The 60,948-nt window shown below is 36.7% G+C and overlaps 1 pseudogene; it reads right to left on the reverse strand.

The window, feature by feature from the left end:
* Positions 1-13,115: 13,115 nt before the first annotated feature.
* LOC118800646 lies at positions 13,116-60,613 on the reverse strand (annotated as a pseudogene).
* Positions 60,614-60,948: the final 335 nt, after the last annotated feature.

The following is a 60,948-nucleotide window of genomic DNA, read 5'->3' on the forward strand; positions in this document are numbered from 1 at the left end:
ATATTAAATAAATGTTGACTGACTTTCTTTACAGATTAAACTAATTAGATTAAACTATGAATTATTCTATAAAAAAGTTACAGTAATAAAATTGTACATAAAATTGCATAGTATTTTTCAGATATTGCATCATATAACACAAAAATAGATTTGACTCAAATAAAATAATACCAACACCTACAAAGAAATGAACTTACTTCAGTGTCTGCGTTCTGCAGTGTAAATCTTTTACTAGACCAGAGAGTTTCTTTATTTCTGAATCTCCTTGTATTTTCCCACTCAGATCCAGCTCTCTTTGCAGTAAGGGATTTATTCCTAAAACGTTACTCAGAGTATCACAGATTTCCATTGCAGAACCACATTTCAACAGCCTGCAAGGAAACAAAATACATAGGCATGATGGCTTTAATTGATGGTAATGTTTTTTTAAGAAAACATATTGAATCTAGTATATCAAAACTGCTCTGCTGGCTGTTATACTATAAAAATAGTTCACCTCAGTTTTTTCAGTTTACATTTTGGACCTTGCAGTAGATCAGTAAGCTCCTTCACTCCTGTATCTCCAGGATCATTCCCTCTGAGATCCAGTTCTATCAGGCGTGATGAGCAGTTTGATTTCAGAGCTGAAGCCAGAGTAGCATATCCTTCCCCTTCAATGTTACAGTTGCTAAATCTGGAAGTAGAATGAAGAAATCAGACTGCCTCTTATGTTTTTTTTTATAAATGCTTTAAGTTTTTTTATTCTTTCCTGTTTCTATTAAAGTCAATTTATTCATAAGTGATCAAAAACTATTACAACTATTACAAAGAGCAGATCACCATCTACAATAATACTATGAAAATGTGCAGAAAGTCATAACTCTCTAGTGTAATTAATAAATATAAAGACAATATTTAAGTACTTTTTTCAATGTAGATCAAACTATTTAACTCTAACTTTCCTGCTAGTGTGTCTCAGAGAGATTTAGCTTCTAAAATTTGCGGTTTTAGAAAGTACTAGGTATCTTCAAAATTCCGAGTTCGACTTTGTCATACAAGTCTCCAAAAAGAAAAAAGCATTTCAAGTCTGGATTACAAAGCTTCTGAAAGGGTCATGATTGCACTGGAGCCCTCATTGAAAAGGCAAAATGCAGTCCTTCCAGGAAAAAAATGAAAGTCTGCTGCATGCAGTGTTCCTAAGATGGATTTAAAAGTTCTGCTGTTAGTTGCTAAAGCTCTAAATGACATTAAAGTTCCTGAATATCTGTATGTTTATAATCTTAGATCTGTAGATACTGACCTTTTGCAAACACTTTTCATAAAATACAGAAAACACAGGGAGGCTTTTTCTGTTATTCTGCTTCTAAACTGTGGAACTCAGTTCACCTGTTACAGTCAAGCATAGCTCTCACTTTTAATACACACATGAAAACATCACTTCAACTTAGAGTTTAATTAAATTCTGTGTCATTCATGTATATTTTTTAAATCTGATCTCTGATTGCTTCATTCAATTTTATTTGTTTTTTTCTATTTTATTCTTTTATATTGTTGTTACCAAACAGTAACTCTACCAGAATAAAATCAAACTCAAATGTAACTTCTATTACTGTTTAACTTTATTATCTGTCTGTATAGCACCTTGAGCTGCCACCTATATGAAAAGTACTCTGTAAATAAAGTCATTAAAGTTATTATAAAAAGAAAATTGAGATTTAACAGTCTTAACAACTCATTCATTACATACCTCTTCAATAATAATTCTATACTTACAGAGCTCATGAAAAATAAATTACTGTAAATATGAATGTACTCTCCCTCTAAACTGCTGTCAGTCCCAGAACACCTTTAGCTGATTTATATTTATAGAGTTGCTGCTCCTAAACACATGTAATTAATCCCTTCATGAAGTATTACTTACATCAGTTTCTCCAGTTTGCAGTGAGGTTGCTTCAATAGGTTGCAAAGCTTCTGCACTCCTGATTTATCTAGTTTATTTCCATTCAGATCCAGTTGTCTCAGATGTGAGGGGTTTACAATGAGAGCAGAAAACAGATCAGCACAGTCTCTCTCTGTCAAACTGCCTGTTTTATAAAGCCTGTAGAAAAAGAGAGCAAGAGAGAGAGATGGAGATACAAAGTAAGAGAGAAAGTAATTATTCTCTGTCAGAGATACTCAGCAGAGCCACTTTCAGACTAAATACAGGCTGGAAGACCATAGCCTGGCGATAGAGCAAGGCAGGCACAGAAAAACCTCAGGGGAAAGTCAAGAGAGGATAAGACAGAAAAACAATTTCTCTTTATTGTCAAAAAAAAAAGAAAAACATAGAGATAAATACTTCAGTAAATTCAGAAATGAAATCCCTGAATTCAGTGGACTCCCTGAACTACAGAAACTGAAAAAATATTATTAGGAGAGGGCCAAAATGCTACTCTGGCTAGCCGATCTGTAGATGAGTGCAGAGAGAGAGGGTCAGTACAGTGAAGGGACACCATCAGTGAAATATATCAAAATGTACATAATTAAATATTTATAAAATGCTTTATGCTTTTACACACACCCATGTATATTTATGGAACTTTATGTATGAAATATCTTTGTAAATTCTGTGTGTATGAACTGTGTGTGTGTGTGTGTGTGTGTGTGAGAAAGAGAGAGAGAGAGAGAGAGAGAGAGAGAAAGAAAGAGAGAGAGAGTCAATGGTCACCATATGTAAAAATGAAAATACATTATTTTTTCACTACAGTTTAATTTTCTGAACATTCTGACATTCATTTCATAGGTCGGAAAATCAGATTTGAGCAATATTTTCATAATAAAATCATAATACTTTTAAAACTAAGAACAATTTGCCAACCCAAGAAAGACCACATGTTGTTATTGAGTCTGCTAATAACTTTTATGTAGATTAAAAAGATCATCAAAAACTACCATGAATTGTGCAATAGAGACTTAAGGTAGTCTAAAGGTTTATGTATATTATTAACTCCTTACATAAGTTTCTCCAGTCTGTAGTGTGGCTCCTCCAGTAGAGCACACAGCTTCTTCACCTCAATATCTGTTGGTTGTTTCTTGCTCAGATCTAAAGCCTTCTGTAATAAGGGGTCTTTGTGTAGAACTGCATTAAGACAGTTGTAGGCTTCCTCTGCATCATCACCGTTCAGCAGCCTGTAAAGGGAAGAACAGTACAGCTACATTAATAACTGGATAATGAGGAAAAAACAGTAGTCTGCTACTTAACAATGTGAACGTTATCAATGTGTAATCACAGGCTGTATCTGTTAAAATAACCTGCCCTCCTTCATCAAGGGCTGTTACTGTCACGATTCCTGGTTCACATTCGGACTCTCAGACCACCAAGGACTTCACTTCCCAGAATCCTTCAGTCAGTCAGGAGACTCTTCCAGCCAATCACAAATCACCCAACAGATCACAGTCACCTGAATACTAATCATCATCACCTGTTTTACTATGTATATATACCGGTCTGTTTGAAACTCGTCTTTGCGAAGTGTTGCCCTTACTTAGTCAGTGCACACCAAGCCGTTTGCTTTTCTGACTGCTACTCCGTGTTTGACCTCACTTGTTTTTTCTGTTTTTGATTCTCGCTTCTATCTTGGCTTTGTTAGATAGTTGTTTTGGTATATGTGCTTTTTCTGGTTACGACCCTCACTTGTTTTTTCGACTTCGCTTTTGCCTTTGCCCCTGTATTTTGTCTGCTTATTCTGGTTATTGACCTGGTCTGGTGTTAACCCTGTTTACTCCCGTCCGAATAAATCTTCCAGATTAACTTTTATCCGCGTGTGTCTGATCTGCAAACCCTGCGTTACAGTTACTGGATCCATCTATAGTATTTTGCATGTCAGTCAAATGGCCTTGACTGTCATAGTGGGCAGTTACTGGTCATGCTAACCTATAAAACCCACCAGACTCTCTACCCGAAACACTGCTGTAAAAATGTCAGCACTGTATAAGTGAAAACAAAGATCCTAAACAAGTGTTTCTGCTACTCATACAGCAAACACACTGAATAGTGGCCACTGTACATCACTGCCCTCCTGAGGCCTCTTTATTAAAGTTCATAATTATTTATACACCATCTGTGCACACAAAAATATTTTTCTAAATTCTTCATACCTGCAAACCATCTTAAAATCAATTGCACATGAACAAGCATGCTGACTCTCCTTATAGAACATCTTTTTTATCAATTTTTTTTTTATAATCCCCACCAGGCTGTTCACCAAGCTCAGTGACCTGGAAATCAGCACCCCCCCTGTGTAATTGGATCTTGGACTTCCTGACAAACAGACCCCAGTCTGTGAGATTGGGCAGTCATATGTTCTCCACCCGTGCCCTGAAGACTGGTGTTCCACAAGGCTGTGTGCTGAGTCCTCTGTTCTTATCCCTGTTTACCCATGACTGCATTTCTCTGCATACATCTAACATCATTATTAAATTTGCAGACGATACCACAGTGGTTGGTAAAAAATCAATTCTTAGATGCATCGCAATGCGGACGTAGATGATTCTGAATAGATTCACAAATGTCAAAAATTTAATTTAAATATTAATTTATAACGTAATGTTGACGGAACACAAAAGCGCCTCTCAATGTTCTACTTTTTACAAGGCTGAAGTCACTTCTCATTCGAATTTTCCCGTTCCACCTTAAATGGTGCCTGAGGCGCCAGAATGTAACTGCTGCACCATTTAAGGTGGAACAGGAAAATTCTAACAAAAAGCTGGAAAATGAGAAACTGACTTCAGTTTCATGTTTTTTTTAGTGTTTGACAGTTTCTTGTTGCAGATTAAACATATCAGAAAACCAGCTGGAGTGATAATAAATGCAAATAAGTCTGTTTGTCTCCAAATTATTGATGTTCGTCTTAAACCCTTCTCTTTGCCTTTTCGTTAGCTACTAGCTAAGGAAACTAGCAGTCATAGGCTATATTAATTCCAGCATTTAAGATCATTTATTGTTCAAACTGTGTTAGAACGATCAGCAGAGCTTTATTTTACTGCAAATGAGGAGATTAGAAATATACTTCTGATGTGGAGTCGCAACCGGCCAGTAAAAGAAGATGCCGACCCCTGAGCTAGCGTGCTGACTTCTGTGGAGTTGAGGGGGAAAACCTTATTACATGTTTCCATCCATTTTCCGTCCGGTTGTAGTTGCTGCCAACCAACGGACCATCGATCGAGTGATGTCAGAGCTTCCACCTGACTTGGAAAGGACAAAGCGAACTACAAACTCTATCACAACTTTTATTGCCAAGGATTTGCATCTGTGCTCAGTCTTTGAGCACCAAGGCTTTCACACTATGCAGAGATACAGCATTCCGTCTCTAAGATATTTTACTGACACAGTGACGCCCCCCACTCTCTACAATCAGACCCAAACCTAAGTTATAGAATCACTGAAGAAAATATGTAGAATAGCTGTAAACTATTGTGTGGACATTTATCACCACAGGATCTTATTTCGCCGTAACTGCGCATTTTATCGCAGATGAGTGGCAGCCTGCGTCTCATGTGCTATAACAAGAGCAGTGAATGAGAGTCTTCCAGTTCACTTGTCACATCACTTCTACTTGATTTATTAATAAAATATATTGGAAGTAAATTCGTTATGGATCATTACAGATACTTTGCTTTAAAAGTTCCAAGTCCTCACACAGTGAGAAAAAAAAGAAATCCTGTATAGAAAAAAAAGATTCATCAAGATGCATCAATAATCTTTTTATAATCTCATCGCAGCCTTCTGAATCGTAATCAAATCGATTCGTGAGGTGCCTAGAGATTCCCATCCCTATTGGCCACATTAGCGACAATGATGAATCGGCCTACAGGGAGGAGATCCAGCACCTGGCTGCCTGGTGTACCACCAACAACCTCTCCCTCAACACAGACAAAACCAAGGAGCTCATTGTGGACTACCGGAAAAACAAAATCTGCACACAATCTCCTGTCCAAATCAATGGTTCTGAGGTAGAGCGTGTCTCCAGCTTCAAGTTCCTGGGAGTACACATCTCCGAAGATCTTTCATGGACACTCAACACCTCACACTTGGTTAAGAAGGCACAGCAGCCTCTCTGCTTCCTGAGGAGACTGAAGAAGTAACATCTGTCTCCTCAGATTCTTTCAAACTTCTACAGCTGCACCATCAAAAGCGTACTGACCAACTGTGTGACAGTGTGGTACAGCAGCTCCTCTGAGGCCAACAGGAAGGCCCTCCAAAAAGTGGTGAGGACCGCTGAGTGCATCACTGGCACACGGCTCCCTGCCATCAGAGACATTCACCACCAGTGCTGTGAGCGCAAAGTGCGCAGGATCATCAAGAACTACTCCCACCCCAGCCACACACTGTTTAACCTCCTCCCATCCGGGAGGGGATACAGAAGCATTTGGACCAGAACCAGTCAGCTCAGGTCCGGCTTCTTTCCATCACCCTGCTGATCTCCACACCACTCCACTAATGCTCATACTTGTATGTTGCACACAATATTTATTATCATTTATTATCACTTGTATTGCCATACAACAGGCTGTTAACTGTATATAGTTACATATTTCATTGATATATCATATTTATGCCTGTCATTGCACATTTGCACTGTCTGTTTGCACTATTACTACTATTTGCACTTCTGGTACATTTTGCATTTTGTTGCCTCATACTTGTACTGAGCAATGACAAAGTTGAATCTTTCTATCTATCTATCTATCTATATATATATATATATATATATATATATATTGAACTTATTGAAAATGTAATATAGTCTGTTGCTATTAGCAGCTGGACAAACTGGCGTAGGAGACAGGATTTTATTGACTCCATCACCATATTGATACAGAACTACAGCCTCTGGATTCCAGTATCAAATGCTTCAAACTGACCCAGGCCATAAACTGAGTGAACTTTGCCCTGCAAGGTTTACTGCCCTAATGGATAAGAGGTCAAGCTCCAAAAAGAAGGCCTTTTTACCAATTGTTTTATTATTAAACTTTGTGAATGTTTTACCTGTATGCATATGTGTGTCTTCTCACAGGTGTTCCTTCAGATATTGAGAAAATCATTACTATTTCTATTATTTACTGTCTCCTTAAGTCAGTTGAACCAACCATAATAAATCAAGTTTATTGAATTTTAATGTGTTGAGTTTAGCAATTCAGTCAATTTAAGTAAATTAAAGTTGGTTAAACAAAATTAACTTATTTTAAAAGAAAGTTTCAACCTGAAGACTCGGTACCTTGAAAGCAACTTTGTATCATGTATATTTTTTATCATTTTTGATTACTGAGAATTCACACCTATATTATTTTAATCTTCTCTTGGTGTCTGTAAGATAGCAGTGAAGCAGATAAACAGCTGGAGTAAGAGCTAGCCAGGCTAAAGGAGTTAATTTTATTTCATTTTGGTTAGTTTAGGGCTGTAGTGCTCGAGTTCGGTCTCAAGACTTTTTTAATGTAGTACCATTATGTATAACATAGTAGTATACTCTATAAAAATTTGTACTCAGACTTGTCTCAGTGCTGTAATTTGTTTTGTGATAAAATCTTTTTGGAACCTCATTTAACTGTTCAATGTGATTTCACTGTGTGAAATAACCTCACCCACCTTTAAGTTCGTTCTATTTTTTTGTCGCTGCACATTTAAACAGTCCTCCTTGTCTCATTCTACCATACTGTAAGTATTGGTTGGTTAATTTCTATTATTTCCAGATGTTTTCCAATCTCATTATACCTCAACAAGTAACCTAGGTTATGTTCTGTTCTTTATTCTGTTCAATCTGAAGTAAATTTAAAAATTCTGTCTCAGAGGTATCTAGTCGAGTTTCTGAAGCCAGAAAATCTACAGCTGTCAGACTGAGGAAGCTAACTCAAACATCTGTTCATACAGTAGGTCTGTTACACGTAAATGGGTTTTCACTGAATCTGACAGCCTTGCATGATGTTTAGTCCACTGTTTTACTAATTGTTGCTAAATGTACTCAAAGACACATATTTGCACCTGGCTAGCTAGCTAACAGTGTTTGTAGTTTAATGTCACTAATTAGAGTTTAATTGGCAAGTGATGTGAGATATGAAGGCTGGTTTTCAGTATAAACTCTATTAAATTGTATTGTACTATACTCTCTTAAAACAAGGGGTAGTTTTTTCGAGCAGAGAAAAGGACAGGAAGGGTTGCTAATGTCAGATGGATGGCATTATTGATTGGAACATTTAGGTTTGCTAATTTAAAGGCTTTAGTTTGACTTTCATTTCTGTCAGAAGATATCTTGATATAATTTTGATGACAAAACAAGTATTACTTATAACAGCCAAGTAAATCAATTAATCAAGCCACCAAGACAAAAACAGGAAAGCTGTTGTTTTAATCATACTTTCATGATATTTCATGATATAGGCATTGGTTAAATTGGTTGAGTGATGATTAGTTGCATTTATTCAAAGAAGTCAGAATGGGCATTGACTGGATTCATTCAGAATGGGTGTTAAAAGCAATGAAACTTTCAATCCATACTGCATTTGTGTTTGTTAGTAGAAGAGGAGGCATTTTATTATGTTTTGAAATACATCCCTCCAGCCTTGATTCTCTGGACTCCAATTCCCAGAACCCTCTAGGTGAACATGTGACTGTGACACCACACCAGTCCATGTATCAGACATCTGCCCTGCCTGACTATTGATTTGTTTCACCTGCTTTTATATATCATGTGATTAGTTCAGTTTAGTATATGAGCCTTTTTTCACAATGCTACTGAGCATTCTTTCCAGTGAACTGGTTGACTTCCCTCTGTATTTTTTGTGTCTCACTTTTTGCCTGTTAACTTTTGGATTTTAGTTGTTTGTTATGTTTGTTTATTGTTGTATGTGGTTTATTTTGGATCTGACCTTTGTCTGTTTTTATACACAAGTTTGGATGTCGTAAAGCCTCTTTTGTTCATTTTAACTGCATGCATCTGATTAATTCTGTCATGTTACAACAGTTTTGTTTTGTGAAAAGAAAGTAAAGACTAATTAAAGCCTGGTCTGGTAGAGGACTACATTTTTTGGATTTTGTTATTTACTAGGTCTCGCTTTCATTTGGACTCGGTCTTGACATGGTTTCACTCTCGATTTGGACTTGACTGTGACTTGGACTTGGTCCCCAATAAACTTGGCCTTGATCCAGTCTCACCTTTAGTTTGACTAGGTGTTGACTTTGGCTTGACTAGTCATGGGTTTGGACTTGACAAAGGTGGTCTTGACTTTCATTCTTTCTTTGTCTGTCCATCTATCTTTTTAATTACTGAGAGTTTAATATTCAGTATAAATGTTTTGCTCCTCACTCAGCATTCAGTGGGTGTTTATTCTGGTAGGCTATTAATCAGTTGTAATGTCTGCAGTGCATTTTGTTTCTTAATATTTTTCATATTCAATTCATTAATCATAAATAAGAAGCCCCCAAACCAATAATTAAATGTGTAGTCTTGTCACAAAACTACCCCCTCCTGGGCTTGTGCAGTAGTGTATGTTTTGTATGTTTGTCCAGTTCCACCCTGGCTCCACACACTCCTCCATTACACACAGCTGCAGATCATTCTCTGGACTAATTAAGTCTCCTAAACGTACCCCTCTTTTGGACTGTTAGTTTGTGAAGTTTCTGTTTATTCTGACTTCAGAGCTGTGCTTTTCTTTATGTTGTTTCCTGTGTTTTAACTCTCACTTTTTCTTTCTGGCTTTTGATGGTGGATATGCCTCTGATGTTGCCTGTCTGTGTTTTCACCCCTGCCTGTTGTGTACATGAGTGTTGGACTGCCTAAAATAAAGCCATCTTACACCTTCAACTGACCTACATGCCTTTGACATTACAGAAGACTTTGACTACCAAGGTTGCAGCAAGGGGCTTCAAAACCTCAAACACCATTAAGCCTGTAACCACACTGCCAGCTTACCCTAGCTTCTACTACAGGAAGCTGGAGCTGTGGAGAGAGTTTATGGGTGAGTACCTCTGATATTTGGCCCACTATAGTCAGTTGTTCCAGTCTGAGAAGGCTAAAGTGGCTTTTGTGGTTCTGTAATTGCACAGGCCTGCCACAGATGGGCAGCTCACGTGTGGCCTCAATTAGCAAGGTGGCCCACTCACTGGAGAAGATCTGGAGCCTCTTCCAGTCTGCTTTTGTCCACTGCTGGAAGAGGAGGAGGCTTCCCAAGGATTTTTTTGGGGGGCTACACCACTTTCACTCTACTCCCTGTGTCCCACGCAGAGTCCAGGATTGCAGACAAGGGTCCGCATAGGGCTCTAGAGCACCTGCAAGCCAGCACTGGGTTCCACAGCACCACCCAGAGTTCCAGAGAACGCCAGTGGGACAGCACTGGCTTGTCAATGTCTGCCCTAAAGGCTCTGCCCAGTGCTATGGAGAGCATTGGCCTTTCAACACCTGCCTATATAATGTCACCCCAAGCAACCACACCAAGACACCTCATCTGTAATGAATCGAAGAGCCACCTTTCCTGTGGTGGCTTCTCCAGCCACCTCCCCTGGGGTGGCAACCACAACTGGAGCTGACTCTCCGGATCCTGCTCCCCAGGAGGCTCCAGTTTCTGCTCACTGGGCAGCTCCCATTCCTGCCCCCTGGATGGGCCCTCCTGTTCCAGCTCCCAGGGCTGCTCCAGTGCTGGTCTCCTTTCCAAGGTTTCCTGTGCGGCTTCACTTTTACATCAATTCAACTCGACATTCACCATCTCTATGTGTTGCTGAGACCTCAAACATTTAGGCTGATGTTTCTGTACTAACAAATTAGAAGCAAGTTATTGCAACCGCTCCGTGTTCGAAGAGATTTTGAAAGTAATGACTGAACGTGGCCAAGGCTGCAGTGTCAAGGCAAAGTCTGAAAACAAAGATTAAATAATCTGAGGACGCAAACCAAAGAAGTTGAATTACACATGTCTATAACGCAAGACTAGCTCAGCCAGATTACATCGAAGTCCCTGTAGTTACTGAATAATAACCCTTAGTATGTAATACGCCCAAGATTGGAAGGGATTAAGATGTATTGCTTGCATGATTATGCTACACGCGATGATTAATAGTATAATAATATCATCATTACTAAATATTTTGGTGTCAGTGCACGCCTGGGTTTGATCCAGTTTATAAAGTCATATCCTTTTCTAAAAAGTCTAAGTCAATGTTTAGGTTAATTTCATTTAATAGAAACCCCTTTATGTGTGTCCTTCTGCAGGGACTATTCTTAAGGATGGAAGCTAGTATTCTGACTGAGGTATTGATCAAGCTAGGTTTTCTGAGTAGGAGTTGCAAGCTAGAGAGAGTTTTCAGTAAAGCTGCATTATGGACCATAACCTTGACTCTCCTAATTTTTTGGGGATATCCCCCAATGTAATATTTTGTTTCACATCATCTACTAATGTAAGAATATCTATAAACTCTACAGCCATCATGTTTCAGTTAAAGCCTTGGTACTCTTAGCTTGCTGAAGCCCCACCCTGATGGGCAGTCTGACAGGTGGAAGGCTGTGAAAATGAAAATGCAATCAGCATTTTCAAAACCATTCTGTCTCAGAATTAACACAGCAGGAAAGAAAATGTAACTGCAAAGAGAAGTGCTGCCTTCCTTTTTTACATTTGATTTTACCGTCTTTATATTGTAGTGATCTCTTTGATAATGCAGTTCTAAATGCCTGTTTTATTAAACAATAAATTAACACTCGCTTTTATATATATATATCTTACCTCAGTTTTCTCTTCAACTTCACAAATATGTTAATGAGCTCCTCCATTCCATTGCCTCCAGGATTATTCCCTCTGAGATCCAGCTCTATCAGGCATGATGAAGGGTTTGATTTCAGAGCTGAAGCCAGAGCAGCATATCCTTCCTCTGCTATACTGCAGTATGAAAGACTGGAAGGAGAAAATATAATGGCTTTAAACAGCATGATTAAACTTTGTTCTGCTTTTAGATAGTGGTTCAGATATGTGTTTTCATTTAGATTTTGTATAATCACGCTGTTGCACATTTATGAATTTATAATTTTTTAACAGGAAACAACTAGAACTCACTACAATTTCTGCATTTTACAGCATTGATTGTTTAGTAGAGAACAGATCTTTTTCACTCCAGAGTTTCCTAGTTTATTTTCACTCAGATCCAGCTCTATCAGGTGTGAAGGATTTGAACAAAGAGCTGATGTCAGAGCAGCACAGCCTTCCTCTGTAACACTGCTCTCATTCAGCCTGCAGAGAGGAATGGTGGAGAAAAAACTTTGTAGTAGTGAAAATTATAGTAATGTTATACAGTTGTACAAAATACAAAATACTAAAAACTTTTTGAAGGTTTGAAAACATTAACATATAATCCAAATTTACTGAATTACACACTTCAGTATTTGAGTTCTGCAGTGTAAATCCTCCAGTAGATCAGAGATCTTCTTCACTTCTGAATCTCCTTGTATTTTCCCACTCAGATCCAGTTTTGGCAGAAGTAAGGGGTTTGTTCCTAGAACTTTATTCAGAAAAGTACAGGCGTCCTCTGCAGCAGTTTTCAGCAGTCTGTAGAATGGAGAGAAAAATCACTCGCATTATTAGGAAGTAAAAAATCAATAGAATTAGATAAAATTGAATTTCTGCTCCATCATTTCTTTGCATTAATCCCCCTTTTTTAAAACATCTTCCTTGATATTGCAAATTCTTTTTCATCCTTCTCTTCTGCTACACTGGTTACAGTAGCAGAGCTGATTAAGAAATCTAAGCCAACATACTGTGCCATCCTCTATGGGCTATGCTGCTATGGGGAGCTAAGGGGCAAGGCCATGCAAAGTGGCTCTTGAAGCATGCCACACTCCTGTGTGAGAAGAGAGAGCTATCCCTAGCTTATCAATATTTATTTTGCTAGCTGCTATATCTATTTTAAAAAGTAGATATATTTTAACAAGTCAGTTCTGGTTCAGAATTATTTATTTAATTAATCAACAGTACTTGTCATGATGTACAACTTTCTTGCAATGTGATGGCATCTACCTCAGTGTTTTCAGTTTACAGTTTGGATCCTCTAGTAAATGAGTGAGTTCCTTCACTCCTGTATCTCCAGGATCATTCCCTCTGAGACCTAGCTTTTTCAAGTGTGACAAGGGGTTTGATTTCAGAGCTGAAGCCAGAGCAGCATATCCTTCCTCTGTTATACTGCAGAATGAAAGACTGGAGAAACAAGTACAATTACAATCAAATTCTAAATTCTCAATTCATTGTTATTAAAGTTTAGACTCATTAAAAAACTTACTTTAGTTGTTCAAGTTTGCAGTTTGATTCATTTAGTAGATTAGAGATCTTCTTCGCTCCAGAGTTTCCTAGTTTATTCTCACTTAGATCCAGCTCTAGCAGGTGTGATGGATTTGAACATAGAGCTGATGATAGAGCAGCACAGGCTTCCTCTGTAATACTGCACTTATTCAACCTGCAGACAGATCATGTTAATGTCTATAATGCACTACTTCATAGACTGTATGTTGACCAAATTAATCAAAAATAAAAATTAAATCACTTCAGTTTGTTAGGTCTGCAGTGTGATTCCTTCAGTAGATCAGAGAGCTTCTTCATTTCTGAATCTCCTTGTATTTTCCCACTCAGATCCAGCTCTCTCAGCAGTAAGGGGTTTATTCCTAGAACTTTAGTCAGAGAATCACAGACTTCCACTGCAGTAGAACTTTTCAACAGCCTGTGGACAAAGAATAATAATAATAAATATTTATGAACTTCATTTTTCATTGTTATGTTCAGATAGTTTCAAAGCTAATATCATATCAAATCATCTCAGTAAGATAAACACACATTGCATATTTTTACATTCAGGCCCTGATTTACTATGAGCCTTTTAAGTTAGTTTAGATATTTAATTTATGACTCTCTGGTTCCACCACATGTAATACAGTAGTCTATGACACATATTCTGTAAGAAAAGGAATGATTTCAACAAGGTGCACACAGTTTGGCAATAACTAAGGATATTTTCTTATTTTTTTTAGGCTCATAATTTCCTCTTTCATTTTTTTGTTTTCTTGAGCCTGGCTTTTTTCATCAACTCCATCACAGGAAATACTGATTGTGCATTAGCTTGCAAAGTAGATTAGCACCTATCCTTTGTTTCTATTAATTTACAAATGCAAGTGCCATCATCCAAATGATTTTTTGGCTTATTAAATTGCACTATTTGTACTAAATTAATCTATTTAAATCTATTTCTATCTAAATATTTTACACCCATAGGAAAGAATATCCAGATTGTACTAGTGTGCATGTATGTGGGTGTTTCACTGCACAGATGGGTTAAATGCGGAGGTCTAATTCCAATGTGTTCAAACACAGTTGGCTAAAGTTTCTTTTAATTTTTAAAATTTTTTTATTAGAGCAAACACAAGAAACATTTTACTCATTTGGAAGATTTAATGCTCTGAATCAGCTTTGATAGTTTTGTGAGTGTTGCATGTGTTTTTAAATCAGGCCAAAGTGTTTACAGAGCAATGTTAACAGGAAGACTTCAAAACAAAACAACAATGCAATTAAAAATTAATCATAAAAAATCAATTAATCTGAAAATCTATTGTGTCAGAACATACCTATGCACAGGTTAAGATATTAAAAAATTTCAACAGCCTGAAGAAAGGGCAAAAACTATTTACATTGATTAAAACTTTAAACTCATAATTTTGAAGAAATCTACTCTTTCTCCTGTTAATTTATTACAGTGTTGGTAAATACAATCCCAGTTTAAAGTGAGCTACAGTAAAGATTAGAAGTAGTGGGCCCTGAATTTCGGTTTTCACCTCAGTGTTTTCAGTTTACAGTTTGGATCTTCTAGTAGAACAGTAAGTGTCTTCACTCCTGTATCTCCAGGATCGTTCCCTCTGAGATCCAGCTCTATCAGGTGTGATGAGGAGTTAGATTTTAGAGCTGAAGCCAGAGCAGCATATCCTTTCTCTGTTATACTGCAGAATGCAAGACTGGAGAGAAAACAAAAACTCATGGAAGAATACAATTTTTTTTTCAAATGTGAGTAAAATCTGAGGCTGAAAATACAATCATGCAGTAAGAAACAACATCATGGATTGTTCTGGATTCTTTAATCTTGAAGTGAACCATATCATTGATCTTCAACAGAGCTACTGCAGTATTATTGATGAGAACCAGTGAAGCTCCCTTCATGGTTGTAAAGCTCAAAGCCTGAATATTTCATAGTGTGGTGCTTTACAGATCAGTGCAGGGGGTGTATAACACCATACCTATCTGTATTATGAATCTAAGTTTTGTGTGTGGTTTTACTTCAGTGTCTTCTGTGAGTCTTTTTGTGCTCTTAGATGTTTGATGATCTGTTTGCATTTTTGCTAACTTACCATATTATTGCATCATATTGGACACTGTTCATCATCATTTTTACTTAGTTGCCTACCTACAAATCATCTGTTTTTAAATGTATTGTTTGAGTATTTGTTATTTTTCCTTATTTTTGCTGTAATATTTACTTATTTTATTACTATTTGTAATATGTGTAGTCTACTTATATACACTGAGCCACTCATATTGCACTGTGACTTTATTTTGTTTCATATCTCATATTGCACTTCCACTTTGTTTATTTTGTATATATCATCTCATATTGCACTGCCACTTGGTTTATTTTGTTTATTTGTCCACTAATACTGCACATTGCACTGTCACTTTGTTTATGCATCCATAAATGTCAAATTTCTAAAGGTAAACTGTACAACTGTTAACATTTATTGCTACAGTCCATAGTCAGTAGTTCATTCACTAGCGGGACAGGTACCACTGCATTGTCTCCAGCGTAGTATTCATGCAATTAGTTTGTATTTTTGTACTGCACATTACTCTTATTGTTTATTGTTTTAGTATACTTTATTCTATTATTTAGCTCTGCTTTTTCTTTACATTTCTGTAAACAGTGTATGGCATGTGTTGCTCATGTTCATTTTGCTCTTGTTTTGCTCTTTACTGTACTTTGTACTGTTTCAATAAGAAGAGTTTTCCTCTGGGATTAATAAAGTGATCTATCTATCTAGATTTTTTTTAATTAAAACACCTCTGCTGCTGCTATAACGTGTGAATGTCCCTCTGGGAATAACAAAGTGATCTACATTATAAAATATATATTACTATAAAACAATTACGCTGACTAAGGAGCATTTATTCCACCATATAAGCAAAATAAAATAAAGGAAGTAAAAATAAGATTAGCTATTTACCTCCATAATTATGACTTTGTGGTTGATTAGCTCAATCTTACACTGATAATATGAAAGGAATCATACCTTTCATTTAAGCAAATTTAGTCTAAGAAAACAAAAACTCATGTTTTATAAAAAATAATGTTAAAATTATTAGCACCCCTGCATTCAGCACTTTGTGAAACCTGTCTTTGCCAACATAACAGCACTGAGTCTTCTCTTAAAGTGCTTAATTAGACTGGAGAATACAGAGAACGGAATCTGAAAGCACTCCTCAATACAAAAGCTCTTCATGGGTTCTAAGTGCTCTCTTCTGGACAGTCCTCTTCAGCTCACCACACAAGTTCTCAATGGAGGTTAGGTCAGGGAACTGAGATCATGTCATGATGACATGATGGTGAAATGTTAGTATGTATACATGTGTGTCAAATATACTCATGAAATAAAACTGATCCAACACCACACATACTACTGTTCTACTACAGAGTCAGTGTTTCTACTGTGCTGAGGCATACTTAAAAATATGTTCATCAGCTGTTCTGTGTTCAGAAACTGATCAGTGGTGAATGAGATTTTACTCACTGCAGCTTTTCCAGAGTGCTCTTTGAATGCATTAGTAATTCAGAGAGGTGCTCCACTCCTGAGTTTCCTAGCTTATTCCCACTCAGATCCAGCTCTCTCAGGTCTGATGGATTTATTCTGAAAGCTGAAGCCAGAGCAGCACAGCCCTCATCTGTAATACTGCAGTTACCCAGCCTGCAGAGAAAGAAAGAGAGAGAGAGAGAGAGAGAGAGAGAGAGAGAGAGAGAGAGAGAGAGAAGTTCCCTTCATATTTCCTTTGACTTTATTTCATTTACATGGTTTACATTTACTTAATTTATATTTGGAGAGAGAGAGAGAGAGAAGTATGCATTTATTTCTCTGTGCGGTGTTCACTCAGTGTTTTAAATCTAAGGGTTTCCCAGCTAAACCCAATGACTGTATATATGTATCGAAACTATATTACTGTACACTGGCTTTGTAACGCTAAGAACTCTGAAGTTGGCCAAACAGAAAAATGGCATATTATTCATGCTTGTGCAGTATATACACATAGCATACACAGAGACTCCCTGTTTTCACAGACAGGTGGTGCAGGGTGTCTTTCTGATGTCTTACCTATATTACTTATGGACATGCCCCCTATTCATAACGGAAATGTGTACAGCAGGCCCGGAGCCACGAGGGGGCATGAGGGGGCATGAGGGGGCAAGGCCCCTTCGAATAGAATACTATGCTCCCCATGTTTTGTGTTTGTGTCCACCACCCATTAGCCCTGCATCAGTGCAAACCAGCCCTGTCCAGTTATTAAAAACATAAAACTCATGGAAGAGAGTTCATGGAAGAGAGTTCATTTAAGTTTAGCTTGGTCTGTTCAGATAGATAGCATTGGCTTAATCAGAGTTAGCAAAGGCTGAGTTTACTGTCGCTAAACAGATTGGCGAAACAATTTCACCAATCCAGACAGAAACGTTGGATAAGGGGATTCGTGCCCCATCAGTCATTTCTTTCACCCCTTGCCTATTTAATTTTGCCACCTTGTGTATGACTGGTGTGACAGAATTTGACATTGTTCATAAACTCAATGGAAGTGCCAAATAATAAGCAATCAAACATGCAAGTTATACTATTCGCATATTATTTTAGTGTGTTTAATGAAGAAATATTTACCTTATATGTAGCTATTGTTTGTAAAATACAGAGCGAAATATTAACAAGGGGTATTAACTTGAAATAGAAATTTTAGTTCGGCCTGACCTCGGTTCATGCATGCACTGTAGCTGTGAGTGGGGCAGTCAGTCATTAGAGGGCATCAGAGACATTGTGGCTTTATTTTCCAACTGCTGTGCCACACACACACACACACACACACACACACACATATATATATATATATATATATATATATATATATATATATATATATGAGTTTAGTTTGAAATTGTTTTCAAACTAAAAGTAATCAACAACTATCTGTGAATGCATTTACATAGACTTTGATATTTAAAAGACAACATACTGCAGCTTCAGCAGTTTGAATTGTGTATTCTCCAACACACCACAGATCTGCTTCACTCCAGAGTTTTCTAGATCATTCTCACTCAGATCCAGCTCTAGCAGGTGTGAAGGATTTGAACAAAGAGCTGACGATAGAGCAGCACAGCCTTTCTCTGTAATACTGCACTTATTCAGCCTGAAACCAGGGAGAGGGGTAGACAGAGAGAGAGACAGCAGAAAAGCTTTGGTTATTGGGTAACTATGCTAACATAAGATCATCCAGTGTTGGCATTCTCCACATGCAAAAACTCAAAATCAGTGGTGAAGCAGTCTTTGGTATTTATGCACCGAATATGCACACATACTAATACGTATTCCAATAAATATTTGTTCCTTTATCACTTAACACAATTTCTCATATTTAATCAGCGTTAATTACTTTATTTACAATTTGTACTTAATTAAGTAATTTGTAATTACTTAATTACAAACACTTTTACTTTGTTTCTACATTTTTGTTATCTGTTAATACCTTTGCCATATATGTATCTATTTTACTTTTTTTTATTTTTCTTGTTTTTAATTATGCACTGTAAAACACCATGAGCTTCAATTTAAATTACTGAGACGTGATATAGAAATGACACTTATTAATATTAACACATTATTTGATTAAAAATCCAGTAATAATCAGTAAATTAAAAATACTAACTTAAGTTAGTGAGTTCTGCAGTGTGAATCCTTTAGTAGATCAGTGATCTTCTTCAATCCTGAATCTCCTTGTATTTTCCCACTCAGATCCAGCTCTCTAAGAAGTAAGGGATTTGTTCCTAGAGCTTCAGTCAGAAAATCACAGACTTCATCTGCAGCAGAACTGCTCAGCAGTCTGTTGATGAAAGAGAGAATATTTTCAATTTTATATTAAGAATAACTATTTCTGACCCATGATGTGCACATACATAACACCTAATCCTACATAATATCCAAACCTCTTCTGTGAAGCATAGATTTAAATTGAATCAACAAATATTTGGATGTGTGATATAGCATTTATATAGCATATACAGCATTCACAGCAATATCTCACAGAGAGAATGCCATGCCACAAGAGCTTTATTGTTAAGTCTGGACATCATTCTAGGTGAGTGCTGTGCAGAGTTTTATTTAAACTGAGGACCATTTTTCTTTCATCAAAGCCATGAAAACCTCATTAACACACAGAGCGAATCAAAAGCCAAACTTGCCAACCATGTAAGGAAATATGGCCAACATTGTAGTAGCTATATAATTGATGTTGTAGTGTGAAAAACATCTTAAATTGCTAATATTTTGAAGTACAAATTACTGCCTATAATTGTTCACCTCAATGTCTTCATTTTACAGTTTGGATCATTCTGTAAATTAGTAAGAAGTTCCACTCCTGTATCTCCAGGATTGTTCCCTCTGAGATCCAGTTCTATCAGGTTTGATGAGCAGTTTGATTCCAGAGCTGAAGCCAGAGCAGCATATCCCTCTGCTGTTACATTGCAGAATGAAAGTCTACAAAAACAGACAATTGTTCACTGATAAACAAAATATGGAAGAAAATTTGTAAAATTTCTCTTGGTGAAGCACTTAATTATAGACAATATTACATGCACATATTTTAACTTTGTTCAATTAATCCCCTATAGCCAGAGCAGTATATCCTTCCCCTCTGATATTATTATCTCTGACACTGGAAGACAAATGATGAGGTTAATTTTATTAATAGTAAACCAAAACAATACCACAATACCACAGCTATTAGACCTTTGTTTTAAGATTTTCTATCAAAGGTTATTTTTTCTTCATTATGTTATCATCTTTGAATATGATGTAGAATACATAAAAGGAATATTCTACACAAACATATGCAACAGTGTATACAAAATCTCCATTTAACCAATTAATTAACCAATTAAGTTTTTAATTTTGAATCTTTAGTATTGTTAAGAAAAAAATCTTGTGGATACTAAGGAATTCCATAGTATCCACTGTACTGTCAGTAAGTTCAGATTATAATTTGTATTGACACCTGTCAGAAAAATCATTCACCTGAGTATTCGTAGCATGCAGTTTGAATTCTTTATTAAATCAGAGATGTGTGTTACTCCAGTTTCTATTTTATTCTCACTCAGATCCAGCTCCATCAAGTGTAAGGGGTTTGATTTCAGAGCTGAGGCCAGAGCACAACAGCCTTCCCCCGTGACTTTACAGTTACTCAGCCTGCAGGGAGATTAAAAATGCAGAATTAGCAGGTCTAGTTTGGATCATTTTAGTTTTAGAATGTAGAAAATTACAGCACAGATGTACATTCTCATATCACATATTTGATAACGTATATCAAAATAATTTAAGCACTATATGGCCAAAATTATATAAAATACGTAAACAGCTAACCATCACAGCATATCCCATATCCCATTTTTCATTCCAAAACCATGAGCAATAATATGGGGCTGCCTGCCTTTGCATCTATAACAGGCTCCAAAAGAGCATCTGTGAGGTCAGGTACTGATGTTGGACGAGAGGGCCTGGCTTGCAATTGAGGTTCCAGGTCATCCCCAAGGTGTTCAGTGGAGTTCAGGTCAGGGCTCTGTGCAGTACACTGGAATTCCTCCTTACCAAACTCATCAAACCATGCCTTAATGGAGGTTACTTTATGTATGGGGCAGCCATGCTGAAAAAGAAATGGGTCTTCCCCAACCTGCTGCCACATAGTTGGAAGCATGTAATTGTGTAAAATGTCTTTGTATCCTGTAGCATTAACATTACCCTTCACTGAAACTAAGGAGTCCAAACCCTGAAAAACAACCTTTAAACCACTCCATCTGACACTTGGCATTGAACATAGTGATCTTAGGCTTGTGTACAGCTGCTCAGCCATGGAAACACATTTTATAAAGCTCCCAATGCACAGTTCTTGTGCTGATGTTGCTTCCAGAGGCAGTTTAGAACTATGTAGTGAATGATGCAACTGAGGATAGGCCATTTTTATGCACTACATGCCTCAGTTCTGCATGTCTCAGAGTCTGCATGGTCCTGACTGAGCTGTTGTTGCTCCTAGAAGGCTTCCATTTTGCAATAATAGCACTTATATTTGGCTTGGGCAGATCTAGCAGGGCAGAAATTTCTTGTTGTGGCATCCTGTAAGAGTGCCATGATTAAAGTCACTGAGCTCTTCAGTACAATCCATTTTCCTGCCAGTTTTTGTCTAAGGAGATTGCATTGAGTGTACTTGCAATACCAGAACTCAATAATAAGAAGGGGTGTCCACATACTTTTGGCCATATAGTGTGTGTGTGTATATAACATAAAACGCATAACCAACTCATTTTCAGATAAATATGTAAGATTACTGTAAAATATTCCACAAAAAATATTGTAAGAAAACTGTATAACATCAAGCAATAAATTAAAATGAATACCTAGAATTCATCACATTTCTAAAAAGATCAAATCTAGGCTGATCTTTTGATACTTTCTAAAAATAGGTAATTATTGTACATTGTAAAGTAATAACTACTTGTTAACATAACTTATTTTTCAAATATGCACAAATCATGTCCTAAGAGAGGTAAGCTTACATCATAATCTCCAATTTACAGTTTGGATTGGTCAGTCCACCAGCTAGATGCTGCATTCCTGAATCATGAAGATTATTGTTGCTTAGGTCCATCTTTCTCACACTGGAGGAGTTCATACTGAGTATGCTGTCTAGAGCTGCACAGCTTTCCATGGTTAGATTACACTTATTGAGCCTAAAAGAAATAAGAAATTCTTTCTGTAGATAACCCAAATTATTTAAAAAAGAACCCAAAAAATGTAAACTTTTATTAGAGACCAATTGACTACTTCAAAATCATTGTGCAAAAACAATAAAAATTACATATGGAAAGAGAGAGAAAAAAACTCTCCAAACCAAAGGCACTCCTTAATATGAAAATGTCTTTATTGTTTTGACATGTCCCAGCTGGACTGTTATAAAATGCCCATGCATAGTGGATAGTGTCTTCTTCAGGGCATGATTATGGGGGTGATAGATTGAAGCTATTACTTCAATGTGAGACATTTTGGATCTGGAAATTGAAAGCTATGGAATACCCAGGTCTTAATGAGGAAATAGACCATTATATACCATTTCTGTGATGATGGTGAGGTTTACTTCAATTGTGTTTTAGTATGTGTGTAAATTTATGTAAAATGCTATTTTTCAATACTGAAAAGTTGTATAGTTTATGCACTTGTCACTTGGAGATTGTGTTGTGTTTTTATGCATGTATGTATATATGTGTGTGTATACATACATACATACATACATACATATATATATATATATATATATATATATATATATATATATATATATATATATATATTTTTTTTTTTTTGCTTTTAAGTGGGTATGTGTTTAAGAGATATCTTCGGATATGTCTAGCCAATTGAACGGATTTTGATTTAGAGGTGGGGTCTAGTTGGTGTACCTTTCACCTGACTGATCATAGGCACCTGTTTTTGTGCCTGACTAATTAACTTGGCCTATATATACACCTTTCTTTTAGCTCATTTGTATTATGCCCCGAAGAAGGCATTAACTGCTACACATATCCATTTTTTCACAGTCCAGCCAGGACATGTCAATACAATATAGACATTTGAATTTAAGGAGTGCCTTAGTTTGGAGAGGTTTTGTTCTTTCTTTTTTATTTCTCTCTCTTTGTCCACAACTTGGGTATTACTAACCTAAGCTCCTTTATTTTACAGCGTGAATCTTCCAATAAAGCACACAGCTGCTGTACTTCTGAATCTCCTCGTATTTTCTCACTCAGATCCAGCTCTCTCTGCAGTAAGGGGTTTACTCCAAGAACTTTATGTCATAGAATCACAGGCTTCTTCTGCAGCAAAAGTCTTCAGAAGCCTGCAAAGAAAGAAAATGTCACACATTATGATCACTTTCACTGTATGTGAATTATGGAATAATGCTGATAGTACCAAATCACCACTGATTGTGAAAAGGCTTGAAACAGCCTGGTTTTATTTGGGCAGAGGTATCAGTCAAAACTAGCATTCTTTATTTACTGATAGCAATTATGCTTGCTTAAAAATGCAGTGCCGACTTCCAGTTAAGAATGCGCTCTGAGCAGATGTGTGTTGGCACTGCTCCCATAGCTACACACTAATGTACTTCATATTTTTAGCGACAACAGAGGTATTATCTTATTGAAAATTACCTGACGCTTTTATTATTTGGATTAGGGTTAGTCTGATGTCACACAATTTGAGAGAGAGAAGCCTATTCAAAACTGCATGCACCACTGCTCGCTCACAACCAACTCTAGAGCAGTCACTAATAGCGGGGACTAACTCAGGGAGACATGATAAGGACTCAATTGGCTCTCGAGTCCACGCAGCGGGCAGCCCCTCGCACGACACAGTGGTGCCTCTAGAGAGGCCTACCTCACTGGCAGCTAAAATCATGGCTGACGTGAGCGATGCTCCCCTTCAAAACTTGAAAAGTTCTTTGCTTTTAGAGAAAACTGTAGCTCTCTCTGCTCTACAGTCCATTGTCGACACTTTGGACTCAATTAAACAAACACTCAAATCTCATTCGGGGAGCATCAAGGCCCTGGAAGCCTCTGCTTCAGGTCACAGCAATAGGATTGCTCAACTGGAAAATCAGTGCAGAAAACTCAGCAGTGCTTGATAAGCTGGATGACCTCAAGAACCTCTCCTGTCGCTCAAATTTGAGAGCAATCGAAATCCCAAAGAAGATGGAGGGCGCAGATCCAACAAACTTCATGACGGAGCTGGTGTTAGAGGGCTTCAGCTCAGACCACTTCTGGCATCGTGCCATCCTGGAAAAGGCACACTGGCTTGGTCGATCAGTTGCGGTGGGGGGCACAGACTCTAAGAAGTTGAGGCTTTTTCACTCATTCCAGAATAAGGTGAGTGTGAGTTTTCAAGGTCACAACATCAGATTTTTCCATGAGTACAGCGCAGACCTCTCTCGGCGACAGGCTGCCTTCCACCCGGAGGAAGGCCACAGTATACAAAGAAGGGGTCCGGTTCAGTGTGCTCTACCCTGCTTGACTAGGTGTTGTTTCCAAAGATGGATTCAAGGTTTTGAAACTCCAGAGTCGGCCCAGGCCTTTCTGAAAGATCACTACAATCGCTGATCTACTCTTCTGCCTTGTGAGGTAAAGTAGCTTTATGCTGCTTAATACCAATGACTTGGTCCTGTTTCCACATTTCACGTTCTGTTAACCAGTAAGAGTTCACTTACATTTAGCTACAGTAAAAGTTCTCTTAGCGCACAAGCTGCAGTGCATATATGAATAAGGTCGATTTTTTTTTCAATTATTGTTATTTTTTATGCGAATTATGCACATATAGAATCTCTTATGTTATGTAAGCAGTTATTACTTTCACCGTGTGTCTTTTTGCTTACATATTCTCTGTATATAGTAATTAGGCTTGGCCTTTCTGATAACTCAGTACCTAAGGACAAATAGTAAATGCACAAATACAAATGTTAACACACATATAAATGTTAGTTTCTGCAGTTAGTAAATATGTGTGGATGCTTGACCAAGACTAGATCTCAGGGGTAACATTCTTTTTTTTCACTTCCTGTTGTTGCTGGGTACATTTTCCCATTGTATAGGAATATGTGTTGGCATCTGGGGGGGTGGTGGTGTATTTAAAAAAGTAAATGTGCTTGATGTGTTTTAGGTCAGTCTGTATAAAGTATGTTCAAAGTGGGTTTGACTGTTTAGAGGGATTTTTGTGTTCTTTCATTGGGTTGTGGTGCAGTTTTTTTGGGTCTGAATTGAAGTGGACCCTATTGCTTTTGCTCTGTTGTTAGCAAGACGAATAGTTCTCATCAGTTGGAAGCCTCACTCTCCTCCCTTTTTGCACCCTCCTCTTCTTTTTGCACCTCGAGAAGATCAAGTTTAGTTTGAGGGGTTGCGTGGACAACTTTTATAGGTGCTGGTCACCTTTCATCACCTTTTTCAGGTCCCTCCTGCAGCTCCCTGAGGAGGACTTGGGTAATTCCCCTTCTTGAACTCCCTATATATTGTTATATGAAGTGAGCATTTAAAGAAAGTAGTTAAACAATTTCTTACTTAAGTTGTTCCAGTTTACAGTTTGGACTGTTCTGTAAATCATTAAGCATCTTCACTCCTGTATCTCCAGGATCATTCCCTCTGAGATCCAGCTCTATCAAGCATGATGAGGGGTTTGATTTTAGAGCTGAAGCCAGAGCAGCATATCCTTCCTCTGTTATACCGCAGAATGAAAGTCTACACAAAAGAAAAGCTTGTAGATGTTAAAAAAGACAGAAATATTTAATATGCAAACATTCATATCTGACTTGGTTCAGTGTTAGTTACTCCCCAATGTAGAGCAAAGACTGGTAGATCCGTGAGCTTCTTCACATCTATATGCAATCACATGGCAGTAACAAAATTTACAAAGTAACACATTTCTGGATACTATGGTTCATTACAAATGCGGTGATGTATTAGGATGGTCCTTCTTATATAAAGCGGAACAACTAGAACTCACCCCAGTCTCTGCAGTTTACAATGCTGATTGTTCAGTAGAGAACAGATCTGCTTCACTCCCGAGTTTCCTAGTTTATTCTCACTCAGATCCAGCTCTATCAGGCGTGAAGGATTTGAACAAAGAGTTGATGATAGAGAAGCACAGCCATTGTCTGTAATAATGTTCTTATTCAGCCTGAAAATAGAAAGGAATTGTGTAGAAAAAAATCATTTTTAAAATGTCACTCCTAAAACGAAAATTTGTTTTTAAATGAGCTCTTTTAATGATGAACTTTTATCATACTCTTGCATAACTTAACAATTTCCCTTAACTGCTCTGAGAACTGTATTCATTTTTTGTTATAATCTTATAAAGTATTATGAAAAAAGCATGCAGACATTAAATGCATTTGCACAATTGAAATGATAAAATTCAAATGGACAACATAAAGTTATTGTTTAAGATCAATTAAAAGAAGTAAAACTGATGTACACTACACACTTTAGTTTGTGAGTTCTGCAATGTGAGTCTTTCAGTAGATCATTGATCTTCCTTAGTTCTGAATCTCCTTGTATTTTCCCACTCAGATCCAGCTCTTTCAGTAGTAAAGGGTTTATTCCTAGAACTTTAGTCAGAGAATCACAGACTTCTTCTGCAGTCGGACTGTTCAACAACCTGCAGAAAAGGTTAAAAGTCACTCATTTTACTAACAATTATCACTAACTGTTTTTTTATGATTTACTGCCAACTGTCTAGGCAAATACAAGCTTCAGTGAAATATCAGACTTTGGATAATGTGGTTGGTTGAAAAAGACTTTTCCAAAACACTGAGGGCCTAATGTACTTAGCCTTTTGTGCCAGTTTCAGACACGATTCAGATGCACTTTTGTTATGTACAAAACTGGTGCACAAGCCTAAACATGCAATTTTTGGGCCAAACACAAGGGGAAATACAGAATTTGATTCTTTCTCATGCATATTCATTCATGGGAGGGCCACACAAAAATGTGTGATGTTCAAACTGCATCTAATTACATATTCTGCTTAGTTTACTAAAATTTTAGCAACATGCAGCGGACATTTTTGAGCTGTTAAATCAGAGTAACATTTGCATTGGAGTCTTTAAAAAGGTATTACTAAGAGCAGACACAGCTTAGACAGACACAAAATTCTCACACATTCTGAAAAATAATTTACCAATAAAATAACATTACTTATGCTCTCAGGATCAGGTGATTGTTTCTCTAAAGCGATTGGTGAAGATGCCCCCTCGCAGTTCTTAAATATGATGTTTGTTTTGTTTGGGAACTAAAGGAGGAAACACCTTGTAAATTACGGAGATCCGAATAGCATTTTGGTTTTTGGAATTTCCAAAAAATGTGGATTTACAAGTGGGTATATGGACTGTTCTTATTGTTTATTAGTCATCTCGCTCTCTGTCATGTACTAAAGAAATATTACATATAGTCTGTGAGCTAGGCCATGCTTTTATTATCATTTATTAATGGAGATTTTTTTCTACAGAAACTAAATTGAAGGGTCTAATTGCTGATGTAAAGCTATGAATATGCTTTTTTTTGATGTGTTCTGAGTATTACTTGAAAGGATTCAAAAAAGTGGGAGAAAAGTGTCAAAATTCTTGAAACAGCACCCAGATGTACCCATGTTGTAAGTGCTTACGCAGTTCATGTTTTGTATTTTGTCATAGCTGGAGTAGAGTTACATCATTGTAGAATATCTCGGTAGTGAAGAACTAAATTTACTAAAACAACTCACTCTTCATGGCCCAATGTTCAGTTTCGAGTTGTTGATCACTAAATTATTTCATAGCACCTGGTTTGGTAGGCACTGAATTAAAACATATATTACTAATATTTTGGACAGAGTGATTTTATTACATAAAAGCCAATACTAGGTGTTCTCTACAACAAATGACTATATATACTAAAAATGCTTTAATTTGAATGTGAGTTTAAAACGTACAAGTTTAAAGTAGCCATATTTTCTAATATATCTACCTCAGTGTCTTCAGTTTACAGTTTGGATCCTCAAGTAGATCAGTGAGCTTCTTCACTCCTGTATCTCCAGGATCGTTCCCTCTGAGATCCAGCGCTATCAGGTGTGATGAGTTTGATTTCAGAGCTGAAGCCAGAGCAGTATATCCTTCCTCTGTTATACTGCAGAATGAAAGTCTATACATATATCAAAATTTTACATTAATAATAATCATGGTAGTCCTCAATACAAGAAGGCCTCTCCATCACTTGACCAACCTGTATTTCCCATCACTGAAGGTAGTGCTTATATTATTTTATGTTCTTTAATGTATGTTTAAGGGTGCAGCTCTACTCTACAGCATCTTTCAAACAAAAAACTCAATAGCTAAGGCGTAATAACTAATACTATATTATATATATATATATATATATATATATATATATATATATATATAACTAAAATATCTATATATATATCAAAACTAATCAGATGTCCAATAGTAAGTGTCAGAATAAACTTTCAGCCTGTGCTGATAATGAGCATAGTAATGGAAATGACCTCACTCTAGTTTTTGTAGCACAAATTTAGGATTCTCCAACATGACGCATATCTTATTCACTCCAGAGTTTCCTAGTTTACTCTCACTCAGATCCAGCTCTATCAGGTGTGAAGGATTTGAAGAAAGTGCAGCTGATAGAGCAGCACAGCCTTCCTTTGTAATACTGCTCTTATTTAGCCTGATAACAGAGAGGAATAGTGGAGAAAAGATTAGTAACATCAATTACAATTGAGTAACACAAGAAAAAGTGGAAATTTGCATGAATGCTATCACTGACAAAGATAGTCTTCTATAACAATTTATGTAATTATGATTTTCTAGCAACAGTACTCCAAAAACAATTTTGATATTTGTGTGTTGATTAAAAAGAAAGTAGGTTTATATATTTATATAAAATGTGGAATGTTGAAAACATTCTAGATGCATATTAAAACTAACACAAATAATAAGTCACACTACACACTTAAGTGTATGAGCTTTGCAATGTGAATCCTCTAGTAGATCAGAGATCTTCTTCATTTCTGAATCCCCTTGTATTTTCCCACTCAGATCCAGCTCTCTCAGCAGTAAGGGGTTTATTCCTAGAGCTTTAGTCAGAGAGGTACATGCTTCCTCTGCAGCAGGACTGCTCAAAAGCCTGCAGGGAGAGAGAAAAATATTCTTTCAAAACCATGCAATGTTATGCGACATAAAATGTACCCATACATTTTAAAAATAATTTTTAAGGTATTGTAAAGTACAATTTTCTTACTTAATTATCTTCAGTTTACAGTTTGGATCATCCAGTAGATCAATGAGTTTCTTCACTCCTATATCTCCTGGATCATTCCCTCTGAGATCTAACTCTATCAGGTGTGATGAGGAGTTTGATTTCAGAGCTGAAGCCAAAACAGAATATCCTTCCTCTGTGACACTGCAGAAAGAAAGACTGGAAAGAAAACATATGATAGCAGTATTATAAAGACACGATAAAGGTTTGCTGTTTTTAAATGGCATGTATTTGATTTGTGAAACTAACATTGAGAATATTTAGTATTTGTTACCTTTTTTTAGTGTGTAACAACAAGAACTCACCCCAGTTTCTGCAGTTTACAGCACTGATTGTTCAAAAGAGAAAAGATCTGCTTCACTCCAGAGTTTTCTAGTTTATTCTCACTCAGATCCAGTTCTATCAGGTGTGAAGGATTTAAACAAAGAGCTGATGATAGAGCAGCACAGCCCTCCTCTGTAACACTGCTCTTATTCAGCCTGTAGACAGATACCGATGGAAAATACATTACATGCAATCATTATAGTAAGACAAAAGGAAGCAATGTTATGTAACTTGCAATTGATAAATAACCATTGCATAATAGTGAGTTCATTTGTATATATATATATATATATATATATATATTTTTAAACAGTCTATATATAATTTAAAGTCTAGTGTATTAAACTGCATACTTAAGTTTCTGAGTTCTGCAGTGCGAATCCTCCAGTAGATCAGAGAGCTTCTTCATTTCTGAATCTCCTTGTATTTTCCCTTTCAGATCCAGCTCTCTCAGCAGTAAGGGGTTTACTCCTAGAACTTCAATCAAAGAAGAACAGGCTTCCTCTGCAGCAGGAGTCTTCAGAAGCCTTTAAGGAGAGAGAAAAAGTCTTGCTTCATTCCCAACAAACATTAATGCTTTCGGCTATCAGTTACTTTAAAATGCTGCACTAAATCCATTTTGTTAATGGATTTAGTGCAGTATCTCAACAAACTCTGACCTTAGATTTCATACAGTTGACCCATTTTAACCATAATTTTACAAATTTTGACATATTCAGTCTAATAGAAAAATATTTTTTTTTCCATTACATATATTTCACTGACCAAATTTATCCTGTCATCCATTGTGTGTGTTGGGGGTGGGGGGTCACAGGGAAATTCTAAACTAAATATATTTTTCAGTACTTTATGCAACCCAAAAATGTCTTAATGTTCCCATTCCCCAAATAATGCCAGTGGCCAGTCTCACGCTCCCCACACATCCTCCAACATCCTTGATTTTCGGTAGGTTTCCACTTTTTTCATGTATTCTGTCAAACGTTCTTTCTTTACCATTAAGGTTTTGTACATTTTAGATATGATTCCTTTGTGGGGCTGAGACTGATTAGGTCTAATAACCAAATTCAATATTCAATATATAATGTATTACCTTTAATTATTTTGCCAAAGTTATGTTGTGTTGAAGATAATGCTAGAAGTCCTGATTTTCAGGGTTATATATTTCTTTTAGAGATAAGCTGTTATACCCTTTGTCAGCCAAATATTGAACCAACTATCCAGCTTATTTGGTCTGAATTCAGAGTCATAGGCACACCATCTAATTTCTTTCAACATTTCACTTAAATTGTATTCTTTTACTACTTTAGTCCAAATTTTTAGTTAGGTTTTTATAGGAGGATTCTCTATGATGTCTACTCTTTTAACTTAATCACTATTTCCTATTACTGCCTGGATAGGGGGCTCTTTATCAATGATAATTCTCTATCCATCCATCTTGCTTGATAAATGTGGTTACAAGAAGAATTAAGCATCTTGTCTGAGCTGCAAGTTAAGCCTAAGAAAAAGAATCAAGCTCCAGCTTTGAATATCAGTTTTAATTTTAGCAATAAGAGGTCTAAAACTAATTGCTGACAATTTGGAAAAATCTTTTGGTAGATTAATTGCTAAATATTTTAATGAGCTGTAATTATGTAAATGTCTTATCCTAAGCCTAAGCTAAAAAAAGCTGGATGTGTAGGAGCCAAAATGGTTATTTAGGTTTGCGTGTGTCTTATACTCCCTTTTTGTTTGAGTTAACCCCATCTAGCTGGACTGAATGGGCCACTGGCAGATAAGGGCAGACTGCTATGGGCACTGCTCCTACTCTGTTTCAAATAATTTGTTGTATTCTTTTATCATTTGAAATGAATAGTGCTTTAATTTGTGGAAAACATCTTTCGGTGGACTTAATTGGGATGTGGAGAGTCAGACATTTTGCTCACCCCCATAGTGGTCATCAGTAGGACAGGAAATAACCATTACATAAAACGACAGGACAGCTTCTTGATGTCAGAAGGGGGACATTATTAATTGGAACTGTTTGTTGGTGTCAAAAATCAACAAAACATGGAATTTGACCAGGAGCATGCAAAATTTTGTATACGTCTGTATCCACAAAAACATCCATTACATTGTCTTCTCTGGGCCAAAGCTCATTTAAAATGGACTGAGACAAATTTGAAAAATGTTTTGGGTTCAATAAAAATCTGTGGCAAATCAAAGTTTGAAACTCTTTTTGGAAACCACAGAAGCTTTGTCTTGTAGACTCAAGAGGAGAGGGACAATCCAGCTTGTTATCAGCGCACAGTTCAATAGCATCTCTGATGGTCTGTGGTTGCATTAGTGCCTATGGCGTGGGCAGCTTACACATCTGGAAAGGCTCTATCAATACTGAACTGTATATAGAGGTTTTAGAACAACACATGCTCCCATCCAGACAGCATCTCTTTCAGGGAAGGTCTTGCATATTTCAGCAAGACGATGCTAAACCACATACTGCATACATCACAACAGCATGGCTTCGCAGAAGAAGAGTCCAGGTGAACATTTGGCACATCATGAAATGAAAAATCCAGCAAAGAAGACCCAGAGCTGTTGAGCAGCTAGAATCCTACATCAGACAGGAATGAGACAACATTCCTCTACCAATACTCCAGCAAATGGATATCTCACTTCCCAGACGTTTACAGACTGCTGTTAAAAAAAGATTGGATGCTAGATAATGGCAGACATTGCCCTGTCTCAACTTTTTTACGATGCGTTGTTACCATGTTCTAAATGAGTTAATATTTTTCATGAAATAGTAAAATGTCTTACTTTGAAAATCTGATACACATTGTATGTTCTATTATGAATAAAATATGGGTCTATGAGATTTGCAAATCATTGCATTGTTTTTTATTTACGTTTATATAAATTTTACACAGCGTCCCAACTTTTTTGGAATTGGGGTTGTCCATAGCAACACAAAAATAATAAGTCAGAAAAAAAAGAAAAAACATTTATTGATCTTTGATTATTTTAAAATAATAAATAGTTATTTTGAGAAAATAAGACATTATTTCCACATAATACATCAGAAATGTAAAAAAAAACAACACATTTCCAGGTGGTGGGATGAGCAAAACATGAGTTCTTTGCCAAATTCATTTAATTTTGCTGTAAAATGTATAGTTCCAGGCCTGAAATATAATCAGTTGAGCTGTGATTGAAGCTGCTGTAAAATACTCGATATATGTACACCTATGACTGCCTCACAACAATGGAATTCTGTATTACTGAGCCACATAATGAAAAATCCTTGTGCTGCTAATGGAATCATTTCTGGCTGTAATGCTGCTCACATGGACCACTGAGAGTACTGATAAAGTAAGAACCCAGTTTTATGTAAATTGAGTGGCTGAAAGCTTAATTTTCCTAAATAGAACAAGGCTAATCAGCTAAACAACTCCATTATTAGCACAGGCTTTGAATTAAAGTACTTACTATATGATTCACTGTAAGGGAAGTCATTTGTATGTCTTATCAGCATCATATGTCTGTGTTTTAGTGCCTTAAATGGCATCAAACCCTGGCCAAATTTCAACAGGCTTCTCCTTCCTATATAGTGCGCTGTGAAAGTTTTTAAATTCTCTAGCTTCTACAAAACAGTGCACTATTTGTACAGTAGTACACGCATGGCTGAATGCCAAATATCAAATTTTTAGACTCATCTGTAGGTAATGTGCCAACCAGTAAGTGTCAGTACTGCTGGAAATGATCAAAGCAAGTTTCCGTTCAAAAAAGGAGAAGGGGCATGTCTAGTATCACATGTCCCCAGGTATTTAAAAACCTCTCCATTCACTTCTTCTCTCTTTCCCTCATGAAAGGGGTAGACCGCTAAGAGGGAACCCCTCCTCCGTTTGGCCTCTCTGCATTGTGTAATGAGATGGGTAATGAGATAAAAAACAAAGGAATCAACAACCAAAAGGCCTAGTTTAACTACTTCAAGTTAATTTAAGTAAGTAGACCACGAGCAGATAATCACTGTTCAGGAATACTCTGTCAAGCTTGTGAAAGGCAGTCAGTGGCCTTGTGAAGCAATCAAGTCCTTCATTTGAAAGAGCAGACAAGAACTTTATCCTGGATCAACAACCAGAGGATTTGACAAATTCCCAGCAACCTGGATGATGTTGATGTTCATCTTTCGAGGAACAAAAATGTGAAAATCCCCTCCAGATTCCGCATAGGAATTCCATTAGGAAGTCATTTGGATATCTGGAAACTATTCATCATGTGAGACTGAACTCTTAATATCTGGGCACAGCATAGTTAAAGAACACTCAAAGTCTTTAGTGTTTAATTAATTTTGCATTTATGGTTTTGGTTTTAACCAGTTTTGTTTAGATTATTTAAATTCAGATATTTATGCATGCAGTGAATTAGATCTCTTTGCATATGATCTCCTTTCACTGACATGCCATCATAATATCTCAGCATTATCTCTTATTTATGAAGCTAAAAGCACTGTTGTTAGACTGAGTCATCTTTCAGTGTGTCACGTTTGAAAATCAGTCCTCATTGTAGTGTGGACAAATTGAGAACAATGGGTGAGCTGATCTTATTGACATAGTGAATCATCCACAAATTCCATGTTTCACCATTCAAAAACTATTTTTGTCTCCATTCAGAGAGCAAGTGACATTCCTTATCCTCTTATGTAATCATGCCCGTGCTTCCTCTCTCTTCCTCTTTCATTTCTGTCACAGTGTACACAAACCACAGCATGCAAGAATAACTAAGTAAGGTAGCTTTAAATAAACCAAGGAGCCAAAGAGTTTCAGTATGAGCAATTAACAGGGAATTCCAGCAATTTATCAACATTTCTGCAAGACGAAATTGTTAAAATATGAACAAAGTCATTATGAGTGGTTTGATGTAAAATGTGCCATTTTAGAGAAACTTACCAAGTCAGAATCATTCTGAACAGTGATGATAGGAACCAGACATCCGAAGAGTTTAATGCCGCTAAAAGCTACACCATAGGTCATTACAAAAAATGGTTACACATAAACTAACTGATGTCTGAGATATTGTTTTACAATAATTTTGATATCTGATTTGATATCCAAAATGATTATAAAGTGTAATTAAAAGGAAAGGTGATGTAATACAGTGACAAACATTTGTTTATATTTACAAACTAAGTTGGCAAGTGAATACACTGGAAATCTTTGTACTTTCAGTTCAATAAATATTCAAGACAATTGACAAATCACAGATTCTTGATTTTACTGCATTTTACAAAATGTCCCAACTTTTCTGGAAATTGTGTTTGTTTTTTACTGCGTAATGCATTGTTGGTGAGTATGCAATTCATACTATGTACAGAATTACATTTCTAGTGTTATTGTTGGTGATAAAATAAAAAGTAGAAATTTCTTACTTAAGTGTGTTCAGTTTACATCTTGGATCCTCTACTCTATCGGTGATCAGCTTCACTCCTGTATCTCCAGGATCGTTCCCACGGAGATCCAGCTCTATAAGGTGTGATGAACAGTTTGTTTTCAGAGCTGAAGCCAGAGCAGTATATCCTTCCTCTGTTATACTGCAGAGTGAAAGACTGGATAGAAGACATTTGTTCATTAGTATTAAAAAGAAAAAACATTTTTAAAATATCTCTGAAAATCTGTTTAGTGTTAGTCGGTCAATATAGAGGTATGCCTCTCCCATCACGTAGCAGTAGTAATGAGCTCACATATTAAGATTTTTTTTACATTTACTGAATGTTTAACAATTACCAATTACCTCAGTTTCTGCAGTTTACAGCAATGATTATTCAGTAGAGAACAGATCTGCTTCACTCCAGAGTTTTCTAGTTTATTCTCACTCAGATCCAGCTCTATCAGGTGTGATGGATTTGAACAAAGAACTGAAGATAGAGCAGCACAGCCTTCATCTGTAATACTGCTCTTATTCAGCCTGCAGTCAGAGAAACATTTAAGAAACCACATTCAAAACTATTACTAAAGTGAAAATTATTTATAAAGTCATCAGTCTGTCTAATGTTTATCCTCTGCAAATATCTTGTGAAAACAAAAACAGAACAAAAAATGTACATTCAATATGATTACAATAGTGCAAAAGGTTTTTATGAAACAACCCATAAGTGACAAAATAACAACAGATGATATTAAGTTTACTTAGAATTTAAATTATAATGTAAAATCCAAATGCAGTAAATTACACACTTCAGTTTCTGAAATCTGCAGTGTGAATCCTCCAGTAGATCAGAGAACCTCTTCAGTTCTGAATGTTCTTGTATTTTCCCACTCAGATCCAGCTCCCTTAGCAGTAAGGGGTTTATTCCTAGAATGTCAGTCAGAAAATCACAGGCTTCTTCTGCAGCAGCACTTTTCAAAAACCTGCAGAGAGACAGAAAAAGATGAATCAAGATGGACTTCAGTACTGCACTTTCATATTCAATCTGAAATTCCTCATTCCTGTCTGTGACTGCATGTGGGTACAATGCAAGGTGTGGTGAATGTCAGTGGCAGTGGGTGCATTCTGACACAAGAGAAGCATAGGGGGCGACACTCACTTTACTACCAAGTATACGGTGACAAACAGTGCTAGACTGGATAATCAGGAGACTTGACAATTTGGGCCGGTTACCATGACATAATGTTTAAGCTCAGATGAACTGTAAATGCTACATCCAAGTGTACATCTGTAGTTATCAGGGATAAAACAGCGGCACCCACTTCACAAGTGGTACAGCCCCGGTTTGTTGATTGTATCATTCACAACATGTACAGTCACAAGTATGTAGCCGCTGCATTGTTTAAAGTGGAATGGAAATTTGAATAAGCAACTAACATCAACCTTGAGAGAACAGCATATAAAAGACAGCACCATGGTGTGAATCTGTTACTGACTGACACAACAGGCACTGACCTTAACTTACTTAGCTTGCATTATTTTATAATGATGGTCATGATTGTGTCACATTTAAGATAAAAGCTTTTGTTAGTTTTACAACCATCTAGCCACCTTGGTTATCTCAGTGTAGCATGTAAAAAATAAAAGTAAGAAATGAAAATGAATATGCAAAGTTTTTAGCAAAGGTTCTATTTTTTGTCTTTTGAAGTTAATCCACTAATTTCCAGTAGTATAGTTTAAGGCAGGCCGGCTTCACAAGTTGCAGTGAATAGGCAGTTAGTCAAAATTACGAATAAATAATGTTACAACCCCGATATTTCCCACAATATCTACCTCAGTGTCTTCAGTTTACAGTTTGGATCCTCTAGTAAATCACTGAGCATCTTCACTCCTTCATCTCCAGGATCATTTCCTCTGAGATCCAGCTCTATCAGGTGTGATGAGGTGTTTGATTTCAGAGCAGAAGCCAGAGCAGCATATCCTTCCTCAGTTATACAGCAGAATGAAAGACTAGACAGAAGACATTTGTTCTTTGGTATTAGTAAAGACAAAAAGAAATTATGCGTTTAAACGCCTCCTAATACAATACACAAAATCTGACTGAACAATAAAAAATATGTTTGGGTTGTGTGTAAAACAATCTGTAACATTTTGTAAACGAGTACAAAAGGGGATTCAGGGGATCAGGGGATCAACAGACAAGGTTGGCAATACTTTGCCATGTGTGTAATGAACAGACAAGTTTATATGGCAGATAGGAAATGAACATAAGGTGCAAACAGTTCAATAATGCCTGTCAGCAAGTTATCATTGCATATATTGCATTTGGCATCAGTAGTTAAGCTGCCATACACTTTCTGAGGATTTTGCAAGCAATAAAATGAACATCGTCTTTAAGTAAAGGTCATAATTAAATTTTTCTTGTATCATTTTTATTTACACTTTTAGGTATTACTCAGGTCAGTTTGAGGTACAAACTCAAAAGTATAAGGTAATTATGTTGAAAAACTGTAATGCTGTCTTCCCCTCTTGTCTGTTCTTGTTCTGCCTGTTCCATATCTGTTCTCTTTGCTCTTCTGCTTTTTTTGTTCTTGTGTGTTTATGTGGCCATCTCTGCACTTGGCTCCTCCCCTGTCCATGTTTGCTTGTAGCTGTGCCCTCTTATTAAACTCAGTCTAGCTTTGCCTGTCATATGCTTTTTTGTTTTGTTTTTTCTTTCTCCTTCATCCTCTGTCCTTGTGTCGTGCACACCACCTGGTTTCTGTTTTCAACCTCTCCAATTAATGATTTGTTCCAGCTGTTCCTTGTTTCTGTGAGACTTTATATTTACTTTAATTTCTTTGTGTCCTCACTGTTCACAGTGTTTGTATTAGTCATAATGTTAGCATGTTAACAGTTATTTCTGTTTTTGCATTGTTGGTCATTTGGTTATCTTTTGTTTTTCTTCAGTGAATTCTACAGATTTTTAGGCCTTTTATGCCTTGATGGACATTGTTATTCATCACACTAATTCTTCTACAAAATGTATTTCAGTAAAAACACCTACATGTACATTAACATGATAGTAAGTTCAAAGACTGTCTAAATTACACTGAAAGGTTCTAGGTACTAACTGGGTAAGTGCATGGCAAAAACTCCAAAATGCTTTGTATTTTTTGGGCAACAAGAGAAATTACATGGTAATTACTCAGAAAGTCTAATTAAATAACAGGGAAATTCTTAACAGGTTCTAGTAATTATGGTGAAAAAGGACATACTTCAATACCTCATATTGGGTAATTATTTGGAGTAGAAAGGTGGAGTAACAAAGTTTTGTTGATATTTTCAAAGATATTCCAGATAATTGCTCTTTACATCTCCATAATCATCAAATATTTCAAAGTATTGAAACACTGAAACATTCCTCAGACAGATGCCTGCCTACAGAAAGTTCTGCTAGAACAATTGTATCTTAATTCAAGTATGTCCGTGGGTAAGACTACAAATACCATTATAAAAATCAATTGGAAGTCTAATAATAAAAACCAAGATTGGTTTTCAGCTGATTCTAATGTTGTGCTGGTTATTTTAAATCATTTCACATTGTTTTCTGTAGTCCCTTTTCAACAATTTTCAACACAGCACAAAGCTGCTTCATTTCAGAGCTTCCTAGTGTATTCTTGAATAAATTAGGTTTTAGCCTGTTCTGATCCTGCACTTATTAAAAACTTTCATTTTAAATCTACTCACTTCAGTTTCTGTAGTTTAGAGCAGGTCCTCAATACATCACAGACCTTCTTCACTCCAGAGTTTCCAAGTTCATTCTCACTCAGATCCAGCTCTATCAGGTGTGAAGGATTTAAACAAAGAGCTGATGATAGAGCAGCACAGCCTTCCTCTGTGATACTGTTATTCCTCAGCCTGCAAACAGAAATTATATTTTATTGAGAAATTTCAGTGACATATGAGCACAACAGATGCAACTTTTTTGGTCCATTATCCTCTAAAAATGTAGTATTATTTATCTTGTTCATCTTATACAGTGTGAATAAAAAGGATCAATATAAATATACATTCTCAATAACATTATTTTCAATTATTTTTTGCATTTTTTAAATTATGTTTGTAAATTGATTTACTTAAAAATAACAATACTGGGAACAAAATCACCCTACATACTTAAGTTTCTGAGTTCTGCAGTGTAAATCCTCCAGTAGATCAGAGATCTTCTTTATTTCTGAATCTCCTTGTATTTTCCCACTCAGATCCAGCTCTCTCAGCAGTAGGGGGTTTATTCCTAGAACTTCAGTCAGAGAATTACAGGCTTCCTCCGCAGTAGCACTTTCCAAAAACCTGCAGAGCGACAGAAAAAGATGAGTCAAGATGGACTTCAGTACTGCGCTTTCATATTCAATCTGAAATTCCTCATTCCTCTCTGTGACTGCAAGTGGGTACAATGCAAGGTGTGGTGAATGTCAGTGGCAGTGGGTGCCGTTTCTGACACAGGAGAAGCACAGGGTGCGACAATCTAATGGCAAAAAAATCGAATACTTCCTAATGTATCTTTCAAAAGGTTGGAATCACTTGTCATATAAAGTAAATATTATTTTATATTGAAAAATGAGATTATGGAATGACCATTAGTTTAATGTAATTATGTGAAATTATATACTTTGAATTTTGTTTCTGTCTTAAGATTTTACCACTGCTTTTGACACACAAAGGATTTTGGATATTTATTAGAGTTTCATTCTCAACGTTCTACAAATTTTCCAGTCTACATCTCTGCTCATCATCACGGACACAAGTAACATTGGTTTTCTTCTTTTACCCTGCTAATCATAAAAACCTGTGAAAATGTTCAGGCCTAGCATATAAGAGCATATAGTAATGCATTTTATGCATCTATCTGCATCAAACTGGTTTAGATTACTAAAAAATACTGATTCCAAACTTTTCAAAGGGAATGGAAAAAGACCATATTATCCTGTTGTATCAAGTCAGCAATGACAACGAAAAATTTCAAACTACACTCCTGCAAGTATCCCTGCCTTAAACACAGGCTCTAGACTTACTGATATCCAATCAATCTGGAAAAAAATCTCAAACCATAGGTTTTCCATAGAAAAACTAGCCATTGTGGTCCCTCAAGAGACTTACAACACACAGTACTTTAAATACCTTAGTAATGAAACTAAAAAAAATAATGAAACTAAGCAGCATCTAGTGGTATTTTGGTTAAAATCCACTGCAGGCGCACTTAAACCATTCTCAAAATCAATTTCTCTCTAGAAACTGTTACCTTTAAAGATGGACTCTAGATTGCTGTTTTTAGACCATTGTTGAAGCAGGATAATTTGGACCCTTCATTGTTCTTTAATAATTGTAATGTAACTTCTTAAACGAACTTACTTAAAAGGTAATATTAAAGGAAAGGTTTTTCTTCTAAATAATGACATGACATTTTTGAAATGTCTGGACAGAAACTGGACAGAAATTGCCCTACTAAGAGTACTTAATAATCTGAGACTCTTTTTTGAATATACTGTGCAGAACTTTAATGTAATTGTTTGTTTTTGTTTTTTTTTACATGAAACAATGTCTAGTATAGGCTGGTGTACTGTATTAAAGGCAGCAGAAAGCTTGAGTAGAATAAAGCATATGTTGATATGTACAATGACACAATTCTGGTTGCTTAAAAAAAGGCGATTTAAAAGGGTATGCTAACCTGGTAGCTCACATTAGCATATGTGTTTAGCAATTCTTTCTGACCAGTTAGTAGTCTGTAGCGTTTTTACATCACCTTTTTCAGGTGGTACCCAAAATAGTACCTGGTACAAGATACCAGATTTGCCTAGTGGAAAACCAAAAAAGGTGAGTAGAGTCCAATTGAATAGGTACCACACAGTGGAAAAGTGGCTTTTAATATTATAGACCACCATATAATACACATTGTTTAACGTAAACAATGAAAAGTAAATCATTACATTAAAGTTATTCACAGCATATTATAAAAAGACACATATATTTGGTAAAAATTGTTTGATAATAACAATAAAAATAATAATGCATGTAAAAAATAATTTTGTTAATGACAAATTTATGACGAAAACGTACTTGTCAAATGCAAAATAATTACATGGTTATAACATTCCTTGATTTGTTTTTAATAATAAGCATTATATTTACGGTGTAGAAATGGTTTACCTAATAGCCCCTAGTTTACAGTCTGGATCCTCTAGTAGATCAGTGATAAACTTCACTCCTGTATCTCCAGGATCGTTTCCACTGAGATCCAGCTCTATCGGGTGTGATGAGGGGTTTGATTTCAGAGCTGAAGCCAGAGCAGCATATCCTTCCTCAGTTATACTGCAGAATGAAAGTCTGGAAATAGAACATAAATTTATTTACTAAAAGAACATGGCAAGTGTTTGCTCAGTGTGGTAGAGGCTGTGACTTTGACTTGAGGTTCAGACGTAAATGTCTTCATATTGGACAATTTCAGCAAAACATTTTAATCTTGTACCATCCACACGGTCTACCTCCTGTAATGATCTTGTTCATGCTTATGGAGACCCCTGACTGCATAAGTATTAGTTAGGAAAGCATTAGCTAAAAAAAAAAAATTGATGATTTTGAAAAATTTTTAAAAGTTTAATTAACCCATTCATGTCTGTACTGGAAGTTTTACATTTCCTGTACTTCAGCAGTTCTTAGAGCTCCACTGACCACAAATCTGAAAACAAAATTGAAATTCATGAAACGGATTGGCTACAGTGTCCAGTGTTTTTATTGTATTTTTTAGTCTTTAGTGAAGTAGGGTTACTTTTTTGGTAAATTGTACATATTTTCATGGAAGAATCATGTTCTCAATTTGATCACCTTCATGAAGTGAAAAAATGTGCCAATATCTAAAATCACTAACATTTTAAGTATTGCACAGAGAGTGTGTGTTGTATAGGAGAATGAGAAACATTTCAATGGGAAGCCACTCTGTATTAAAACAACTGAGAGTTTATTTAAGTCCTAATTTTTTTCTTTCTTTCTTTCTTTCTTTCTTTCTTTCTTATTTGTACATTTCTGACCACAGGACCACTTGTTCAGATATACTTTGAGTGATGGACCACTCTCAGCACAGCAGTGACACTGACATGGTAGTGTGTGTCGCGATAGTATGAGAAGTTATACCACAGCAATGTTGTGGGCTACAGTCTTGTTCACCTTCATAGAAAAACTATTAGGAAGATGAACATAATAGAATGGAGAGTGAGTGTAGATACAAGGTAGTTCTACCTTCTGGTACCACTATATATAAATGTTTATAAATAATCAAAAGGGATTCATACAACACTACATAACCACTCATTAAGTGTGTGGGGAAATAGTGTGTATGTGCATGTGTGCAAAAGAAAGAATGAAGTAAAGACATTTTGCTTGGAATGTATATACACTATATTGCCAAAAGTATTCACTCGTTTGCCTTCACACACACATGAAATTGAGTGAGATTCTTAATCCATAGGGTTTAATATGATGTCTGCCCACCCTTTGCAGCTATAACAGCTTCAACACTCCTGGGAAGGCTTTCCACAAGGGTTAGGAGTGTGTTTATGGGAATTTTTGACCATTCTTCCAGAAGCGCATTTGTGAGGTCAGACACTGATGTTGGACGAGAAGCCCTGGCTCGCAGTCTCTGCTCTAATTCATTCTAAATGTGTTCTATCGGGTTGAGGTCAGGACTCTGTGCAGGCCAGTCAAGATCTTCCACACCAAACTCGCTCATCCATGTCGTCATGGACCTTGCTTTGTGCACTGGTGCGCAGTCATGTTGGAACAGGAAAGGACCATCCCCAAACTGTTCCCACAAAGATGGGAGCATGAAATTGTCCAAAATCTCTTGGTCTGCTGAAGCATTAAGAGTTCCTTTCACTGGAACTAAGGGGCCAAGCCCAACTCCTGAAAAACAACATCACACCATAATCCCCCCTCCACCAAACTTTACGCTTGGAACAATGCAGTCAGACAATTACCATTCTCCTGGCAACCACCAAACCCAGAGTCATCCATCAAATTGCCAGATAGAGAACGTGATTTGTCACTCCAGAGAACACGTCTCCACTGCTCTAGAGTTCAGTGGCAGTGCTTTACACCACTGCATTCAACATTTTGCATTGCGCTTGCTGATGTAAGGCTTGGATGCAGCTGCTCGGCCTTAGAAACTCATTCCATGAAGCTCTCTACGCTGTTCTTGAGCTAATCTGAAGGCCACATGAAGTTTGGAGGTCTGTAGCAATTGAGTCTGCAGAAAGTTGGTGACCTCTGCGCACTATGCACCTCAGCATCCACTGACCCTGCTCTGTGATTTTACATGGCCTACCACTTTGTGGCTGAGTTGCTGTCATTCCCAATAGCTCCCACTTTGTTATAATACCACTGACAGTTGACTGTGGAATATTTAGTAGCAAGGAAATTTCATGACTGAACTTGTTGCACATGTGGCATCCTATCACTGTACCACTCTGGAATTCACTGAGCTCCTGAGAGCAACCCATTCTTTCACAAATGTTTGTAGAAGCAGTCTGCATGCCTAGGTGCTTGGTTTTATACACCTGTGGCCATGGAAGTGATTGGAACACGTTAATTCAATGATTTGGATGGGTGAGTGAATACTTTTGGAAATATAGTGTATATAGTGTGTGTGTGTGTGTGTGTGTGTGTGTTGTGTGGTCATGCATGCTTGTGTGCATGTTAGTATGTATGTACACTATATGGACAAAAGTACTGGGACACTCACACATTACATCTACATCCCATTTTAAATCCATAGGCAATAATATAGTTACTCCCTATTTTGCAGCTATGGCAACTTCCTCTCTTCTGGAGGCTTTCTACAAGATTATATCTTTGTAAATTTTTGCCCATTCATCCAGAAGAGCATTTGTGAGGTCAGACACTGATGTTGGACAAGAGGGCCTGGCTAACATTCTCTGTTCTAGTTCATTCCAAAGGTGTTGGATGTGGTTAAGGTCAGGGCTCTGTGAGGGCCAGTCAAGATCTTCCACACCAAACATACCCAACCATGCCTATATGGACCTTGCATTGTGCACTGGGGCACAGTCATGGAATGGAAAAAGGCCTTCCATCCTCCTGGCATTTGCCAAATCCAGACTCGTCCTGACCTTATCCAAACACTTTCTGTAAAATACAAAAATTCTGAACTATAACACTTGTTACCTATTACAATTAGGCAGTTGTGGTACACAGATTTAAAAACACAGCATTTTTAACTTAGAAGTTATATTCAATCTTTATTAATTTTGTTAGTAGCAGTAGTATTATTTTCTTATTGTTAATTATACATAAATAATATGAATAATTATTTCCTTTATTATTCATTATTTTAAAGGCTTGTATGTCTGTGCCTAAATGCATGATTTTGTCTGCATCGCATGTGTTGTCTCTTCATTACAAATGTGCTTAATTCTCAGTTGTTCTTACATGGAACAACTATATCTCACCTCAGTCTCTGCAGCTTACAGCACTGGTTGTTCAGTAGAGAACAGATCTTCTTCACTCCAGAGTTTTCTAGTTTATTCTCACTCAGATCCAGCTCTATCAGGTGTGAAGGGTTTGAACAAAGAGCTGATGATAGAGCAGCACAGCCTTCCTCTGTAATCTTGCTGTCATTCAGCCTACAGACAAAAAGGAGATGTTCTCAAGAACAAACTTCTAAAATAAAATCTATGATGATATGTTATGTGTACATGGATTATGAAAAAATATTCTATACAAACATTACAGTAGTATAAAAGATAGTAATGCTATTCTATTAGCAACAGGCAAAATATCAATGTATAATAGTTAATTGACTTTATATGTTTATATTTATAAACATAAAAAATACTTAAAATTTTGCATGAAACCACACACATAAGTTTCTTAGTTTTGCAGTGTGAATCCTCCAGTAGACGAGAGATCTGCTTCATATGTGAATCTCCTTGTATTTTCCCACTTAGATGAAGACCTCTCAGCAGTAAGGGGTTTGTTCCTAGAGCTTTAGTCAGAAAATCACAGATTTCCTCTGCAGCAGAACTGTTCAGCAGTCTGCAGAGAGAGGAAAACAGACTCACAAAATCAATGTGCAGGAACCTTCTTCAAGAACCATTCTCTTTTACTAATTTATGTCTAGCAATGAAGGTAAGTGCAAGGCAAATTTAAGAGAATTATTAAAATACACGTCAGAGTTAAAAAGATCCAGTAAATACATTACATATTTTTGTATTAAACATAGGGTAAATGAGAGTTTGAGGTTTTGAAGTTCATGATGCCAACATTTCCTACAATATCTACCTCAGTGTCTTCAGTTTACATTTTGGATCCTCTATTAGATCTGTGAGCATCTTCACTCCTTTATCCCCAGGATCGTTCCCTTTGAGATGCAGCTCTGTTAGGTGTGATGTGGGGTTTGATTTCAGTGCTGAAGCCAGAGCAGCATATCCTTCCTCTGTTATAGTGCAGAATGAAAGACCGGAAAGAGAGAACATATCTTGGCTGTAATAAAACCATGATTGATGTTTGTTGTGCTTTAAGAAACCTATATGTTCTAAATGCACGCTTTAGTTTACATTCAAATGTGTTTGCATATTAAGCTCAAATAGAACTTTAACTAGAACTCACTCCAGTTTCTGCAGTTTACAGCACGGATTGTTCAGTAGAGAACAGATCTCCTTTACTCCAGAGTTTCCTAGTTTATTCTCACTCAGATCCAGCTCTATCAGGTGTAAAGGATTTGAACAAAGAGCTGATGATAGAGCAGCACAGCCTTCCTCTGTAATACTGCTCTTATTCAGCCTGCAGACAGAGAGGAATGGTGGAGAAAAGTTTAAGAAACCACACTCAAAGCTATTACTCGAGTGAAAATTATTTAGAAAGTCTTCAGTCTTTCAAATGTTATTTTATCCTATGCAAGTATCTTGTGAAAACAAAAATAGAACAAAAAATGTACATTAAAATATCATTACAATAGGGCAAAAGGTAATAATTTTATGATCCAACCCACAGGTGACAAAATACCAACAGATGATATTAAGTTTACTTAGAATTTAAATTATAACGTAAAATCCAAATGCAGTAAATCACACACTTCAGTTTCTGAAATCTGCAGTGTGAATCCTCCAGTAGATCAGAGAACCTCTTCAGTTCTGAATCTCCTTGTATTTTCCCACTCAGATCCAGCTCTCTCAGCAGTAAGGGGTTTTTTCCTAGAATGTCAGTCAGAGAATCACAGACTTCCTCTGCAGTAGAACTGTTCAACAGCCTGTAGAAATGAAAAAAAAAAAACAATATCTGTAGTCATCAAGGTTAAAACAGCAGCCCCCACTTCACAAGTGGTACAGCCCTGGTTTGTTGATTGTAACTGAGTATCATTCACAACATGTACAGTCACAAGTATGTAATCGCTGCATTGTTTAAGGTGGAATGGAAATTTGAATAAGCAACTAACATCAGCCTTGAGAGAACAGCATAAAGTCAGCACCATGGTGTGAATCTTTTACTGACTGACACAACAGGCACTGACCTTAACTTACTTAACTTGCGTTATTTTATAGCAAAAAGACCGGCATGATTGTTTCACATTTAAGTTTAAAGCTTTTGGTAGTTTTATATCTAGCTTGCCACCTTGGTTATCTCAGTATAGCATGTAAAAACAAGAATAAGAAAGATATTTAAAGTTTTACAAAAGGTTCTATTTTGTCTTTTGAAGTGAATTCACTAATTTCCAGTATACAGTTTAATGCAGGCCTCATTCACAAGTTAGTCAGAATTACAAATAAATAATCATAAAACACCCATATTTCCCACAATATCTACCTCAGTGTCTTCAGTTTACAGTGTGGATCCTCTAGTAAATCATTGAGCATCTTCACTCCTTCATCTCCAGGATCGTTTCCTCTGAGATCCAGCTCTATCAGGTATGATGAGGGATTTGATGTCAGAGCAGAAGCCAGATCAGCATACCCTTCCTCCTTAATACTGCAGAATGAAAGACTAGACAGAAGAAATTTGTTCTTTGGCATTAGCAAAGACAAAAAGAAATTATGTGTTTAAATGCCTCCTAATAGAATACACAAAATCTGACTGAACAATAAAAAATAGATTTGGGTTTTGTGAAAAACAATCTGTAACATTTTGTAAAAGAGTACAAAACAGTACAAAAGGGGATTCAGGGGATCAGTCAAGACAAAAACAATCAGTATGCAACAGACAAGGTTGGCAATACTTTGCAATGAGTGTAACAGACAGATAGGTTTATATCGCAGATAGGAAATGAACATCAGGTGCAAACAGTTCAATAATCTGGTGATGTGGATCTGGGTAGGTGTCTATGACTGGTTGAGTCTGTGACATGAGTGTCCAGAGAATTATGGGAGGGGTAGTGAGTGGAGTCAACAGAGGCAGAGGGGAGACCCGGAAGTGTGACACAATCCCAAATAGAGCCTCTCACCACATGCCAGTAACTAAACTTCTAAAACTATTGAAATCCCATATATTGATATTGCCTGTAAAAATGTTTGTTTTTCTGAAGAATCTGTCAACAAGTTATTATTGCATATACTGCATTTGGCATCAGTAGTTAAGTTTCCATATTTTTTCTGAGAATTTTGCAAGCAGTAAAATGAACATTGTCTTTAAAAATGTGGATTTTTTTTTTCATCAAATTGACTTTAACAAGTAAAGGTCATAATTAAATTATTCTTGTATCATTTTCATTTACAGTTCTAGGTATTACTCAGGTCAGTTTGAAATATATGGTAATTATATTGAAAAACTGTAATGCTGTCTGGCCCTCTTGTCTGTTCTTGTTCTGCCTGTTCCATATCTGTTTTCTTTGCTCTCCTGCTTTCCTTTATTTTTGTGTGTTTGTTTATGTTGCCATTTCTGCACTTGGCTCCTCCCCTGTCCATGTTTGCTTGTAGCTCTGCCCTCTTATTAAACTCAGTCTAGCTTTGCCTGTCGTATGCTTTTTGTTTTGTTTTTTCTTTCTCCTTCATCCTCTGTCCTTGTGTCATGCTCACCACCTGGTTTCTGCTTTTAACCCCTTCCATTAATGATTTGTCCAAGCTGTTCCTTGTTTGTGTGAGACTTTATATTTACTTTGATTTCTTTGTGTCCTCGTTGTTCACTGTGTTTGTATTAGTCATAGTGTTAGCATGTTAACAGTTATTTCTGTTTTTGCATTGTCTGTCATTTGGTTATCTTTTGTTTTTCTTCAGTGAATTCTACAGATTTTTATGCGGTGGAGGTGGAGTAACAAAGTTTTGTTGATATTTTGTAAGATATTCCAGATAATTGCTCTTTTCACCTCCAGAATGATCAAATATTTCAAAGTATTGAAACATTGAAACATTCCTCAGATGAATGCCTGCATACGGAAAATTCTGCTAGAACAATTGTATGTTTATTCAAGCATGTTCATGGGTACGGCTACATATACCATTAAAAAATCAACTGGAAGTCTAATAATAAAAACCAAGATTACTTTTCAGCTTATTCTAATGTTGTGCTGGTTATTTTAAATCATTTCACATTGTTTTCTGTAGTCCCTGTTTAACAATTTTCAAAACAGCACGAAGCTGCTTCATTTCAGAGGTTCCTAGTTTATTCTTGATTAAATTAGGTTTTAGCCTGTTCTAATCCTGCACTTACTAAAAACTGTAATTTTAAAATCTACTCACTTCAGTTTCTGTAGTTTAGAGCAGGTCCTCAATACATCACAGAAGTTCTTCACTCCAGAGTTTCCTAGTTTATTCTCACTCAGATCCAGTTCTATCAGGTGAGAAGGATTTGCACAAAGAGCTGATGATAGAGCAGCACAGCCTTCCTCTGTGATACTGTTATTCTTCAGCCTGAAAACAAATTACCAATAACCATAGGTATTCCATAGAAAAACTAGCCACTGTGGTCCCTTAAGAGACTTACAACACACACAGTACTTTAAATACCCAATAATGAAACTGATCAGCATCATACCCAGCTGTCACTGTATCTTAAGATGTCTTGACAGTATTTATAAGACATCTTGAGACATTTTCTTATGCCAAGACATCTCAAGAATGTCTTAAGATGTATGAGTGAAGACACTGTCTTTGTCTTGAGACATGAAAGTTAACGTCTTAAGACAAAGAAGTAATTATTTTGTGTGTCTTAAAGATGGGGCATGACTTTGTCTTAAGACACAGAGATGTTGTGTCTTAAGACAGTTCAGTTGAGACCAAAGAGTGGTCCATTACAAAAGGTCCTGTGGCATGAGTGTGGTATTCCTGTGGTACTGCCAAACTGAAAATTACAACTGAGGATTACCAGGATTACCACAGCACTGCCTAATGTAAAATATAATGAGAATATAACTATATAAGAGAGAATATAAGTATGTCCTCAAGAAACAGCCTGCTGTAATCTTATGGTTTTTGTGTGATATTACTAAAAGAACATTCACTAAGGTTTTACTTGCTGTACTTTTGTGATTTTTTTTGTTTTGTTTTTTGATTATTGCAGAAATGTGTTTACAGCAGCAAAACAGCAAAAGAAAAAATCAATTCTTAAACCATTTACTTTACCTTAAAATGTTTAAACTCGTTTCCTTATCATTGAAGTTCATGGTAGGATAACCTTTAATTTATCTCCATTGGTAAATGTTACAATCACAGTCAGTCATAGCCTTTTGGTCATTTGCAGAAAACATGCTATGATTAACACAACATTGATCTATTTTCAAATGTACAATTGTAACCAGAGACAATAAGCTAGGAACCAAGATAAAACAACTTTGAACTAATAGGAAGTAAATGTACTTAACAGCTAACCTGGGTACTTTAGAGATCATACCACCAAAACTTAATGCAAAAAAAGCACTTGGTTCACTCTCTTCAACATCTACACTTCTGTTTATTTTCTTAAGTAGATCAGGGCTGCCCACAGTTTGACTATTAGGACTTTTAATTTGGCCCAACAGAAAGAGAACAAACTTTTTATATACTGTGTATAACTTTCAAAATTATTATCTCCAGGTATTTGGAAAACACAAACAATAATAAACAAATGTATTTGAGTAGTAGTATAAAAACCTATATTGTGTCACCGTGTAAAATTACATAATAAACAGATTTTTGTTTAAATGTCCAACTTCATACTTTGACTTTAATATATTAAGACATGGCCTCCAGTGATGCTTTGTATGATAATCCTGTACAGCTGTCTCATGTATTTAAAGAGTTTGCAGTTTTCTATTCTGTGTCTAGATTAAAACAAACAAACAAACAGATGAACAAAAACAGAAACAAAACCTCACAGTTCATTCAGTACAGAGAGGTGCGAACCAGAAAAAGCTCTATGGGAGGACAAACAAAAGACTGGTGGGAGTTTCAGACCAATCAGAGCGCGTGACTCCGCCTCTTGGACGTTCGGTTTTAAAGCGCGAGCGCTCTCCGCCGTTCCTCCGTTTAAAACCAAACGCGACCGTTACAGCCGCTTACAGTGAGCGGGTCTCTCAGGTCGCTAACGCAGTCAGTTTTATCGAGTTTGTTTAGCGAGTGTTAAACCTCGATAAGACTCTCTTACACTCCTTACTGAGACAGCGCCACCTGCCAGGTGACGCTTTCAGCTCCCAAAAACGAGGATTTTCAGCTGCGTAGCTGACAAAGTTAACTGACCGGACCGAGTGGAGTGGCGACTGGAGTTAAGACTGCAACGGTCAGAATCTGCTTTTAAAAGGTGAGTAGTGACAAAATGAGATAAGCAGCCTCACTAACAGTCAGCTGGAGTAAACATTTCTGTATTTCCAAGTGGATCTGCCTAGTGAAGACACCAGCGTTAAGTTAGCATATGTAGTTAGCCAGCTAGCGGCTAAGTGCCGTTTCTGTTTATGCCTCGCGGCTGCGTCAGATGTCGCTTAGCACCCGCTCCCAGCAGCACACTGTAACCATAGCGACCGCCCAGCTTCAGCTCTGTACAGCTGTCTCACCCAGCAGCGCAATGTAAACATACCGCCCAGCTTCAGCTCTGTACAGCTGCCTCACCCAGCAGAGCACTGTAAACATACCGCCCAGCTTCAGCTCTGTACAGCTGTCTCACCCAGCAGCGCACTGTAAACATACCGCCCAGCTTCAGCTCTGTACAGCTGTCTCATCCCAGCAGCGCACTGTAACCATACCGCCCAGCTTCAGCTCTGTACAGCTGTCTCACCCAGCAGCGCACTGTAAACATACCGCCCAGCTTCAGCTCTGTACAGCCGTCTCATCCAGCAGCGCACTGTAATTATAACGCCCATCTTCAGCTCTGTACAGCTGTCTCATCCCAGCAGCGTGCTGTAAACACAGTGACCGCCCAGCTTCAGCTCTGTACAGCTGTCTCATCCCAGCAGCGCACTGTAAACACAGTGACCGCCCAGCTTCAGCTCTGTACAGCTGTCTCACCCAGCAGAGCACTGTAAACATAGCGTTAGGGACTGCCCAGCTTCAGCTCTGTAACCTACAGCTGTCTCATCCCAGCAGTGCAGCCATGGACGCTCATAAGGTTTGGGGGATGGACAGGTGAGATACTGTGCTTGTGCGCAGCAGAATCAATCAGTTGAAGCATCTAGGTAGCTGGAATAAATGAAAGGCTGCCTCAGAATGAAATCTAAGATTGATCACAGCATGACAAGGTTAGCACACTGAACAATACTACAATGAAAGTGAACAAAGTCCATCAGTTTATGTAGTTCAGAGAGGGTGGTAATGATTTTTATTTGCTCAGTTACATTTACTCTAGTAACGTCTTGGTGGATTTGTACTTTTTCCAGAGTATTTTTTAAAAATATATTATTTGTGCTTTATATTAATAATCTATGTTTTACTCGGCTACATTTATTAGGAATATATAATGACCAGTTTGTTTTGTGTTGAAGTTCATTGTTATGCTTTGCTGTTATTATTGTTTTGCTGCATTTACCTCATGTGTCTGTTTTGTTTTAGATGTTTCTCATTAGAAATCATCTGAAGTTGAGCAACTGGTGAGACTAAAGTTTTAAATTTTAAATAAAACTATATGAATGTCAGACAGATGTTTAGATTTGGTGGGTATTTCAAACAAATATATTTCATGAAGTATTTATGGTAATACAGAAGAGCAGAATGTTTAGGTAAAGCTGGGTTAGAGTACTCAAATGTCTGCGCTTTGTTCATTCAATTTATTAATATGTTATTTGCCACTACAGCTGTGTCCAAAATATCAATATGGCAATATCACCAACACTGTATCAATATTTATGAATTTACTTCTTCACAGTGCTTTAATGTGTAACACTGCAAGTCTCAGAGCCCTACAATTTACAGCATAAAGCATGTGGTAAACATGCTGTAATAGAGTTCAGCTCTTATTAATAATCATTTCATGTAATAATTCTCTGTGAGAGAGATTAGAGGCATTTTACTCTTCAAATGTCTGGTTCTTGTCACTGCCACTATGAACAACTCTGACTCTAACTTTTTCCACAATGGAACATTTTGGATCAAACTACTTTTTTGCATCTTAATGATGAAATTGTGCCTAAAAATTGTGTAATTCTCCTTTAACACAGCTTTTAACAGATACAGATATCAGTACTAAGCTCACAGCTGCCTCAACTGCAAATGATCATTTCTGTCATGTGTTGATTTAGGCATGTTAGAGGATGAAAAGAATAGAATTGTGCATTATCTAATCATCTTGGTTGTTTTCAATCCTTCCAAAGGAACATCCTCTCTTTGGGCCTCATCCAGTATGGTGGCAGTCCATATCATTCTCAACACTCAACTGTGCTCTTACCCAAGTGACCTCATCCTGATGCTTCTTTCATTAGACTGAACATCATTGTCTGAACATTAGCTATGCGTGTGAGCTGAGTGCCACGCTGGAGTTCATGCATAGGTATTATTTAAAGCCTTGTCACATTTCTTTGTGTACTAAATGCCAGAGTTGATTTTAGATGAGTAAAATTATGTATACTGTACATTATATTCTACTTATAAAGGGAATATATAATGCTTTCCCTTTCATGTAGTATGTTATGTAGCTTTTTGTGCATGTAAGATACAAAGCTGAAAGTATATGCCAGAGGGAGAAACTCTCTCCCAGAGAAACCACTTTTCTCAGCTGCCTGAGGGCTGGAGTTCCCCAGCCCTTTTCCTTTGTTACAAGATGATGTAATCCCATAACACAATCCTTATTGGCCACCTACCAGTGAGCTTGGCATGCCCTCACACAACGCAGCGCATCTCCCGGAGGCCGTGTATTGGCGGAACTGCTCTGGCGCTTGATCAGTCAGAACCAAGTGAGCGAGCTAACTAATCTGAGCGTACTGGGCTCATCAGGAAGGAGGGGCTTAAAGAAACAAGAGCTCTAACAGAGCATTTCAGACAGAGGGTGAGTAGACATTTACAGTATGAGAAAAATAATGTGTTTCTGCAACCCTGAAGCATGTAAATATATATTATATATTATAGTAGATTTGGGGTCTACTATAATATATTACATTATATATATTATATTAATAAATTATTTGAATGTAGAAGTATTCTGAATTTTTAACAGATTAACAAGGAAATACAAAACTGTAAAATAGTGATTTTCCATACCCCTTTAAATTACATTACTGTAATTTATGCATACTCATTATTGTCCTTTTTATTATTATTATTTTAAAAGTTGATAAAATTATACCTTCATTAAAAATGAAGCAACTGTAAAATAGTCAATGTAAAAAAAATGTATTTTTAACACATTTTTACCACATTTTTTAAAACATTAAGGGTTAATTACTATAAAAAGGTATTTAAAAGAACTGAATTAGATTTTTAAATTTTGCAGCAGCGCTGTATTACAAAATAGTTGCAAAAGAGTCTTCCTTTATACTACCACCATGTTGAAGGCATGGTCTGAAGAAAATTTTTTTTCACTGATTCCATAAGCTTTTCTAATGCAACAGAAACATTTAAAGGCGAATTCCACATTTTTGTACATTTGATTCTGTCATGGCGATGTAAACAATGTCTTTTAGTGGTTTCATATAAAATGGCTTATTGTAGAGAAAGTTACAGACTGGGAACCATGTGCCTATTATTATTATTATTATTATTATTATTATTATTACTTTTGTTGTTAATGTATAAATGTAGTATGTACTGATGTATGTAATGTTTGTATGTTTATAAAATAATATACAATATATATATTAAAATAAGTGATACCATTATGCATCCTACATAAAACAAAAAAATTAAATAATGAAAAAAATGTAATCACTAGAATTTTGCTATAAATAATGTTACATTTTAAAATTCCCTTAAAAATATTTAAAAGTAAAAGATTTATTTAAAAAAAATGTCGGTAAAATTTAAAAATACGTATTATGCATCCTACATCTTGAGACATCTTGGGATGTTATTATTGCCAAGACATCTTAAGATCCGTGTCTATAGACATGTCTTAAAGACATGTCTTCATTTCTTAAGACATGCCTCAAGATTTCCTAAGACGTCTTCATAATGTGTCTTTGGACATGTCTTAAGACATCCCAAGACATGGTAATGGCTGGGTATGTTTTCATGGAAGAATCATGTTCTCAATTTGATCACCTTCATGAAATGATAAAATGTGCCAAAATCTAAAGTCACCATCAACATTTTATTTCCTGCACAGAGAGTGTGTGTTGTATAGGTGAATGAGAAACCTTTCAATTGGAAGCCACTTTGTATTAAAACAACTGGGAGTTTACTTAAGTCCTAATTTGTTTCTTTCTTTCTTTCTTTCTTTCTTATTTGTACATTTCCACAGGACCACAGGACCACTGTCGTTCAGATATACTTTGAGTGATGGACCATTCTCAGCACAGCAGTGACACTGACATGGTAGTGTGTGTCGCGATAATATGAGGAGTTATACCACAGCAATGTTGCTGTGGTGTAACTCCACACAACACATACTACCATTTCAATATCTTTGCTGTGTTGAAAATGGACCAACATCCCATTAATGTCTAGACAATGTTCCTGTGGTCAAAAACTAACCAATGATGAATGATGGGGGGGCTGACAAACTGTGCACCAACAGGTGGGCTACAGTATTGTTCACCTACATAGAGGAACTGTTAGGAAGATGGACATAATAGAATGGAGAGTGAGTGTAGTTACAAGGTATGTCTACCTTTTGGTACCACTATATGTAAATGTTTATAAATAATCAAAAGGGATTCATACAACACTACATAACCACTCATTAAGTGTGCCGGAAATAGTGTGTATGTGCATGTGTGCAAAAGAAAGAATGAAGTAAAGACTTTTGCTTGGAATGTATATACACTATATTGCCAAAAGTATTCTGCCTTCACACACACATGAAATTGAGTGAGATTCTTAATCCATAGGGTTTAATATGATGTTGGCCCACCCTTTGCAGCTATACCAGCTTCAGCTCTTCTGGGAAGGCTTTCCACAAGGGTTAGGAGTGTGTTTATGGGAATTTTTGACCATTTTTCCAGAGTCGCATTTGTGAGGTCAGACACTGATGTTGGACAAGAAGGCCTGGCTCACAGTCTCCACTGGTCACTGGTGCGCAGTCATGTTGGAACAGGAAGGGACCATCCCCGAACTGTTCCCAAAAAGTTGGGAGCATGAAATTGTCCAAAATCTCTTGGTCTGCTGAAGCATTAAGAGTTTCTTTCACTGGAACTAAGGGTCCGAGCCCAACTCCTGAAAAACAACCCCACACCATAATCCCCCCTCCACCAAACTTTACACTTGGCACAATGCAGTCAGACAAGTACCGTTCTCCTGGCAACCGCCAAACCCAGACTCGTTCATCGGATTGCCAGACGCAGAAGCATTATTCATCACTCCAGAGAACATGTCTCCACTGCTCTAGAGTCCAGTGGCGGTGCTTTACACCACTTCATTTGACGCTTTGCATTGCGCTTGGTGATGTAAGGCTTGAAACATGAAACCTAAACCTAATGATCCTAGAAACATAAAACCTAATGATCCTAGATACTTGTACAAGTTAAATGGGGTAAATTCAGCTAAAGCATACTGCCATGGCAGGCATAAAAAAGTTTATGGTCCATTTCTGTCTTACTCATGACTCTGCACAGAAGTAATGTTAGATGTTTGCATTGACATTTTCACAAACTCCATGTCAGCCTTTGACAGAAGTTTTGCAAAGAGCATAATGATTTTATTGGCTATAACACAATAGCAGCACTTACAGAAAATAAATTAAATTTCTTTATCATTAAAATCCCAGCTTCATAAATATTCTTTATTTATTTGATCGGGGTAGACCTGTGATCAATCTGATTAAGCCCACCCAGGCCTACCCATGGCTATGCCCCTGTGGCATACTAGTCTAGTATGTGCAATACCCTTATTGTATGTGCAATACCTCCCTTCCCCATTACCCCCTGTGTACTAGTACTTACATTTACATCTTAATATGTAGGAGCATGCTGCTGTTATCTAAGAATTTTGTTGTATTCTGAATACATTTGAAAGTAAAACAATTTTGGAATTTTAATATACTTCCGGTGCATAAATATACTTCAGATTCACACGCATGATCTTTCTTGAGATATGAACAAAATAGTATGTGTTTAGAAGCACAAAATATTTGTAGCAAATTAAAATGATTGGGCAATGAAAGTTCTACACACTAATGCTGCAAAAATAAAAACGTCATTATAAAAGAAATTTGCTTTGGTTAGGAAGACTTACCACAACATTTAGCAATCATAGTGATAGAGCTTCATAAAGTTCTTAGGGACAACATTATCAAACAACACTGGAAAAAAAGCTACAGAGCCTGGGAAAAGAGCATAATCAGTCCTGTCAGTAAAGATGGTTCGATAATATGCAAAGGTAAAGTTCATGGAACCACAACTAATCATCCCCCAGACAGGTGCACATAACAAGATTTTTCTCAGATTAATGATGAGAAAGGTAAAAGAGAAACCAACAAAACTGCCCGAAAAGACCTCCAGGATGACATGAAAGCAGCAGAACAGTTACAAGAGAACAAAAAGCTATGGACTCCTCTATAATCATCTCCATTTCTTCCCACATAAAACTCCTCTGCTATAAAAGAAGCACAGAGTTGCAATTCTAAAATTTACACAGAATGTTTCACATTAAACAAATGAGAACTCTTTTGTATTTTGGTCAAATGAAACAAAATTAGGGCAATATTTTAATAATAATAATAATAATAATAATAATAATAATAATTTAGTTTGGTTAGGATTGCACATATGATCAGAGCTCACTAAAAGACAGGAGCATCACGAAATAGTACTGAAGCATTGCATGTCATCAAAGAAACATGAAGTACATGATATAGTGAGATTTGTTACATTTAATCTCAACTGCCAAGAAAGGGAAAATAAAGGAAGAAAATAAATTGTGACTGTTTTCTAAAATTCTTAACTAATTTCCTGACTTAGCTAGTTGGTTTTCCAGGTGGGCATGTTCTCTAAATGGGTTGCTACTAGGACCCACAGTAAACATGCCACTGTTTCAGCTGTTTTGAAATGTGTTTCAAAAAGGGGCATATATTTTTTTTAAAACAAATTTCCCAGTTTCAACATTTGATATGTTGTCTTTTTACTATTTGTTATTAAATATTGGGTTTAAAGGAGCTGCACATCATTGCATTCTGTTTTTATTTACATTTTGCACAGCTTCCCAACTTTTTTGGAAATGGGGTTGTACATACTAATGGTAATGCGGGAGATGAACTTACCTCAAATGCTCCAGTTTACAGTTTGCACTCTTCAGTCCTTCAGAGAGCTGCTGTACTCCTGTGTCCTGTATAGGATTCCTGCTCAGATCCAGCAGAGTCAGCTTGGAAGATTCTAAGCTGAGAACTTTAAGCAGAGCTGAACAGCTTCTCTCCGTCAGAGTACACTCACTCAGCCTAAAAGTAAAATATGTTTCAGGGGAGTGTTAGTAATCTTAAAATCCTTTATTTATTTATCCTAAAATCCCTACAAGTGTTATGAATCAGAAAATCATATCACAGAACATATACAAATTTTTAAAATGTCTTGATCAGACTGTAGCCTTTATTATAAATGCATTAATCAGAATGAATATATTGCCAAAATAATAGTAGATAGCATGTTGAGAAGAATATGCAAGAAGCAAATGCTTCTTACTTCAGTTACCTCTTAAAACTCAGACTGAACAATTTTTTTCAACATGAAAAATAAGTTAATATTCTGACAATATAAGTTAATAGTCTTAAATTTGTTTTAAATATATTTATTCAGAATTGATCCATTCTTGTACTGGCTATGCAACAATAAAATGTTACTATGTAAAATTACTGTTATTCAGTGAAACATTTTTAGGCACTTCAAGTTCATCCTATTTAAAGACTTCTTATTTTGGAGTTTAGTTAATTTACCCAAACCTAATTTAATTCAGTGATTCTTTGCCATTAATTACATATATTTGTTTACGGTTTATTATACTTCTGTTGTTATTTTGTTTTGGTATCAAATGGAATTGGCTATTTTAATGACTTGATAGGCACTGGTCGCACTGTGACCAATACAGTATGCTATCCTCTTTTATGTAAGGTGCAGACACAGCCGACTACCATCTGTGCTGCTATTTGTCTAAAACCTTAGCTGACATTGGAAGTTGTGAGAAAGGAGCTGCAGTAGGTACGGATACTAGGATCTAGACTAATATTGCAAAATGCCAAAGGCAAGCATCACTAGACTGCCACTCACACACAACACAAAATTATATTTTCTTATCTTTATGATGTTCTGGTCATACACGCACACCACTCCTACAGACTTTGCATGTATCAATCTTGAGACTAATATCAATCCTGATAACCAAATCTTAATGTTGCATGATGACTACAGTAAATCATTAGTTTTTAAAGTGCTTTTTACTGTTCAGTTAGATCTGTTGTTTTAAAATGTGTTACCTAGTTGTGTGGAGAAACAAGTTTTACTTACAGAGCTGATGTGGCTTCCTTGACCACCGGCAGCAGTCTGATAAGACACTCATCTGATCTGATGAATATCTTTAAGTCAAACACTTCCAGCTTCTCTTCTGATGTCAGCAGCACAAAGATCAGAGCTGACCACAGCGCAGGTGAGAGTTCAGCTTCAGAGAGACGTCCTGAGCTCATGTAACTCTGGACCTCCTTCACTAGAGAATCATCATTTAACTCATTCAGACAGTAGAAGAGATTGATTGATCTCTCTGGAGATAGATTTTCCTTGAACTTTAACTTGATGTATTCAACTATGTCCTTCTGGCAGTCGGATCTGCTTCCTTTCTGGGTCAGCAGACCTCGAATGAGCTTCTCATTAGACTCCAGTGAGAGACCCAGAAGGAAGCGAAGGAAAAGGTCCAGGTGTCCATGTTCGCTCTTCAAAGCCTTGTCTACTGCAGTCTTGAGAAAATCAATGACTTCTGTTTTTTTGCTCTCCTGTGATTCGGACTTCTGGTCAAAAACATTCTTGCTGTTATTTCTGAGACAGACATATGCAAATACAGCTGCAAGGAACTCTTGAATACTCAGATGTACAAAGCTGAAAACTGTACCAAGAAATCTGACTGTCTCCTGAGTGCACAGTCCTGAGTACACTGACATCTTACTGGGGTCAATTCCACATGCATCTAGATCCTCTCTATAGAAGATCAGATTGCTTTCTTCCAAGTGATGAAAAGCCAACTTTCCCATTGACATAATGCCTTCTTTGTCCCATGGTACATCTGGATCATTCTTTCCAGTGTACTTCAGGTTCCCCTGTATGGTCTGAAAGATCAGAAAGGATGTGTACATTTCTGTTAGTGTCTTTGGTGTTTCTTTATTCTTTATTTCTTGCAAAATTTTCTGAAGTACATTGGCAGAAATCCAACAGAATACAGGGATGTGACACATGATAAACAGGCTTCTTGATTGCTTAATATGACCAATTATTTTGTCGGCCAGACCCTGATCACTGATTCTCTTTCTGAAGTACTGCTCCTTCTGTAAGTCATTAAAGCCACGTAACTCTGTCATTCGGTGAACATACTCTGCAGAGACCTTAGCAGCAGCTGCTGGTCTAGTGGTTATCCAGATCAGAGCAGAGGGAAGCAGATTTCCCTTGATGAGGTTCGTCATCACAGAGTCCAGTGGGGCTTCTTCTGAGATGTTATTCAGCGTCTCATTTGTCTGGAATTTCAAAGGAAGCTGACATTCATCCAGACCATCAAAGATGAACATGACTTTGTGCTCATTCGATAATCTCAGTCCTTGTGTTTCTGGGAAGAAAAAATAGATGATGTCCATCAAACTCTGACTTCCCTTCTTCAAGTTCAGTTCTCGGAAGGGAAGTGGAAATATAAACTGGATGTCCTGATATTCTTTACCTTCAGCCCAGTCCAAAATAAACTTCTGCACACAGATTGATTTTCCAATACCTGCAACCCCCTGTGTCATCACAGTTCTGATGGGTTTGTCTTCTTCAGTTAAAGGTTCAAACATGTTCTTGCATTCGATTTGTACCTCTTGCTCCATTTGATTTGTGTGTCTTGTCACATTGTTTCTTTCGATGAGTCTCACTTCATGTTCTTTGTTGACCTGTCCAGCTCCACTTTCAGTGATGTACAGCTCTGTGTAGATCTTATTTAGAACAGTGGACTCTCCCTGCTTTGCAATTCCTTCATGTACACGATGACACTTTCTGCTCAGTTTAGATTTGAGAATTCCAATCAGTTCATCTAATTAAACAGTTAAGAAAGACAACAGAGATTAGAGGGTAAACATCTTTGTCTTGTCTTTGTGATAAAATAGAGAATATGTAAAATAAATCTATCTGTAACCTTACTTGAATAATAACAATTATGTAATAAAACCCACTTTCATTCACATATTTGCAAATATTACATATACGCTTGGGAAATGTCATATATTGTCAACTCTTACTTTGCAGAGCATCGGCAATGTCCTTATGTTCCATCTTCTTCAGAAAGTACTGTGTCATATTAAGAACTCCTTGTCTTAAATTCCAC

This window comes from Colossoma macropomum, unplaced genomic scaffold (assembly GCF_904425465.1).
Source record: "Colossoma macropomum unplaced genomic scaffold, Colossoma_macropomum, whole genome shotgun sequence".
Taxonomy (NCBI): Eukaryota; Metazoa; Chordata; class Actinopteri; order Characiformes; family Serrasalmidae; genus Colossoma; species Colossoma macropomum.